Source organism: Dama dama, chromosome 2 (genome assembly GCF_033118175.1).
Source record: "Dama dama isolate Ldn47 chromosome 2, ASM3311817v1, whole genome shotgun sequence".
NCBI lineage: Eukaryota > Metazoa > Chordata > Mammalia > Artiodactyla > Cervidae > Dama > Dama dama.
This window is the reverse complement of record NC_083682.1, coordinates 24,938,604-25,009,511: the sequence shown is the minus strand read 5'-3', so window position 1 is coordinate 25,009,511 and position 70,908 is coordinate 24,938,604. Positions and strand designations below refer to the sequence as shown.

Here is a 70,908-nt window from a genome sequence, read left to right as displayed (position 1 = left end):
ATGAAATTAAAAGATGCTTGCTCCTTGGAAGAAAAGCTATGACAAACCTAGACAGCATATTAAAAAACAGACATCACTTTACCAGCAAAGATCCATATAGTCAAAGCTATGGTTTTTCTAGTAGTCATGTACAACTGTGAGAGTTGGACTATAAAGAAGGCTGAGCGCCAAAAGCGCTGATGCTTTTGAATTGTGGTGCTGGGGAAGACTCTTGAGAGTCCCTTGGACTGCAAGGAGATCAAACCAGTCAATCTTAAGGAAATCAACCCTGAATATTCATTGGAAGGACTGATGCTAAAGCTCCTATATTTTGGCCACCTGATGCAAAGAGCTGACTCACTGGAAAAGATCCTGATGCTGGGAAAGATTGAAGGCAGGAGGAGAAGATGACAGAGGATGAGATGGTTGGATGCTATTACTGATACAATGGACATAAGTTTGAGCAAACTCTGGGAGATGGTCAAGGACAGAAAAGCCTGGCGTACTGCAGTCCATGGGGTTGCAAAGAGTAGGACATGGCTTAGCAACTGAACAACAACAACAAGGTTTTTGAACCCACTAGTTTAGACAACTTACTTGTTTTCGATGGTTGCTCTATACCTCTCTCTATACGAACTTGTGGAATGTGCAAGATAAAATTTTTAGGTCCTTCCCAATACTACATGTCTGTGATTCAACTAACTCTTCATTACAAACCAACATCTCTTAGTTGAAAAAAAAAGTGTGCAAATTCCCTGGAGGTCCAGTGGTTAGGACTACATGCTTCCACTGCAGGGGCCACAGGTTCAATCCTTGGTCAGGGAATTAAGATCCCACATGCCAAGCAGCAGCCAAAAAAAAAAAAAAAAAAAAAAATCCGTGATCTTGATTTTAAATCAATCTTAGTATGATTTTTCATTAAAACTATGTGAAAGTGAAAGTCACTCAGTCGTGTCTGACTCTTTGAAACCCCATGGACTATACAGTCCATGGAATTCTCCAGGCCAGAATACTACAGCGGGTAGTCTTTCCCTTCCCCAGGGGATCTTCCCAACCCAGGGATCAAACCCAGGTCTCCCATATTGCATGTGGATTCTTTACCAGTTGAGCCACAAGGGAAGCCCATTAAAACTTTAATTCAATATAAAATTGGACATAAACATTTCTGATTACAGTATATGTTTGATTACATTTGTAAAATGGTAATAATTCTTTTTAGTATATAAGTTACACATGTTACTGCATTAGTCGAAATAGACTAACTTCCCTTGTCAGCAGTCAGCAAAGAATCTGCCTGCAATGCTGAAGACCTGGGTTCAATTCCTGGGTTAGGAAGATCTCCTGGAGAAGGAAATGGCAACCCACTCCAGTATTCTTGCCTGGAGAATCCCTCGGACAGAGGAGCCTGGTGGGCTACAGTCCATGGGGTCACAAGAGTTAGATACGACTTAGTGACTAAACCACCAATGCTGGGGCAACAAACACCACCAAAATCTCAGTGTCATAACCCAGTAAAAGTTTGTTTCCTTTTCGTCAAAGTCCACAGCATGTCTGGGCACCTCTTCAGTGCAGCTGTCCTCCTGGCCCACTCCTCAGCAGTGTAGGAAGCTTCCCATCTTAAGGCACGTCAGTCTCAACACAAGACCTGGAGTTCCCGGGAGCTAGAAAGACTCAAGCTGGAAATTAAATGCAGTGGCCCTGAGGCAATCCTGACTATTCTGATCACATGGGTCCCTACTTATTGGCCAAAATTAGTCATATGATCCTATAATAAGTGAGAGAGCCAAGGAAGAGTAGTGTAATCCTATTATAAGGAAGAGGAATCCTGCTGTATGGTCAGAGGAGAGAAGAACTGAATAGTGGGAAGACTAGCAGTTTCTACAACACTTACTTTTAGAATGTAGAAAATTTATGAAAATGGAAAAAAGAAAAAATTGTGTGTGTGTGTGTGTGTGTGTGTGTGTGTGTGTGTGTGTGTTCCACTGGGTTTTGGTTTATTTCGAGTCACTGAAAATACAAGTTCTTTTGAATAATTTATACCACTGCATACCAAAGAAAATTTAAAACCCTTGCAATCTCACCTCCAAAAAATAATCACTCATGATTTTTAGTCAAAACTAGAATCATGTCATTCACACTAGTTTGTAATATGTTTTTTCTCCTGACAACACATACAGATTCAATTTTCAATTCCCACTTGTTAATGATCATTGATTATGATTTCAGGAAAGGTATTTCTCTCTGGGGCTGAGTTACTCCCTCTCTAAAATGAGGATGTTACATTGATTTTTAGGGAAATGCAAAGCAAAACTACAATGAGGTACCACCTCACACCACATGATTAAGAAGTCTACAAATAACAAATGCTGGACAGGATGTGGAGAAAAAGGAACCCTCCTGCACTATTGGTGGGAATGTAGCTTGGTACAGCCACTATGGAAAACAGTATGGAGGCTCCTCAGAAAACTAAAAATAGAATTACCATATGACCTAGCAATCCTACTCCAGAGCGTATATCCAGAGAAAACTACCATTCAAAAAGATACACACACGCCTATGTTCACAGTAGCATTATTCACAATAGCCCAAACATGGAAGCAACCTAAATGTGCATCAACAGATGAGTGGATAAAAAGACGTGGTGTATATATATTTATATATATAGTGGAATATTACTCAGCCATTAAAAAGAACAGAATAATGCCATTTGCAGCAATATGGATGCAAACAGAGGTTATCATACTAAGTGACATACATCAGAAAGAGAATTACAAATACTATGATATAACTTGTATGTGGAATCTAAAATATGACACAAATGAGCCTATTTATGAAACAGAAAGCAATCACAGACATAAAAAACCGAGTGGTGGTTGCCAAGACTGAGGGAGCTGGGGGACAAACAGAGTGGACAGTTGGGGTTAGCAGATGTAAGTTTTATACATATATAGAATGGATAAACAACAAAGTCTTACTATATAGCACAGAGAACTATATTCAATATCCTATAATAGACAATAATGGGAGAGAACATTTTTAAAAGAATGTACACATATATACGTACACGTGCTGTGTGTGTGCTAAGTAGCCTCAGTCGTGTCCAACCCTGTATGACCCTATGGCTGCAGCTCTCCAGGCTCCTCTGTCCATGGGATCCTCCAGGCAAGAATTCTTGAGTCGGTTGCCATGCCCTCCTCCAGGGGATCTTCCTGACCCGTGGGCTGAACCCGCATCTCTTGCATTGGCAGTCAGGTACTTTACCACTGAGCCACCTGGGAAGCCCATATATGTGTGTGTGTGTGTGTGTATTATATGTGTATAATATATATTATTATATTATATTATATATATAACTGAATCAGTTTCCTTTACAGCAGCAATTAACACAACATTGTAAATCAACTATATTTCAATTTATTAAACTAAAAAAATAAATGAGGATGTTAGAAAAGATCATCTCAAAGATGCTTCCAACTCTAGAGAACTGTAAACATATGCAACTCCTGATGTCTATACAAGTTCCTCTCTTTCCTCTCCTCCCATCTACAGGCTGCACCCAGGATTGACTGTACTTTGGAGAACGAAAACCTTGAACTAGCCTCTCCACTTTCAGGACCCAGAATAGCTCCTAGAGGTAGGGCTCCTGTCTGTCAGCGTGATGCCCAGAGGCCTCAATTGCTCTCACTCTAATACACAAAATTTCCTTAGGACCCCAAGTCTCTGGCCAAAATCTGTTACCAATGTTTGCCAAACCAGACTACTGTTCCTTGGAATTATGAATCTTAGAACTTCTGATTAGAAAATAACACTGGGGGTTATTTCCCCCAATAAAATTAAGCTCATAAAACAAGGATTTTGTTTTGTTCACAACTTGTGCATCCTGTCTTTTAGGAATTTTCTGGGATATAGCAGGTACTCACCAAATATTTGCTCATTTAGGTCAGTGGATGTAACCTCATCCCTACACTTTTCTAACAACTGCAAGGACAAGAAGCCCCCTCCCCCCCACAACATCTGCTTCTGCATCTCCAACAACAGAAAGCTGATCATCTCCTGGAGTAACCAATTCCACTGTTGCAGAGAGACAGGTGTAACCAAAGGATGGTCATGTCAAATTCAATATATCCTCCACCCCAACTGCAAAGTTAAGAACTGAAAGGCAAAAGCATGGAAGTGCCAAATGGGCCAAAGTTGGTTCTGAAAGTAGAAATACAAGCTTCACATATATAACCTTCTCATTTTTAAACTATGTATTACTTTACAGGACATGATATATCCACTTTTTAAATCCTGCCTTGAAGGCTAGGGAGAGGCAGGATTTAAGTTCAGTATTTGTTGCATGGCTGTCTTTTTGCAATTTTCACAAAGGTCACCAGGGGGCGAACTTGTTACTTAAATCGTCAAAATCGTCTCTGACGCTGGAGACCTGCAGAGTCTGAAGTGCGATACTGGACTTGAAAAAAATTAACCAGAGACATTTAGATTCTGTCACTGTCCCTTTATATAATAAAGGAATGATGGTAAACATAAGATGCTAAAAGACAGATGCCTGGGGCACATCACATCTACTGAGAAGGGTGGATAGAAATCCTTCCTTTACAATGTATGACAAAACCCACTGCAATGTTTTGAAGTAATTAGCCTCCAACTAATAAAAATAAATGAAAAAAGAAAAAAAAAAATCCTTCCTTTAGCACTGATTAAATAACCAGAGGAGAGAAAGCCAAAGACCTACAACTGAATATTATGGTTTCAAGGTGAAGGGGTGCCAGAGCCTTGCTAACCTGGAAGGCGAGTCATAGAGACATTACCTGATGGTGCTATCTTATTCTCTGAATCTCTGGCAGTCTCCTAAAACATTAGGGCTCACATGGAAATACAAGAGTGTCCAGGCATTTCTTCCAACCTCTTTTACAGAGGAGAAAACTGGGGCCCAGAGAAAAATTAATTACTTACCCAAAGTCAGACGACAATCGAGTGGTAGAATCAGAATTAAAACCCTGAAGGTCATTTCACTGAGTATTCAATATTTGGCTGGTGGGGAACGGTCTTTAGAGATTACCTTTTGGTTTCAGGGCAAGCTAAACTCTACTAGTGATTAAGACTGGTCTTTTTAGAAGGGATTATTGATTATGACAGGGTTTCCCTGGTGGCTTAGTGGTAAAGAATCCACCTGCCAATGCAGGAGACATAAGAGACCCAGGTCTGATCCCTGGGTCAGGAAGATTCCCCTGTAGAAAGAAATGGCAACCCACCCAAGTATTCTTGCCTGGAAAATTCCATGGACAGAGTAGCCTAGCAGGCTATATTCCATGGGGTAACAAAAGAGTCAGACATGACTTAGTGACTAAACAACAACAAATTGATTTTGAGATCTTTGCTCAAAAGATAAAAAGAAAGCAAGAGAAAGAAAGAGGGAGGGAAGGAGAAGGGAAGTAAGGCAGGGAGACTGGAGTTTTCTGATGGCCTTGTCTCCAGGCAGCCTCTGTGGCTGCTCGCCCTTCCTAGCAACTGCAGCTATGCTGCATTGTTTGAAGTACTCAATTTTTTCCCCAAATCAAAAGATGAAGGATAAACTCCCAAAACAAAAGGCATTTTTCTTCTAAGGGCTTAGATAAATCATAATTCAAGGACAAAAGAGTCAAGGGTGAGCAATCCCTCAAAAACCGTCTGCAGAACAATTAAGCATTGTCAATAGCACAACTCATTTCTGAAGCACAGACCTGGAGAGCCTTGCCAGCCGGAACTGGAAAGGACCTTGGAATCATCATATTCAAATGCCTCCCTTTACACATGAGGAATCAGTGGTTCACAGAGGGGAAGGGTCATAATTCAAATGCTCACAGACACCAGGGAAACAGGGAGCAAGCTGGGGTCAGATAAGCGACCCCATAGATAGGTTCCAGGAAATATGTGACTTTCCCCTTTAAGAAAACAACAGAGCAAGCTTCCTGACAAATGGCAAATAGCACAGGCCCTCAGCAGAGGGGGTAAGAGTGGAGACCATAGCAAACTGGCAAACTGGACACAGCCTGCCGCAGGGCTGAGTGCTACCCCATTCATTGGTCAGTATCACATAGGCACGTGAGCCTGAAGTTACCAGATCTGTTTGTTGGGGTTTTTTTTAATTTGGATTTGTACTTGCAATGTCATAATTTTTTTTTCATGATGACAACTAATTTGAATTAGTGATAGGCCAAACAGAGCCCTTCTGGAGTCTGAATTGAGCTGCAGGTTTCCGGTGTACATAATCTGGACCAGGGCACTGTGGGCGGCAGGGAGGAGGCGGCCTTCAGCTCAGCCGTCTAACTCACTTTGTGGTCTTCCAGAAACAACTTTTCTTAGGCCTCTGTTTTCTCATCTGAAAGGTGAAGGCGGTCTCTGAACTTTGATCCGACACTCTGCAGTTTTCCAGTATTCTTTACAGACAGAGAGTCTAAGTTAGCAAGGCATTGCGGGCAGAGCGTAATCTGGAGGCAAAAGGCCCACAGACTCCTGTCTCTCTCCACATCCCTGTTCCCCTGAAACTGCCAACATCACTTGTCCAAATGGAGCGTATAGCTTCCCCCACCCATTTAAGTGGCCCCTCAACTAGCTTTACCCGCAGTATACAGCACCACCCCTCACCTGGTTGCCCAAGTCAAAAACCTTGCCCTCACCTTAAATCCCCCCATCCCCCTCCCCCCATCCAATCAGCAAGTCCTGTCAATCCCACCAAATCAGCCCCCTAACTATCTCCCTCCCTTTATTCTTACCCCGTTCCAGGCCAGTCTTCATACTGCAGTCAGAGTTGTCTTCATAAAACACAAGTTCCCAGCTTTAAAATCCTTCCATGGTTGCCTCCTTAAGACGAGGCCCTTGGTTTGGTTTGGTTCTTGACCTTCACCCATGCTCTAGCCTTTTCTCCTGCCTCTGCCCCTGGCGTTGGCAAACTCACGGAGAGAAGACACTGCAAGCTGTTCACCAGTGAGCTCCCAGAACTCACCCCAGGCCTGACCCCTGACAGCCACTTCACTTGCTATTTGATGACTGAGTGAATGAATGACTATATGACTCCAAAGATTCTGCTACTAAATAGCTGTGTGACTCTAGAGCATATGCACACTCTCCATCTGTGAAGTTCCCTGTCCTTACAGGCTGTCATGAGGAGCAAATCAGACAACAGGAATAAATGGGCTTTGGAACCTACAAAAGCAGGATCTAGGCATTAGTTGCTACATGCGTTCCCTGTTCCAATTTCCCAGCTCAGTACCTGCCCCACAGCCTTAGAGTATGAGTTGAATGAGTTAATAAATATAGCATGCTTTGAATAGTACTTGGCACGCTGTAATTACTAAACGAGTAAGTATTACTATGATCCCAGCAGTGACGGCAATGATGACTGGTCATTACAACCCTCTGAGGTGCCAGAGGTAGAGGACATTTTTGGTTGCACTTTTGGTAACAGCCTTCTGACTTCCTTTTGGATGAAATCTCGGGTGAAGTCCGGATGGGACTGTCAATCAAAGTGTGCCCTCCCCCTAGCCAGTGGGGTGAGCCCACAACCAGAACTCAGCCAACCCACCTCTCACTCTCCCAGGGCTCTGAGAAGTCGGAAAGGCAGCTCCTGCATCCTTGGTGGTACCACCTCGATGTCACTGTGCAGAGGCTCCCAACCCTGCAAACTTCCAGAGCTTCCTGACCACTCTCCCTTCCCAAGCATGCTTCTTCAGCCTTCCCTTCCATTCACGAATTTCCCCATGGCCTTCCAATTAATCCCTCTTTGCCAACGGTCATTTCTATGACTTGTTTCCAGAGACCCCATCCATGCACTGCTCTGCAGTCAGGACCCTGGTCAGCCCTGAATTCACTGTGTGCCCTGGAGAGGCATTTCTTCTCTCTGAACCTCAGTACCCTCCTCCTAATGTGGGAGCCTTGACCAGAAGGATGGCCCCCAACCCTGGCCCATCAGCCAGAAGCATTTGGGGGAACTTCCTTAAGGCTGACCCTCTCCTCCATCCTACTGAACCAGATTTTCCAGGGAAAGGCCTGAGAATCCAGATTTTTTTTTAACAGTTCCCCCAAACGATTCTGGGACACAGAGAGTTTGGGAAGCACAGGGCCCCACAGTCTCTGGGGGGGCCCTCTGAGAACAGAAGGGCCGGGAGTCTCGGCGCTTCTATGAGGCTTGCTGCTGTCCCAGACACACACACGGTCTGAGTCCAGATCTCATCACTCTCCCCACTTAGAAACTGCCAGTAGCTTCTCAGCACATCACAATAAAACCCAGAGTCCTCTCAGCCTTCAAGGCCCCCTGCAGCCCGGCTCCTGCCCTCCTCTCCCACCTCATCTCTCAGCCTGGCCTTCCTGCTGTGCCCAGAGGAGAAAGTCCTGCCTGGGTAGGTCCTCCCCTTCCCTGCTCAGCAGCCTCCTTCTGATAACTCAAGTTCCTGTTCAAGGGTTATCTCCTCTGAGAGGCCTTCCCTGAACCCCCAAAGTCCAAAGTCTGTCCCCTCTCCACCTGTGCTCTGCATCATCCCAACTCTCTTTTCTTTTTCTTCACTGCACTTACCACTGTCTGAAGTTAGCCTTTTATTCATTGTTTTCACCCAGTTCGCTGGCAGTGTGTCCCCACCAGAATGTAAATTCTGTGAAGGCAGAGAAGCTGACTGTCCTGTTCCCTAACATGTACTCAAGCTTCTGAAACAATGGCTAACTCAGAGTAGGTGCTCCCGAAAATATTTGTTGAATAAATCTGCTTTGCAGGTGCCCAGAGCAGGGACCATGGGAAAGTCAAAGCTCCAACTCTCACTCCTCCTGACTCAAGTGTTTCTGATGTTTCTTCCTGGGGTTGGCAGCCAGGTGCCCTTGGCTGTCACCTTGAGATGACACCTGTGTTTGTGGCTCTCAGAGGCTTGCCCGAGATCTGTGGCCAGCTCCTACGGAAGCTCACATCACACCCTCACCCACACGCACCCCAGCAATTGGTCTCAGCTCAGCTTCTCCTCTGATAAACCTCACTAACGACCTTGGCTTTTCACCCTTCAGGCTTGCAGCCAGGAAATACGACTCCAGAGGTGAGCTCCTAGGAACACAAAGGATGTCCTCCCTTTAAATCAATTGTTTCACACAAAAACTCCACTTTTTATTTTCCCATCTCCATCTCTACAGGATCTGCTATAAAACCCAAATCGTTGGAAATGGTACTTAGACACTATTCTTAGACCCCTTAAAAGGACTGCCTTCGCAGTCCATCTTTCATCGAAAGATTCCATCAAAATCAGCATCATGAAATCCCTTGACGCATTTGCTATAACAATGACAGTAAGGGCAGGATCTACAGTCAGAAAACCCTCCTGAAGACTTGCTCTGAGAGTTAAGTGCTAGAGCTGCCTCGAGTTCATCATGGAAACGAGTAGAGAAAAAGGAAGAAAATGAGAAAGGAAAGGAAGAGAAAGAAAATATGAGCCCGTAAAAAAAAATGACCTACTTTGCCACTTCAGATATATGGTTCTGTCCTTCCTCTCTGAAATTATCATTTAAGTGTTCGACAAAACTGTTATTGAGTACCTGCTATATATCGGGTATGGTCCATGACACTTGGGATCCAACAGTAATCCAGACAGAAAATGATGCTCCCCATGGTATTCTAGTGGAAGAAGACAGACAATTAAACAATGAGCATATTAAACATATGAAGTATCTAATTTGCAATTCATAAATGAATTTATTACTATAGACTATACTGTAGAACTTCCTGTGTGCTGCATAAAGTATGCAATATTTGAAATACACAATATAGTTAATAAAGCATCCAATATGTTAGAAGATAAAATGTGTCATCATAAAAGCAAAGACAAAAGGAGATCGGGATTGCTGAAGGGAGCAGGAAGAGGCAGATTCCAGTATGAGTTTGGAAGAGGAGTCAGGCTAGACCTCATTGAGAAAGTGACATTGAGCAGATTTGAAGGCTGTGAGGGTATTAGTGCTATTTAATTTGCTGTTTCCCTTCCTTTTTGATATCCAAGAAAATCAGAACCAAATATGAGACTCTAATCCAGTACACTAGAGGAATCCAGAGTGGTCAACAAATGTGTAGTCTTCTGTCCCTTGGAGAGTCAGGACAGGACAGTGGTTAAGGACACGAGTTCCAAAGCCAAACTAGATTTAAATGCTGGCTCTATGACTTCTCTGGTGGCTCAGACAGTAGAGCATCTGACTACAATGTGGGAGACCTGGGTTCGATCCCGGGGTCAGGAAGATCCTCTGGAGAAGGAAATGGCAACCCACTCCAGTACTCTTGCCTGGAAAATCCCATGGACGGAGGAGCCTGATAGGCTACAGTCCATGAGGTCGCAAAGAGTTGGATACGACTGAGTGACTGAACTTTCACTTTTTCTATAACTGACTAGCTACATAACTTTGGTCATCATATTTAATCTCTCAGAGCCTTGGTTCCCTATATCCCCAAATAAAGATAATAAGAGCACCCACCTTGTAGGACTCTTTTAAGGACTAAATGAAATAAGGTACACAAGTTCCTCTGCAGACTGGAAGAACTCAATAAACATCAGCTGTAATGATTAAGCCTTGGTCTTGTCTCTCAAAGTTTATTTACATCTTCCCCTGTCCTGCTTCTCTGTCTCTATTGATATTTTAACATTGTTTTATGGTTTCTACTTCAGTGGTAAGCAACCTCAAATCCTTCGTGGATTGGGGCAGGTTATATATAAGTAAGTAAATAAATAAAAATCTGGATAGGGGAACATTTTCACCAAAGCAAAACATTTCATTACTGATGGAGTGAATTGGAAGAGAAGTCAAAAGCAAGAAATATTGACTCTAACAGTCCATCAGAAACCACCAGCAAGACACTCTCTGGTTACTCAGCCCATCTTTTTCTCTCCCAAACCCCTCTGCCTCTCTCCATCAAGAGAGGGTAGGTGAGTCACACAGAATGATTCAGGAAGCCTAAATCCTCCCAACCTCACAACTACTTCATTGCTGGGGACCTCAGAGAACACTCCTTCTTCGCCATCGGAGACGAGAAAGGAAATCAATGGAGTTGCTTTTATGGTGATGAGATTGAAGAAGACAGGTGCTGGCTAAGTGAAGCATCAGATGTAGGTTAGAATCTCATTACTGCTATTAATTAGTGAGGGCTGTAGCCACAGGGAAGTCCTCTGAGTTCTCTGTGCCTCAATGTCCTCACTGGTAAAAACAACCTCCCTTTTCAAGGGTTTGCGAAGAAGAAAGGAGAGTGCGCACAAGTAACAAGGCTAGCCCTCAATAAATGTTGCTTTCTTTCCTTACCTGTACCCCAGGGCAACGCTCAATGGACTACAGGAATCTGGAAAATTTAAGTAAGAGGATGCACAGGGGAGAAACGGGGTGAGAAGACAAGTTTGAGTATATCCCTAAGCGACAGAAACCCCCTATAAGAACCAAAGGAGAAAGACCATTTTTGATCCCCTCCTATCCTGTAAGTATATTATCATGCTCCTTCCTCGCCATAACCCTTTGACCTGGGCATTGTTAGCCACACCTGACAGCTGGGGCTGGGCTATGAACCCAGAGCACACAGGTGGGAACGCTTAGGAGGCAGCTCTGGCCTTCCAAAGCTGACTTTATGAAGGGCAACAACTAGCTTCCACCATAGGACATCCCAGGTACCACTGACAGCAAGGTCTCCTCTCACCCCCAGAGCCACGCCCTTGTGATGCCTGAGCTGGCTTCAGCAAAAACCTGGGCCATGGTGACCTTGCTGAGGCTCCCTCACGCATCAGCCACCAGGGTCTCTGCTCTATGAGCTTGGGCTTTGGAATCAGCGAGATCTTAATTTGAAACACATACCCCTCATATAACAACTGTGGGATTGTAAGGAAGTCATCTCTTTCCGGTTCCTCTTCTGAAAACGGTGATATCAAAATGCCTGCCTCATGAAGTCACCATGAAGAGCATTGGAAGCATACAAAACAGTGCCCGGCACATACTAAACACTCAGTTATGGTAGCTGCTAATGTTACACTGACACTGTCTGGGGAAAATCAGCCTTATGCTGAAGGACGGAGATGATGCTCTCTGGGAGAGAAAGAGGGTCCTTGAGCACTGGCTGACACGTGGACCCATGCTTTCAGACACACCAAGCATCGTGGCCTGCTGATCTGACATTTAGTCCTTCCCCTTGTCCCACAAGAAACTACCTGGGGATAATAAGACTCAGCTGGGCTCTGTGCCCCTCCTAGAAAACAACAACAAAAAAAGACAAGGCACCGTTGGTACAGAAAACAGAGGAATGAGGGCTGAGTACTTGCGAATATGAGAGAAGGCTCCATGGAGAAGGAGGTGTTTGAACTGGAACTTAAACATTAGGTAAGACATGGAGGGGACGGTATTCCATACAAAACCGTGCCGGCACATACTAAACACTCAATTATGGTAGCTGCTAACGTTACCCTGACACTGTTTGGGGAAAATTAGCCTTATGCTGAAGGACGGAGAAATTCCAGGCTGAAAGCACAGCCTGAACAAAGGCTAGAAATGGGAAAATGCAGTCTGTTTAGAGAAGAGTGTGGTGAGGCTGGAGAACTAGGATGCCAGAGGACTAAGGTGAGAGCTGGAAGTGAAGGGCCAGCGGACCTTGCGGGCAGGAAACACTAAACAAAGGTCATGACTACCATGGAGAAAATGGGGGGAGTGGGTGTGCATTTAAAATAGAGTGGTCACAGAAGCCTGTTTGGGGCGACACTTTTAAGAGGTAAAGGAGCAAGCCATGTGACTATCTCGGGGAAGTTTCCAGGCAGAGAAAATACCCGTGCAAAGGCCCTGAGGCCACAGGGTGGCTACCATGTTGGTGATGCACTAAAAAGGCCCCTGTGACTGGAGCGGTAGGAAGTGAAGCCAAAGAGTTAACCAAAAGGAAGCCAGCTCCTGAGAGGCCTTGCAGGCCGTTACAAGGGCTGTAGCTTTCCCGTGAATGAGTGGAGAGCCGTTGAAGGATTTCCAGAAAAGGAGCAACGCCCTCTGACTTAACGTTTTCAAAGGTTAGCTCTGACAGTAGAGAATCGACTGCAGGGGGCCAAGGGTGGCAGCGGGGAAGGAAGGAGGCTATTGTAGAAACCCAGGCGAATCAGGGTGGTAGCTCTGTGATGGTGCACCTTGGCATCCCCCCCTGTAAAAACGAAGCTGAGGATCCCGGCCCTGTGTGTCTCCCAATATCTCAAAAAGTGGGGACAGAATGGGGCGCCAGCCTGAGGGACGTGGGACTGTGGGGTGCGTGGGCAGCTCCTTGAACTTCCGGCCCCGCGGTGCCCCCCTCCAGAAAGCCTAGACAGATGCACGCCCCGTGACGCGCGTGAGGAGGGGGCGATCCGGCGGAGGCAGGTTTTCACTCCTCAGCGGCGGAACTGGGCAGGGTGGTAAGGCGAGTGCCTCCACCCGCAGTACGGGAGCAGGTCGTGGGCACCCGGCCCTGGGTGCGCCCCGGGTTTGCAACCACTCTGCTGGTGCAGGTGTGGCAATGACATCTTGCGGGCGTCATGCGGGGAGCGCCACAGCACCCCCTCCATACAATTCCCCCAACCCCAGCTATGACCCCTTTGTCTCGCTTTCCCCCGCCCCCCGTCCGTCTGCCTGTCCCCCCTGCACCGGGTTCGGTGCTCACCACCCTGCCGGGGTCCCTCTGACGGCCGCCGTAGCGGCGCGGCCCGGGCCTCGGGGCTCCCGAGAGGAGAAAATCATGAATGAAATGGATGCGGTGCTCCCGCTCCCCCGCCCTCCCTGTCCAGGCAACCTCGGCGCGGGCGCAGTGTCTGCGGGGACTCCAAGCGGAGTTGCGGGGTGCAGGCGCCCGAGATCAGGGTCAGGCAGGGATGAAGGGTCTGTGATCCCGCCCGACTCGGGCCCCGGACGCCGCCGGAGCTCCCCGCCCCCCCGCCCGCCAGCCCCGCGGGCCCTGCGCAATTCCCGGGGAGCCGCGCAAGCCCGCCCGGGGGCGGGGCGGAGCCGGGGCCGAGGGTGCCGAGCGACCCGGCGGCTGCGCCCGAGACTCTGCAGCCGAAGCGCGTTTGGCGAGGCGGCCCGGCGAGGGAGCGCGCACGGAGCGCGGGACAGAGCGCAGGGCAGACGGACCCACGGACGGACGGACGCCCCCGCACACGCAGACGCGCAGAGCTCCGCGAGGTCCCCGTCACATACACACATTCACACACTCGCGCTGACACACACAGGGACACACGCACACTCGCGCGCGCACATCCTCCCGCCAGCCTGCCCGCCCGCTCGCCGGCGCCCGGAGCCCTCTGGCCGGTAAGTGCGGCGCCTCTGTCGGCGCCTTTGTGTGGGGAGCAGGGAGGTGGAGGGCGCAGGGTCCCTCCAAGGGAGGCCCGGCAACTGAGATCTCCTCCAGACCCCCGGGCGGAGAAGCCGGCGCCCGCCCCCGCCACGCCCCCATGGGGCTCCCGACGCCCCCGGACTGGGGGAGGGGTCCTCCACGCCCGGGAGGGGACCCGGCGCTGGGGAGAGGAGAGGGAGCAGCAGCCACTCCCCGCGAAGCTCGTGCGCGGTTCCCGGGAGGGGAGGGATCGCGATGGCGGTCCCGGGTCCGAGCCTCTGCCGCTGTGGCGGGTGCGCGGCTCCCGGCTGCATTACCTCTCCAGGGTCCGAAGCTCCGGGGGGAGGTTGGAGATCGCCGCTAGCCCGCTGGCCTTGTTAACCGTGGCTCCCAGCCTTCGCTTCGCCTCCCCCGACCGTGTAGCTTAAACCACCAGTTCCCCCACCCACCCCCAAAATAAAAGCCCAGCGCGTTCCCCTCCCCCAGTGTGCCCCTCCGGCCGGCTGAGGCCCAGACTCCTGCAAAACCTGGAGATTGCTCGGGTCAGAGCTCTGAGGGGCTTACCTTCCCAGGGATCGTGTGGCTTTCGAGGGTCAGGACCAGGTGAACCCTGGGAATTCATTTAGCCCCCTCATTCTACAGATGGGGAAACTGAGGCCCAGGGAGGTGGCTTGACCAAGGTCACAGGAGGGTTCAAGGCAAAGCCTGCCTTAGAATCTAGCGTCCCTGGCTTTCAGACTTACTTCCTCTCCTAAACAATTCCATCCTTATCCTCACCGAAACCCTAGAACATAAACATTTACCTCAGTGTATCAGTAAAGTCTTTGTGATTCCAGCCCTGCCCCCCTCACCCCCTTGGAGTGGCAGGTGCCATTCATTGGCTACCATATTTACTGTTTAAAAAAAAGGCTAGCCTTCAATTTACCTCTTTCAGCCTCACAGGAGATCTCTCTTAAGCAGGTACTCCAGGTTTGAGATTTAGTTTGGGAGAATGAAGCAGACCTGGACAGGAGATCAGATTCCAGGGTCTCAGTCCTGTTCCCCAGAAATCCCAGAACCGGTGTCCTCAATTGGACCAGGTGGTGTTGTGGTTGAGGAGCCATCACCCGCCCCCCCAACACTTTGACCTCACGATATGCCTTCCCCCTCACTCTCCACTGCTCCTTAAGGGCCTCAGCCTTCTGATCCAGCCGAGCTCCCTTCATCATCCCTTTGCAGAGGTCTCCAGGGCCTTCCTGTCCGGCCATCTCTCCCTCCTTGATGTGTGTTGCATGCAGCCTCTTGGTACTGCTGATGGAGCTGCTGGGGGACGGCGGGGGGCTTGAGTTACAGCCCCATCAGGCTCGGGTGGTGGATCAGGGCAAGGCTCCCTCAAGGGCAGCTGGGTGTCCCCAAAGCTGAACCCCGTGCCTGGTGCAGAGAGGTGTCCTGAGAGGTGTGTTGATGGAGTGAGTGCAAGGTGGCTGGTGAATGGATGAAGTCAGTCACCTTTGAAAAGACTGTTGGATGGGGCAGTTGGCAAGGACAATATTTGGTCTCTAGGGGCCCGAGGCTCTTGTCTCGAGAGCTTCCTTCTTGAGGGAGCAGCCTGGCAAGGAGCAGAGACAGGGTGACCAGCTGGCATCACTCCAGGAGCAACCACTCATATTGTTGTGTATGTAAAGGGTATAGTGCTCCAGAAGCACCATTTGCATAGACTTCATAATGAGTGGTGGCCCCTGAGTTGCAATTGCAACGCGGTGTCTCTCACCCTCAGAGTGAAGAGATCTGGGTTCCAGGTCTCCTTCCTGGCTGGACAATTTCAGTGAATGCTTATAACCTCTCTGGGTCTAAATTTCTTCACTCAAAAAATAAGATCATTGGATTGGAGATTTTCAGGATAGCTTTCAGGTCTGAACTGTTAGTGTGGTGGGGGGAGGGAGGAAGCACTAATTTATATAACTGCTGTGGGCCTGGTTTTCCTCTTCTATTACTCTATGATGAGATCATTTATGTAGGGTACTTAGCACAGTGCCTGGGGCATAGGAAAAACTCCGAATAGGTAGCTATTAATACCATTTAGGCCCTGGCCTTACGGATATACCCTCCACTTCTTCTCTTCTTAAAGATTGCTCAAGGACATGAGATTTTAGATCCTGAAAGGCCCTGTCTCTCAAAAAAATCCCTCCTCCACTGATCTATTCCTGGACTTAGGGCTCAGCCAGCATAGGACATCCATGAAGCTTCCTAGGGGAAGGCGCACTTTTGTTTATCAGTTATTTCATGCCTAAGGGTGATTGAATTTGATCACTTATATACAAAGTTTTTTTTACAGGCTGTCGCTTACATATTTGATCTTATGATATCAATAGTATTATTATTCCCACTTTATAGATGGGGAAGTTAAAACTCAGAGTTTAAACTGTTCTCTTTCTTCTGTGTCACTTTGCCTCTCCTTTCCTGAAACCTGTCCTGAAAGAGACAGCTGACCCCTTGGACAGAGTTGAGAAGGAAGGCTTTATTCTTCTTGAAGATGAGAAGTGGCTTCTTGGAGAAGCTTGGTAGCATTGGAGCTGGGTCTGAATGATTTGTATGGTGGAAGGGAGGAGGGAAATATTACAAGTAGTGAAAACAGCAAGAGCAGAGAGCTGGTGGTAGGGGCTTCTAGGACAAGTGTAGAAACTGGAAAGTGGTTCATTCCCACTGGAGCAAAAAAGGATGAAAGAGGAGCTGTGAGAAGGAAGGCTGGGTAGGAATATGGAGGCAGTGGCTGGGGCAGGAGTGTCAAGCCAAGGGCTCGGCCTTTAGTTTTTGAGTAGGGGAGAGACGTGATCAGACATGGCCATTCGGAAACTCACTCTGGCTGCACAGAACAGATTGGAGGAGGAGAGCCTGCTGGCACGGAGCTCGGGTAGGAAACAATGACAGTCCTACAGGTAAGAGATAAGGAGGGTCTGGGCGGGGTGGGAGCAGGGGAGGTTTGTAAGAATGAGGAGAAAGAGGATTTGGTGCAGAGGCCACAGTGTCAGAATCAGCAGTGGACTGGATATGGGAGGAGAGAAGAGAGGAATGAGAAATCATGGCAAGGCTTGGAACCTGAGTGGCTGAGCATCCATTCACAGAGTCCAACAGGAAGGGGGGAGGAGGCCCAGGAGTCGGGGGCCATGATCTGACAGGGCACCAGGACAGCTCCTGCAAAGCTGGCTCACCGAGCACCCCAAACTGTCCAGAACCCGTTGCTTCATTCATTATTCACATAGAAACATCTGTTGCGCGAGGTTGTTCTAGACTCCGCAGAGACGCATTGCTAAAAAAGATGAACTACCTCTACCAAGGGAGACAGAAAAGAAAACATAAGCAAAGGATAACATTTCAAGAGGTGAGCGACACTCTGGAGACAGATACAACCCAGTGAGGGGTGACTGTGGGGAAGAGCTTTACCCTTAAATAGAATTGTCTTCAAGGAAGTGAAAACATTGAAAGTCCTTTGAAAGTCCTGAATGGAGTGAGCAGGAGACCTTGGGGAAGAGGATTCTAGGAAGAGGAGACCACAAGTGCAAAGACCTCTGGGTAAGAATAGCTTGGTGTTTTCAGGGAACAGCAAGTGTGGCTATAAAACATAGGTCAAGAGGGAGGGTGGGAAGGAAAAATGGAGAGGGGGCAGGCCCAGATCACACAGGCCTGAGTAATAAGAAATCGCATGATGTTAATGGATCCAAGAGAATTAAAGTCCCATTCTCCATGTGTGTTTCACGCCCAGAGAACCAAGCCTGACTCTCAGCAGTTGCTCACTAAATAGTTGTCTAACAAGTAGGAAACCACCATTTGTGTAGGCAGCTTTTTGGTATTGGTGGTGGTATTCAGTTGCTCAGTTGTGTCCGAATCTTTGTGACCTCATAGACTGCAGCACTCCGGGCTCCTCTGTCCTCCGCTCTCTCCCGGAGTTTGCTCAAATTCATGTCCATTGAGTTGAGATGCTGTCTAACCTTCTCTTTCTCTTAAAGCCTCATATCTTGGGCTAAATAAAGATATTGTAGCATAGTCAGGTAAGGGGACAGTAAGCTGTGTATGATCAAAATGATAAAGCTCAGATGATCTGAATATCTGTGGTATCTTTCAAGTATGAAAGTTTGAGTCACGTCTGCGTATTCAGTGTGACTGTTGACTAAGATGAAATGGTAAAACATACCTGAAATTGTTATAGCCATGCTTTCCGGGAAACAAACTCACTCAGAAGGACAATACAGATAGTGGAGTGCAGTTTATTACACCGGCGGGCCCAAGGCAGAGTCTCCTCTTAGCCAAGGGCCCCGACCAGCATTTGTGAAAATCTTTTATACCCCATGTGTAGGTGTCCAAACCCACCACCCCAATTCCCTTGAGACTTACATAAACAAAGGTAGGGTAAATACAACTACAGTAACCCCATCATTCACGTGTTACGTGTTCAAACAGTCAATAATCAATAAGCCCGCAGTTACATTCCAAACAGTTAATAATCAATAAGCTTGTGGTCACGTTCCAACCAGTTAATAAGAGATAAGCCTGTGATTACATCCTGATAGATACGGAAAAAGTTTATGACCTGTCCGGAGACAGGGGTGTTTACGGTATGTTTCCTCTTAGGCAATGAGTAACCTGGATGTGATCTTCAAGATTCCCCTGTCTGGAGGGGGTCTTATCCTTCCATTGTCGTTCCCACAGGCACTAAGCAGAGAGTTCAGAGTCCACTGGAGAGGCAGCCGAGCACGATCAGCACAGATAGGCCTGAGATGGAGTCCTGGCCCTATGAATTCCTTCTTCAAAATGATTGTAATACAGTTAAAATGGTAACCTTTTATGGTCTTCCCTCATCACCTTTCCTGTGCAAATATACAGCCTTTTGGTTTCATTTCAGATTTTCCCTTGTGCAACTAACTCATGCCCTCAGCCATTTCCCTTGTAGAGATTTTAAAGAAACTCATCTCAAGCACAAAGGCCCATATTGACAGGACAAGGAATTATCATCTTCTTCAATAAATTGACAGATTCCAAAGAAGGCAGAGAGGGCGGTGGGGAGAAAGAAGCTATTTATAGAAGTATAAATTCTTCAAGTACCTAATTAATTGTTTAAATGGATCTACAAGTAGGAATGGAAAAACTCCAGAAGATGGTTAATCGTTTAAAGCATTTTGTCTGCATTAAGTTGAACACAGGATATGTGTGAACATTTCAAAATATATGGCATCTTTTACCAATAATTTAACCCACACACCAGGAGAGAGATTCTTACCAGGAAGGGTTGGCATAGCTATCCGTGTGTATATATCTGTTCAGTCCAAAGCTTACTTGTGATTAAGTGAGCTGGGACAAAGTCAGTCCCCTCTCCCAGACTGTTTCCCTGTCTCTAGGAGGTAAGGCTTGGGTTTCTAGGGCCCTTGAGGCGTTAAACAGTGCTCTGTGATATCTGTAGGCCCACACTATTGTCTTCCCAGAGGACAGTGACCAGTGTCGCAGTGTGGGGGTGTGGCTCCCTGTGACCCTCAGATGATGTGACATATGGGAGGCAGACAAGTGGTCCTGTCACAGAGGAGATGGGATGCTTCCATCAAGCAGACAGAACCAGATACTAGGCTGGACCTTCTGAGGGGGCAAGTTGACAGGCAATCTAAATCTGAGAAGCATAGACTCTCTCTAGGTGCCCTGGTCCAAATTCCATCTGATTTCTGCATGTCTTATTATTTCTAGGGACTGGAAACTCAGGTCAGCTGAAGGGAAAAAAAAAACACTTAACCCTCCTTTTAATTTTTGCACAGTACCATCACCAAAAAGCGCTTCCTTACCATCAACCGTGGCATTGTGGAAAATAAGGTCTTCCCCCATTCTTCAATATTATCTCCATCTTTTTTGCATCTGATGAGGTGTGGGATGAGTACCTTGGCCAACAATGTCTGGCAAAGCTGCAGAAATCCCAGACTCTTAGAAGAAAGCTTTTCCCACTCATCTGTGGCACATAGAATCAGAGCCATCTTCCTTCCTGTGTCCCCCCTTGACACAGTCTAGACTTAAGTTTCTGTAGCTGGGGTGTAGCACATTGAGTTGGGAAGGGATCCCCTCAAGCTAGACACAGGGGATCCACAATTTGTAAGTGAGCAGTGTCTTAGTAAAAATTCCTGACTTTGGCCTAATGAAGGGCATCGACTTCTTGACCATATCTGGTTACTGTGATGGCAACATGCAGACCTTCATGTGATGAGATGATTGGCTGAAAGACCTAGAGAGACATGCTGTACCAAGCTTAAAGATGTTTTTCTTAAGAGTGGAAATGTTCTTTTTCTACCCCCAATTCTCTGGAAGCCACTCAGGAGGGATTCAGTGGACTTCAGTGGTGGGCAGCATGTGGCTGTCTGGAGTGGACCCAAAGATTTCATCATCTGCCTAGGAGAGTGGTCCAGTCTTTAAAAAATAAGTTATACCATAAAAATAATAGAAGTATACTGTAGAATTAAATGTAAGATGAACCATGATTTTATTTGTCCTATTCTGTTTCTGTAACTTTAACCCATTCTGTTTCTTCTACAGATCTGTACCTTTTAATAGTTGAAATCAGTCCACATCTAGTTTTGTACCCAGCATTTTTTAGTTAACATTTTCTCATAACTTTTGTGCTCATATATGACCTTCTTCCATCCTCAGTGGCTTTAGCATACTTTACTTAGCCATTTCTTATTTGGTGGACATACTCAGTAGTGAACATCTTCACGAACAAACTCTTCCATCTCAGATCCTCAAGGCTTCTGATTTAACCATCCCCAAGAGGGTGGACAGGACTGGGGTGCTGGGGAGGGGGAAGAGGAGAAGAAGGTTAAAGAACGTGTTGGCCGTGAACAGATGCAGGTTGATTTCATGGGTGCTGATGACATGGCCCTGTATCCTGAGGAGGAAAGAGAACAGTGGACACCAGAGCTAGAGCCAAGGAGAGGATGGAGAGGGAGATTATGGGCCAGGAGGCCAGAGTCACAGGCATTAGGGGTGTGATAGAGGGGTGTCAGATTGCAGATGGAGTCCCTCCAGTGTTTTGATGATTTGGTTTGGGGTGCCTCTTTTAAATTAGGAAGCAATACATAACATGTACTATTGTAACCATTCTAAGGATGTAGGTTAGTAGCCTTAAATACATTCATACTGTTGTACAACCATCATCACCATGTATCCATAGAACTCTTCACATTGCAAAACTGAAACTCTGTACCCATTAAACTATAAGTCCTCATTCCCCCCACCCCAGTCTCTGATAACCTCTTTCTACTTTCTGTCTATAAATTCACATATTCTAGGTACCTTGTATAAGTGGAATCATATGCCATTTGTCCTTTTGTGGCTTACTTATTTCACTTAGCATATTTTCAAGGTTCACCCATGTTGTAACATGTGTCAGAATTTCCTTCCTTTTTAAGACTGAATAATAGTCCATTGTATGTATATGCCACATTTGTTCATCCCTTCATCTGTTGATGGACACTGGGGTTGCTTCTACCTTTTGATTGTTGTGAATAATGCTGTTATGAACATTGACATGCAGGTACCTACTTGAACCCGTGCTTCCAATTATTTGGGGTACATGCCTAGAATTGGAATTGCTAGATCAAATGATACGTCTATATTTAACTTTTTGAGGAACCACAGGGTGGTTTTTATTAAGGATTTTTGTGTACTCATCGAAAAAGACCACTAAATGAAGTCTTAGGAGTGGAGGGTCCAGGAAGAAACCATTAATTTTTCTAAGTAAATTTTGTGTAGGTTTCTCCATGGCGTTGGAGGGAAGAGAGAAAAGGGAACAGAATACAAATGAATCCACCCTCCATTTCTGAAGAATTATTGTGATTTAGAGGCACCGTGGGTGGAAAAAGAAAGCTCTCAGGAGAGATCTTTCAGAGCTGGGATTCATTCACACATGCAGGTATTTACTGAGCCAGGAAATCAACCTGCCGTGGGGACCCTGCCCACAAGGAACTTGTGTGTATCTGTTGGGGTCACCAGTGAGTATCCAGGCAACAGTGGTCTGTACAGATGCTCACTATGGTAGCCATAAGTACTAACATTTCTGAGTGCTTACTACGTTATCTCACTGATCTTTTATCACGGTTCATTGCAGAAAAGTTTTTATTGTCCTCAGTGTATTGAAAAAGACTCAGAGAGCTTAAGTAACTTGCCAGAAACACACAGCAAGTAAGTGACAGAGCAGGAATTCACACCTAGGTGTGTAACTGTGCTCTGGTGATGAGCTGAGGACTGTGGGGACCCAGGAGAGGCACCTGCCCAGCGTGGAGGTCAGAGAAGGCTTCCGGAAGGAAGGGGTCAAGTGAGCATTTTGGTGGAAGTTGGCTGTGTTCTTCTGTGGCTCATGATTTCAGATCATGGTTTTTGGTAGGAGCAGGGGCAGCATCCAGCCCTGCTTCCTGTGCCTCTGGTCTCCCAAGGCGCTCCCAAACCCCTGCTCCAACTGCATTGAGACTACATTTCAGAGGAAGATGCTCAGAGTCAGCATCCCCAGTGCTTATTGAGGCAGGGAGGCCAGCGTGGGGCATGTCCTTTTCCCTCTGACATTTGCTGCCTCTGACTCCCTTAGCTACCCTCCTTCCAACCCCTTCTGGGATGCCTTAGAGGGACACCCCAGGGTGCCTCCCAGGTCTGGAGTTGGCCAAATACAAGGCCCAGGAGTGGCCGTGGAAGTCACATATCCACCTCTGTGTCACTTCACACCCAAGATACCTGGACCCGTGGGCTCCCATCACCTCAAAGCCCCGCCTTCCCAGAACCCAGAAGTTGCCAGTTCTCTCTGCTCTTTGAATCCGTTGTAGCTCCCTGTGGCCTACTGCAGTGTTTCTCAACAAGGACCCTGCTGATCTGTAGGTGGGGAGTTCTTTATTATGACAGCATCCCTGGCCACTCCCCTGGATATTTCCCAGGAGCACCCTTCAGTCATCATGACAACCGAGAATGCTCACACACATTTGAACGTCTGTTTTATGAGCAGGAAGATGTATAGACCTTCAGCGTTGCATTCAGTGAGTTTTGATGACTATATGAGGTGGAATAACCATCACCAGGATTGGGATGTGGGATGTTTCCATCACCTCTCAGAGTTCCTTCTTTCTCCATCAGTCAGTACCCGCCCCCAGAGGGAACCATCCTCGCCACGTCTGTCACTGGAGATGACTTTTGTCTGTTGTTGATCTTGGTATAAACGAACTCAGGTAGCGTGTGGTCTTTGTGTCATAAGTAGTTTTTGAAATCCATCTGTATTGTTACACCCCCACTCTCCCCGACACATGCAGATCTCTAAATGCCAACTAGAATGGCAGTCCTTGTCTTTATCCTACCAAGGGAAAGTGGGCTGTGAGTTAAAGTCTGTGTGTGTTCACAGGATACACGAAGCCCTCAGCCATGAGATATGAGGCCCCCTCCTGCCCACTGTCCAGCCACACGGAGGGGCCTTCCCAGCTCATCTTGCCCTTTCACCTCTTCTGGCCTTTGGCGCTGCAGTCTTCTCTGCCTGGAACAGCCTCTGCATGGTCTGGTGAATTCTCCTGGTCCTTTGGTCCTTGGGATGCTCAGACATCAATTCCCCATGCAGCTTCCTGAATTTTCCCGCTGTGCCCTCCCAGGCACCCATGTCCCACAGCCTCCATTGACATTTAGCACCTATCCAACTCTGCTCACAGGACTGCAAGCTGGTTGAGGGCAGGACTGGGGCTTAGTCATCCGTATATCCTCACAGGTCCAACACACAGAGCCTGATAGAAAAGAAACAGATTTAAGATTATAGCAGGTCCTGTCTCAAGATTACTTAGAGGCAAATTGGGTCTAAAACAGCTGTGCAAAATATATCCAAACCACCCTCTGAAATTGATCAAAGAAAGGTGGTGGGAAAAAAAGTGTAATCTCTGACCACAAATGATAAATGTAGCATGAAACTCACTGCAGTGAGGCAGAAAGCTCCAGCCCTTGCCTAGAGGATCTGGATTCATGGGAAAGCCATGGACATTAATAAGTGCAAAGTGATACAGTTCAGGGAGTCAAGGGGATGGGCAAAAGAGTAGAGCCAATCAAGGAAGGCTGCCTGGAGGAGGTGAGTTTCAAAGGTCTTTCAAAGAGGAGTCTGTTGAGCCAGAGCTACATAATCAAGGGTAATCTGTAGAAAGCCTTAAAGCATGAGCCAAGGCAGCCTGGATCATGGTCTGATCTGTCTTCTTGTGACTTTGGTCCTGAGTCTCACATAGGCCCCCTTCCCTCACCTTTCACTCCTTTTCATTCACTTCTTCCTTCCCTCTTTTCTCCTATTTAATCTCCTTCTCATCTTCTTTACAAACTTGAATGTGCAGAAGGAGCTGGATGTACATTGCTTGGCCTTCCATCCCATCCTCGGTGTGCTGGACTCCCCATCTTGGAGGAGATAGAAGGAGGCCCATCTCCTATCCCCCCACCCCCAGCCTGGGCCGCTCACAGCAGTCAAGGTTATGGACAAGAGAGCCAGGCAGCAGCCCAGGCTGGAGTGTGGTCCGTGGCCAGGTGCCGAGTTACAGATCCAAACACTAGGGGAAGGATTCAGCTGGAAGAGAGGTCAGTGTGCGCTGGATTCCCTGGGGAGGCTTCCCGGAGGTGGCATGAGCTTCGGCAGGCCCTGGCCACAGCTCAGGGGAGAGGAGCTGGGAGGCCGGTCCGGGAAGGAGGACCAGGGGAGACACGGGCTGAGAAGCAACAGTGAGCACAGCTGGGAAGTGGAACAGTGTTCATGATGGAAGATGATCTGGGGAACCCCACGAAATTGGGTTTACAGCTCTTTGTGCCTCGCCCTTTCAGGGCCCTGTGTCCGACCCAGGGGGACCCCGAAACTGCCCAGGGTTCTCCAAAGAGAAGAGAGCAGTTCTGCCGGAGAGGCCCCGTTCATCCTCAAGGGAGCCTCTTCTGCAGGGCTCTCCTTAGCTCCAGGACACCCGGCAGAGCCTAAGGAAACAGCTTTGCAGCTGGTGGCACCGCCTGGTATGGAGTGCAGGAGTGGCTCCCGTGCGGGGTTGACTTGGAGGGGCGTGGGAGAGGCAGCTTTGAAGCAGGTCAGCGTGGTGACAGGGAGCCCTCCCCTGGCGCCAGGTCTCTAGATCCTTTTCAGCCTTGAATCCTGGCTTCTTTTTTTCTCTTTCCTATTCCATTCAACTTCCTGGCTCATGCGGTATCCTCTCTCCTAGCAAAGGTGCCTCAGACCCAGCTCACATTTCCAAACAGTTTCCATCTTGCGTCCCCCTGAGGCTCTGACTGCGTCTCAGTTTTGCCGGAGTCTTTTACCAAACCCTGAAGTGGCAGCACAGAAGGGTGACCTGAGGGGCTCGGGGTGGGGGCCCTGATGGAGGGCTAGACCCCACAGTGAGGTGTGGCAGGAGCCAGAGTTCTCCCTAGCCGCAGGTGGGAACAGACCTGGCTCTGTACCCCAGCCCCCTCCTTTCCAAGTGCATACGAGCGCTGTGAGAGGTGGTTCTGCAGGTGATGGAGAGAGGAGCAGATGCCAGACAGGATCTTCGTGGACAATCCAGAGCAATGCACAGGCAGCCCTGGCATTCAGGCCCAAGGCTGGCATCAGGGACATCTGGGGCTAAAACCAGAGGCAGGTAGAGATCAGAAGCCCAGAATCATTTGTGATGATCAGGGTGTGTATGTCACCAGCACTGGCTAGGTCAGGATTCTAGTTCTGTTTGGAGTGGGCAGGGCTGCAAGAGTGGACAAAGCCTCAGTCCTAGAAGGAAGATGACCGAGACAGAGATTCTGCCTGCCAGGGCATCAGGCGGAAGGCCAGGTGCTGGGATGGGGCCAGTGTCAGAGCCAGATGAGCAAGAGTGAGACTGAGTGTTGTGAAAATAATAGTGTTAGTTAACACTTGGTAGCTCAATGGTAAAGAATCTGCCTGCCAATGCAGGAGATGCGGGTTTGCTCTCTGGGTCAGGAAGATCCCCTGGAGAAGGAAATGGCAACCCACTCTAATATTCTTGCCTGGGAAATCCCATGGACAGAGGATCCTGGCAGGCTGCAGTCCATGGGGTCACAAAAGGGCTGGACACGACTTAGTGACTAAACAGCAACAACAGCACTTGTGTAGTGCGATCTGTGCTACTGGCCCATTTTACAGATGAGGAAACTGAGGCACCAAGCGTTTGAGTCAAACTTCTGACCTCTTCCAAGACTGGCAGCAGGGCCCCTCACATTCACAGCTTGACATCAGCCATGGTGGGAGCATTTACACCAGGGAAATTGGCAAATGCCACAAATTATAGCTTTTAAAATTTTTATTTATTTTCTGAGAACCCGTTTGTTCACATACCACAAGGCTCAGAGGGTAAAGAATCCACCTGCAATGCAGGAGACCTGGGTTTGATCCCTGGGTTGGGAAGATTCCCGTGGAGAAGGGAACAGCTACCCACTCTAATTTTCTTGCCTGGAGGAATCCATGGACAGAGGAGCCTGGCAGGCTACAGTCCATGGGGTCGCAGAGAGTCGGACACGACTGAGCGACTTTCACTTCACTTCAGGCTCATTCCGGAGCCTCCATGAACCTCACCTATGGGTGAAAAGGCTTGTATTAACTGAAAAGCAGGCAACGCCTAACACACTAGCCTTTCTAAGAGCTGACTGGACCCTGTCTAAGCATTTTACATGCATCTCGTGTAAAAACTTCATGTAAGGATCACTCAATCTCCCTGAGACCCTCTGAAGTGTAGACACCGCTTTCCCTATTTCACAGATGAGGAAGCTGCGCTGCAGAGAAGTCCAGTATCTTCATCTAAGATCAGGCAGTCTACAAGGGAGCCTTGACTCAGATTTGGCCGCCCAGTCCCAAAGCCTGTGTTTTGTGGCGTTTTTGATGAACCATTTATACACACTCAAACCCTAGCCTTATTTGCATTTATTTTTTCAAGAATAGATCTTGAATATCTTCCTGGTGCCAGACAGAGTATTAAGTGAGGAAACAGGAACGTCCACATCAGAGGCCGTGCACCTGGTGGTTTCAATAAAGCCTGGGTCTGGGGTGGAGGCAAACTGAATTTGAAGCCTGCTTCTGGTGCTTACCAACTGGGTGACCTTGAGCAAGTGACTCAGTCTCTCCAAGCCCTCATCTCCACATGTGTGTAGGAGGGGGCTGACAACTGTGTTTAGCTCATAGGGCTATGGTGAGAGATGAGTGATGTAACACATGTACAGTATTGGCACAGTATCCAGCACTCCCTAAGCACTCGATAAAAGGAAACTGCCGTGATTACAGTCCACAGGTTTGTGTTTGGGTAGCTCCGTGTGAGGTGGGGATACAGGCATCCGTAGATAATCACCGAGGGACTTCCCTGGTGGTCTAGTGGTTAAGATTCCTCCATTGCAGGGGACACGGGTTCAGTCCCTGGTTGGGGAACTAAGATCCTGCATGCCATGTGGCATGGCCAAAAAAAAATAATAATAATTAAAAAATGATCACTGAATAGAGCATGAAAACCGAGGGAGTACCCGGTTCTTTCTAAGGGAGTCAGGGAGGGTACTGCTGAGGCCACATTTGAACAGTGTCTTGAAAGGGTCTTAAAGAGTTTTTCAAGCAGAGAAGGGGAACGGGGGCTTTTCCCTGAAGGGCGAAGTGCATTCCAAGGCATCCTGAGTAGGAGAAAGCATCTAACAGAATGGAAACAAAAAAACACTCCCCTCCCAAGAGATGTGATCATGCTTTCACATTTGTAATTGTCTGTTTCCTCCTTGTAAGTTAAACTGTATACCTTGGGTGGAGAAAGAGGGGGCAGAAGGGGGGCGTTTTCAGAATCTTGGAGGGCAGAGGGTTAAACCAGATGACCTTTCAGCCCTGAAATCCCACTCTTTGATTGCACATCTTCTGGTCTCCTGTCCACCACACAGATACAACTGTCTGCAATAGATACTGACCCACACGGGGAGCTGGGCCTGTGTCAGTCACTGACTGGGGTGGGAAAGCTCCCCTTTCCCCCCACCCACCCCCCACCCCCGACTCTCCCCCTCAGCCCCACCCATGGACCAAAGCCTTGTTTCCCTGCTGCTGGGACCGCCCTCTGCTGATTCCCTGCTGCTCCGCCAGCCCTGCCTCATCAAACCTTGATATACCCCCAGAATCAAAACGTGAGGCCTTCAGGAAAGGCCCTTAAATGTCATTAAATTAATTTTTTTAAATTTTCATTTGTGAATGCTGTGACTCAGATTAGAGGAAGTGACTGGCTCAGGGTCACACGCTGGACTGGAGCCCAGGGCTGCTGTGCCCTTGGCCCTGGAGTGCGTGTGTTCCTCCAGTCGCGGAGCACGGCTGCTACTATCGCGCACACTCTGCACTCCAGCCAGTCTCCCGAGGTGGGCTCTCTGGGCTGCTGCTTCAGGTGGAGCAACCTGAGGCCAGGGTCCAGGGCAGGGCTTCCTTCTGTTCCGGGGGAGGACATACGAGGTAACGGCCTTGCAGCTGTGAACTCCTTCAGAGCCCTGGGGGCAGGAGTCTCCCCCGGGCTTCTTCACTAAGTCACCTGCTGTATGAGTCTAGCTGAGTCACTTCACCACCTGAGCCTCAGTTTCTTCATCTGTAAAATGGGGGTGCGGCTCCCAAAGAACTAGGTGAGGATTGTTTCAAAGAACATGCGCAAGGTAACTGCTGTAGTCTGCCATTTCATTCATGTTCACTCTCTTCCTATTTTCAGAGTGTTGTTTGCAACGAAGACCAAAAGCCAGAAGAGAAGAGAGCTGAGGACTATGGGCAGCAAGAGGCCGACCTGTCACTACTAGCTGTGTGCCCTTGGGCAGGTCACTGGACTTCTCCGAATCTCCATTTCCTCATCTGGAAACTACAAGGTAATGATCGTGTGTTCCTTCTAGGGCTGTTGTGAAGATTAAGGTCTGCCTTATGTCTCTGGAAAGAAGGGGAGGGAGGAGGAAAACATAAAGGAAGAACATGACAAATCAGTACCTCGGAAGATGTCCCTGTCCACACTCCCTTCCCACGTGCTCTGGTCAGACTGAATCTCTTTCCAGCCGTTTGAGCGAGCCCTGCTTCCTCTCAACTCCAGGCCCCTTCACGGGCCTTCCTTCTGCCTGGGACACCCCAGCTGCCCCTCTATCACTCCACAAGTCCTGACCCCCACCCCTCCTTCGTGTCTCCTCATCGGTTCCTTCCTGGGAACCTTCCCTGACTCTCCTGCCTGTCTCGGGGCCTCACCAGCAGCCCCCACACCCTGCACTTCTCCCATCAAGCAGGCCACCTGTCTTCCATTGCCTTTTGCTTCCCTGTGCTCCCCCTCTGTGCTCTGAGAGCCTGTACTTCGCTGTATCCTCAGGGCCTCACCCTGTGGCCCGCACATAGTAGGTATTCGGTCATCACTAGTCAAACGCATGAGTGTTCCAGACCCTGAATCAGACTCACGTGAAAGATGGAAAACCCTTTCCACCTTGCCCAGCCCCCACCCCTTTGCAGCCTGGGCCTGTCCAGCACCCCTTCGTCTCCCCTCCCCTTGGCTGTCTGCCACGCCCATGCCACTGACTGTCACCATCAGAGCAGGGTGGAGAAGCTGTCATCATTCATCAGGGCACGTCCCAAGCAGAGAACTCTCAGACCCTGTGTTTGGGATCCAGAGCTCTCGTGAGTTTGCAGTCTGCTGAGACGTGGGGACAGATGGCTGGACAGTGGACAGCTGGGCAGGGAGGGTAGGCAGCTTGGCAGGATGGAAATAGCAGTGAACTAAGCATTGGGAGTCCTGGGCTGAGAGCCTATTGATCCACGAGTTTGCTGCACGCATCAATCTGAACACTGTGGTTGCCAGCAACAGAAACTATCAAACTCCTTGTTAGGAGGCTTTGGGGTGTGACACAGGATGACGGGTAACTGACCTCTGGTTTTGGATCCTCCCTGTGGCAGGGGACTGGCAGAGCACCTGGGGAAAAGAGAGGCAACTCCCAAAAGGGAATCAGGGTTTTTTAACCACCTGAAAACAGTTGTTCACACCCTTTGTGACCTGAGGCAAGTACTTAATCTCCCTTGCCTCTGTTTCCCTTTGGGGATATCCTAAAGCAGGCCTCTTTCCTCCATTCATGTCTTGTGTGCTTTGTCCAGAGAAAACTTTCTGCCCTGGCTGCAGATGGTGATGAGGAGGTAACTGAGCACCTATGTGCTTCGCTGCCACCATCCGGGGAAGGAAGGCGAGGCCGCTCCACCTGCCGACTCTAAAGCACATGGCTCATTTGCAGGAGGCGGTCAGCCTGGTTCTCCATGAAGCAAGCATGTGCTCTGCCCCTGCACATTGAACGTGCAGATGAGAACCTGGGTGGCATTCTGGGTCCCTTTCTGGCCATGACATGGCCGTCTTCTCCAGGTTGGGGAGCTCCTGGCTAGGTTCTGCCCACCCAGAACCCTCAAAACCACTACCCCGAAGACCCTGCCACTGCCCTCCATCTGACCTTTAGCATGTACATCAACAGGCTTGGGCCCTGAACACCTGGGATGCAGGGGTGGCTGACGGGGTGAACGTGCTCTCAAGTCACTGATAGGGGAGGCAGGGGCACAAACAGCTAACTGTAGCAGCAGAACAAAGTCAGAGGCAGAGAGGAGCATGCGCTGGTGTGGGGTGGGAGTGGAGATGGGAGAGCTTAATTCTTCCCCGGAGATCAGGAGGTGCTTCATGGAAGAGGTGATGGGGAGAATTAGTAAAATTTGACAGGAGGGGGAAAGAAACATCAGGCATGAGCAGAGGCCTGGAAGTGGGAGTGGACAGGTTTTGTTCTGAGGACGTGGCCGTGTAATGGGATTCAAGCTTTGGGAGGCGGTAGAGGCTCCGTGTGGACACTTCTAGACCCTAGAGCCGGGGTGCCCAACCTTCTTGGCACCAGGGACCAGTTTTGTGGAAGACAGTTTCTCCACGGACGGATGTGGGGGATGGTGTTGGGATGATTCAAGCACATTACATTTATTGCGCACTTTATTTCTATGTATTCTTTATTACATCCGCTCCACCTCAGATCATCAAGCATTAGATCCCAAATGTTGGGGACCCCTGCTCTAGCGAGCTCTGAGAGCCCCAGGAGCAGGAAACCCAAGGTAAAGGGCATATCTGCCTGGGGTTGGGTCAGGAGGTTCCTAGGGGCTCAGCCTCCCACCCAGAGATGCTGGCTTCAGCATCCCAGCTCCTCCTCACCCACCTGGAAAGAGAATGAAGACTCCTCTGCCTCCCTCCCCAAACCTGTCAGCTATTTCTCTGCATGCATCCTGGGCAAAGCTGGCATCCACTCCAGGACACCTCCTAAGAGCACCCACGCATCCGCCATCCCACCCTCTAGGCTGAGGTGATGTACCCACAGTCCATCCCAGGCAGGCCTCTGTTACCACTCTTCACCCAGCCCCCGGTGTTACCTGATTTGTCTCCCCCATCAGCCATGAGCTCCTGGAAGATAAGGTGGGCTGGTCCAGGCCGAGTCTCCAGCACCCCACCAGGTGCACCAATACCTTCACACATGAATGGACGAATGACACTGATGACATTTAAGGTTCCGGGAGCCTAGGATCTAAACGACCTTATTTTATAGATGAAGCCTCAGGGGTCCAGAGTGAAAAAGGATTGCCCAAAGTCATAAGCAAGTGGGGAGCGGAGTTTAAAAGGTAAGTTTGGATCACAGCAGCACTATTCACAACACCCCAAAGGTGGAAGCAATCCAGAAGTCCATCAGATGATGAATGGGTGAAATGTAGTTTGCCCGTGGAGTCGGATATTTATCCAGCCGTTAAAAGAAATTAAGTACTGACACATGCTACAGTGGGGATGAACCTAGAAAATGTTGTGCTGAGTGAAAGGATCCAGACACAAAAGGCTACAATATTGTAAGATCCATTTAGTTGAAATACACAGAACAGGCAAATCTGTGAGAGACAGGAAGAGGATTAGTGGTTGCCAGAGGCTGAGGGAGTGGAGGATGGGAGGGACTCCTTAAGGGGTACCGGCTTTTCTTTTGGGGGCAATGAAACTCTTCAGGAACTAGATGATGGTGGTGGTTTCACAACATTATGGATGTAATAAGTACCCCGGAACTGTATGTTTTGAAATGGTTTAAATGGTGAATTTTATGTTATGTGGATTTTACCTCATTTGTCATTTGGGACCAGATCAGGTAACCATCAGCTGGGTCTACTGTCTGTTCCTCAAACATAGGCCACTAATCACCCTTCCTACAACAGAGCTCCTCAGCCCAGGGACGCGGGAGCCCGGGGCCCCTCTTGCTTCAAGGGAAGCCCCACCCGGGCGGCAGGATTTCTGCTCAGGTGCCTCTGCTGTGTCCTGCCTACATCACTTCCCCAGCCTACTGACTTACATTAACTGCTTCCAGTTAATGCCAAATACACTATCCATCTCGCGCTTCTGGGATGCTCTCCTGTTTCTGCTTGCACCATGAAAGAACTTCTTTTCCTTGTGACCCCTCATCCACCTAGAAACATCCTTTAAGAACTGGCTGCTATCTTCCCCTTGCCGAAGACATCCCCTCTACCCCCTCACCCCAAGCTGAGCTCCCCAAGGTACCATGTGCATGCAGCCTATTAAAGCAGGTGTGGGAGCAATCGTGTTTGCCTGTGCGTCTCCCCAGAAGACTGGGGGTTGCAGAGGGAAGGGCCTGGCATGTTCACCACTGTGTTCCTAGTTCTGCTGCCTTGTTCCCCGAAGCTGCTCGGTGAGCGCTTGTTGAATGGGGCAGTGGCTTTGGAAAGGTTCTTTCCCCTCCCAGACATTCTCCATCGGTGAGGGAGGGATAGGCCAGGTGATCTCCAAGTCCCTTTATCTCGGGAGTTCTCTGGTTTCTAAGAGTAGCAGTGAGGGGCCAGTCCAGCAAGTGGCTGCCTGTGGTCACAGGCCAGTTTTCTTCACCTGTGTCCCCGGCTGGTTGAAGTGGATAAGGGGAGAGAAGGAGCCTGCAGTAATCCACAGCAAGCAGCTATTTCTGCTCTTGGCTGGGAGGAAGGAGGACAGTGCCCAGACACTGGGCTTCTCGAATCAGCCTGAATGCACCAGCTCTTCCCTTTGGAAATCTAATTCAAACCCTCCCCTGAAGAGCCTCGACATGCAGGTTTTGGCGAGGTTGCCTGGAGTCCTTCGACTGCAGGGCCCAGAGCAGGCTCTTGCTTCATTGTCCTCTCCAGATGAGAGGTGCTACTCTTTCTGCTTTCCTGATGATGAAATTAGTCATTTTCTAGGAAGCTTATTTATAGAGTCTGTTGCACACATGCAGGGCTGAGCTATTCTGAACACGACTCGAGGCCTGGGAGGCTTGAGGTGTGAAAGCAGCTGTGAGTCACTCTTGGGTCCCCTTGCAGAGGTATCTGGATATACCTGGGTTACCTTTTTGCACTGAGCCAGGGCTCAGGCCCTTGGGGCTAGCCTCCAGCCAGGGTGCTCTTCAAGGTAAAGAAAGCAAAAGCTCTGGATCAGGAGGTAGGGGGTAGGTGTTCTCCATCCCCAGCCGTTGGCTACCCACTCAGCATGTAACCTGGGGCCAGGCAGACCTCCCTTCTGTGCCTTCATTTCCTGCTCTGCTAAACGAGAGGGCTTCCGGCTGCGTGATACTGGTCTGCTGTGGACTGCAGCAGGGGAGAAGGGTTCCAAGTGCCTGCACGAAGATCTGCCTTCACAAAAGCAGCTCAGATAGTGGCCATGTTTGAGGGGCCTGAGGTTTTTTTCAAGAAGGTCAGGGCAACGTTCACTTATTCAACGAGTGTTTGTTTATGTATTGAACACCCGCTATGAAGCAGGCACCAGGCAAGACTTTCAAGCTACAGTGATAAGTGAAACCCGAATGGTGGTCCCTGCCCTCATGTCACTTACAATCCAGTGTTAGACAAATAATGGCATAAGGTAAAATGAAATTTTAAACTCTGTCAAAAGCTGTGAGTAAAAAGTAATGGGAGGTAGACCTTGGGGAGCGGGGAGTGGGGAGCTCTCCAGGCAAGGAGAAAAGCATATGCAAAGGCACCGTGTAGAAAAAAAGCCTGCCCTGATGTAGCTAGAGTGCAGAGGTTTAAAAGGAAAGGGGCATGAAATAAGGCTGGAGGGATGAATGGAGGACAGAGCATTCAAGATCTAGTAAACCATATCTAAGGATTATTGTCTTTGTTTTGAGTGTAATAGGATGTCATTCAAGTATTTTTTAAAAGAAGCAAGTTATATGGTAAGTGTGAAAGAGTTGATTCTAGCTCAGACCTGCCCTATCCAGTTGCACAAGTTGTAAACTGCACAACCTACGAAGCCATATATATAAGAACTATACGGAGAATGTTTCAGAGGCCAGCCTGAGTGGATCCCAGAGACCAGTTAAAAGACCACCTCTGTAATCTAGGCAAGAGATGCTGCCCTGGACCACAATGTAGGTGGCAGAGAGAGGGGGAAAAGTGGAGAGACTCCAGAGACATTCAAAGGGCCTTGAAGATAGCACTCGTCTCTCTGCAGGAGAGCCGGGCCCTGGGGTTTTGGATTCTCAGAGATCCTGCCAACTGGAGTGAGGAAGGAGTAAAACAGTTGCCAGTTGAGAGCAGAAGGTGTCAGAATCAGAAGGGACATCTGTACCCCGACCTCTTTGCCCTTCACTGTTTCAGATTTGCAGTCGGGCCTGAAGTCGGCCTCAGGACCCATCCAAGAGGCAGGATTGCAGGGCTAGTGGGTGGAGAGGCAGCTGACCTCTTGAACTTCTTGGAAGTACTATGCTAGCAAGGGAGTATTAAAGTTTCTTTTGGCTGCCAGTGTCAGAAATCAAATCCCACCATCTTAAGCTAAAATATTGGAATTTATTGGAGGGATCAAAATCACTATAGACAGTAACTGCAGCCATGAAATTCAAAGACGCTTGCTCCTTGGAAGAGTAGCTATGACAAACCTAAACAGCGTATTAAAAAGCAGAGACATTACTTTGCCAACAAAGGTTTGTTATAGTCAAAGCTATGGTTTTGCCAGTAGTCATGTATGGATGTGAGAGCTGAACCAGAAAGAAGGCCGAGGGCTGAAGAATTGATGCTTTCAAACTGTGGTGCTAGAGAAGACTCTTGAGAGTCCCTTGGACTGCAAGGAGATCCAACCAGTCAATCCTAAAGGAAATCAACCCTGGCTATCCATTGGAAGGACTGATGCTGAAGCTGAAGCTCCAATACTTTGGCGACTTCATGCGAAGAGCTGACTCATTGGAAAAGACCCTGATGCTGGGAAGACAGAAGGCAGGAGGAGAAGCGGGCAACAGAGGATGAGATGGTGGGATGGCATCACCGACTCAAAGGACAGGAGTTTGAGCAAGCTCCAGGAGATGGTAAAGGACAGGGAAGCCTGGTGTGCTGCAGTCCATGGGGTCGCAAAGAGTCAGACACGACTGAGTGACTGAACAACAATTGGAAGGATCCTGGGGCATCTGATGGTCTTAACAGGCATGTTGCTCGGTGAGGGTTCAGGATGAGCAGGAATGAAGCAGCTCCAAGGCCCTCAGCAACAGATGTTTCTGGACCTTCTCTCCAGGACACTGTGGCTACTGTGGTTCAGCCCCCAGAATACATTTGAAAAGTGCAGGGAAGAGGTTCTGATTTTCCCAGGCTGGTGGGCTTGTCCAGCGGTGGATCAGTCAGCTACTGCTAGGGGTCGGATACAAAGGGCAGGCAGAGCCACTGGAGCCCACGCTGCACCGCAGGCCCTTCCCAAAGCGGGGGAGGCCCTGAGAGCAGAGCAGTTATCTCAGGACATGTCAGACTGCAGAAACTTCCTGAAAAATGAAAGGGAAAAGGGAGAGTCGTGTCCAGCTCTTTGCAACGCCACAAACTGCAGCCCACCAGGCAACTCTGTCTGTGGGATTCTCCAGGCAAGAATACTAGAGTGGGTAGCCATTCCCTCCTCTGGGGTATCTTCCCAACCCAGAAGATACCCAGATGGTATCTTCTTTACCGTCTGAATCACCAGGCAAGTCCACAGAAACTCCCTGGGGTCTGGCTAATCTCCAGCAAACTTCTTCCAGTTTACTGGGTAAAGGAGAAACTCCAGACTCCAGCATAGTCCTGAAAGGTACCCTGATAAAGAGAGTTTTTTGATTTCAGAAGGAAATAGAACATTTAGAATATGCAAATACATTGACAGCTACTTTTTCTAGCTATTTCTAGAGAAGAGTTTTGCATACCACTTTGTACTGCCTGAGCCACAGAGAATGTGTAGGACATGGGGGAGGGCTGGACACAGACTGTATGTCACCCGGATCCCTCTTGACCACCCATGGTTCTAATCACAGAAACCAGGAGGCAGAATGGCACAGCAGTTCTGATGTGAGCCCGGAGTCCTAGACTGTGATTTCATACCCTGCTCTCCCCGAAGGTGCTGTGGGACCTGAGGCAGGTTACTTAATTTCTCTGAGCCAAGTGGAGTGATCCCTAATTCATGGGGTCCTGATGAAGACTCAGTGTGATAAAGTTTGTAAAGTGCCTTGCATGAAGCAAGCCCTCCTTCTGTGGTAGAGATATGGTGCTGGTGGTGGTTTTAGTGATGCTGCTGCTGGTTATTCCACGTGGAAGACACCTGCAAAACTCTGCCCCTGCCTCTCCAGCTTGACCCCTCCGTAGGTTGGTCTTCTCCTGAGGTCCCCCTAATGGGACAGGGTTATTCCTAAGGACCCGGTGCAAGAAAGGAAGGCTGTTTCTCTTTGCTCAGGGTTTTGTCTTGATCCCCTGCTCATCAACAGTCTCACCTCCCATTTTTCGTCCTGCTGCAGGAGTGAGAGAGAGAGAACCACGCTGCTGATGACTCCGAAGGAGGGGCCCTGGACATGTGCTGCAGCGAGAGGCTGCCCGGTGAGTCCTCCCAGCACCCAGGTGCTCCCAGAGCCCTGAATGGAGGCAGCGAGCCCCCCAGGGCCCTGGGGCTGGAGGAGAGCCTGGGTGGCTGTGAATCAGCTCCAGAGGAGTGACTCGGCTGGTCTGTAGGTCTTCGTTGCAGTGAAGATTTGTTTTCTGAATCCCTAATGTCTCTCTGATACCGTTTGGAGCTGCTCTAGGCTCAGCTGCAGGGAAGAGCAGGCAGCTGAGGGTGAGTGGGGAGGGTGGAGAGATGGGTGAAGAGCTATAGGGAGTCCAGACTTGACTGGGACATGACCACTGGCCAGTGGTGTACTGGGCAGACTTTGCAAGGTAAGATGAGGAAATACAGCCTTACCGTGGCATGAGTCAAGGGTAGGGGGGACGGTGTGGAGAAACTCCTTGACAGGGCTGGGGAGAAGCCTGGCTGTGAATGCTTGAGTCCCATTGACTGCTCTTGCGTGGAGTGTGAACCATGGCCATTGCTGTCATCACACAGACATTACCAAGGCACTCCTGCCCATGACATGGCAGCCCGTCCCAGTTAGAGACCAGATGCCCAAGTCATGATAAACCGCCTTGGAAGGAAGGAAGGAAGGAGGGTGGGGGGAGTTTTTTGTGTGCTTTTACCTTTTATGAAAGTTTTTATTGACTTTTTCCCTCCTAGTAACAAATATCCATTGTAAAAATATTAGAAAATAAAGACAAGTTAAAAAAAAAAGGAAAAAAATCACCATGATCCTATCACACCGCATACATTTTCATATCTCCTTTTCCAGAAGTGTTACTGTTAATTACTCAGTCATGTCTGACTCTTTGCAACCCCATGGAATAGCCCACCAGGCTCCTGTGCCCATGGGATTTTTCCAGGCAAGAGTACTGAAGTGGATTGCCATTTCCTCCTTCAGCAGACCTTCCCGACCACAGATCGAACCCAGGTTTCCTGCATTGCAGGTGAATTATTTACTACCTGAGCCACCAGGGAAGCCCCTCCCTTGCCAAACCTCTTTGTTAAGGAAAAATCAACAGCTTTTGAATTCTAATTTTGAAGTCTCAGACCTGCTCAGTTCAGCTCTGTCACGTCTAACTCTTTCTGACCCCATGGACTGCAGCACGCCAGGCCCTTGTCCATCACCAACTCCCAGAGTTTACTCAAACTCATGTCCATTGAGTCATCCAGCCATCTCATCCTCTGTCATCCCGTTCTCCTCCTCCCACAATCTTTCCCAGCGTCAGGGTCTTTTCCAATGAATCGGTTCTTTGTATGATGGTGGCCAAAGTATTGGAGTTTCAGCTTCAGCATCAGTCCTTCCAGTGAACACCCAGGACTGATCTCCTTTAGGATGGACTGGTTGGATCTCCTTGCAGCCCAAGGGACTCTAAAGAGTCTTGTCCAACACCACAGTTCAAAAGCATCAATTCTTCGGCACTCAGCTCAGACCTGTAGCTTGTCAGAAACCTCATGATTGGTAAGGAAACTTAGAGTATCGAGTCTTCAGCGACCCTCTTTAAGACAGACAGAAAATAACTAGGTGTGACTCTAAAGCCGTGACTGTTTAAGCAGCTGTTTTATTCACACCAGGAGCTGGGGCCCCAGGGGCTGATGAAGTTCCTCCAGCCTCCTAATGAGCAGTTGGCCCTTTGACGTAATTCATACCTTGTCCAGTAGGGGGTGCCATTGCTCAAAACACTTTTGATGCCCTGTTCACATGGGCTAGGGTGGATGCCATCTCCCCAGAGTCCTTGTGGGAATCCAAAACAGCTATCTTGAGGAAAAGAATTCTCCAAAGGGCTATAAGAGCAGTCTACAAACATCGGAAAGGCTGTCTTGTGAAGGGGACAACATATCCATTCTGTATGTCTCAGTAAGAGGGCATAAATCCAATACATAGAAATTAAAAAAAGAGGCCTTGTTGGCCCACAGGCTACAGAACTTTCTTTTTGACTCTAAATGAAATCCGGTCATGGAACTTGATAATTCAAGACAAAATGAGTGTTCCGTCACTCGAGGCATTCAAGTATTGTCTGGACAGACGTGGAAATTTCCGCAAAGGGTGGGAGGTCGAGATGACATCACAAGTCCTTTCAACTATTAAACAGTTCTGTGATTCAGATATGAGTCATAGAATTCAGAGATGATTCCACAACCAGGGATGGCCCCACTGGCTAGAAAAAAATCCACAGAAAATAGGACATAGTGTATAGGAATCCAGAGTAGCATCGTGTGGAGGAAAGAACACCGGGTCTGGCCTTAGAATCCGGCTGTTCTGTATACAAGCTGTGTGTTTATGGACAAGTCACTTAACCTTGCTGGTCCTCTAGTCCTTTGTTTGGGAATGGAGACAACAATATGTACATTTATCCTCACCAGGATGAAATAAATGTAATCACATGAGCAGTCATTCCACAAATACTTGTTGAGCACCTACTGTGTGTCAGATGCTATGCTAGGAATATAGTGGAATGTGCTAGGAATAACAAACATAGTCCTTGCCCGGCTTTGAGCTGCTTCTAGAAGATAGCATTTAGCCACTGCAGAGAGGCTGCAGTAATAAGCATGATGTGTTCCAACCCTCTTTCCCATTACCCCCCAAAAGCCAGCAACCAGCAGAGAATGGAAGGGGAGTAGTGATCACCTCCACAGGGCCAGCACATTGCCCGCCTGGTGCCAGGCACTGTACTAAATGCTTTTACATGTACGCCAAGGGGCGGGGACACCAGCTGGGTATGTGAGGAGTCAGCTCCTTCCTGACACTGTCTACTGGGAGAGAGCATCAGATCCCACAGGTAAAGGGCTCGAACCGACCAGTCGGCCCTCCACTTCAGATGCCAGTCGCGAGCCCAGGTTGTTACCTGTGCTTTTCTGTGACCCACCAGCAACTGGAGGTTCCAACAACCCCCTCCAACTCAGGACACCAGCCGCAAGTCCTGAAGGTCACCTGTACTTCTGACCTATGATTGGCTATATATCAGAGTTTCCCACAACTCCCCCCACTCAGGTTTGCTAGAATGGCTCTCAGAACTCAGAGAAACATTTTTAGATCCCCAGTTTATTATAAGAGGATAGTAAAGGATACAGAAGATGACCACCCAGACCGAAGACAACGCGTCGGGCAGGGTATCAGGAAGGGGCTCGGAGGCCCCATCCTCTCCCAGCACCACTGTCTCCACGTCCGTGTATTCACTGACCCAGAAGCTCTCCAGGTCCTGTGCTTTTGGATGTTTCCCGAGGCTGTATTACATAAACATGATTGATTAAATCATTGGCCATTGGTGAACGATTCCATCCCCAGCCTCTCTCTCTTGAGGTTGGGCCTGGGACTGGAAAGTTCCAGTGCTCTAATCACACGGTTCTCCTGGCTGCCAGCCCCCACCCTTGGGTGGGATCCAAAAGTCACCTTCCCTGAAGCATTTTCAGGAACTAAAGATGTGACCAAATATTATCCCATTGCTATTCTAGCTCAGGAAATTCCGAAGGTTTTGGAAGATGTGAGTTAGGAACTGTGGCTCAAGGCCAAGTGTATATGAGAAATGTATATTTTGGTCATCTGAATGACCAATTATAAATTTCTTATGCATCGTAATATTGTAACATATCTCACTCAATCCTCTCTGCTGCCCTAGGAAGTTCAGTTCAGTTCAGTGGCCCAGTCATGTTCGACTCTCTGCCACCCCATGGACGCAGTATGCCGGGTTTCCCTGTCCATCACCAACTCCCGAAGTTTGCTCAAACTCAGGTCCATCAAGTCAGTGATACCATCCAACCATCTCATCCTCTGTCGTCCTCCTCTCCTCCTGCCTTCAATCTTTTCCAGCATCAGGATCTTTTCCAGTGAGTCAGTTCTTGGCATCAGGTGGCCAAAGTATTGGAGCTTCAGCATCAGTCCTTCCAATGACTGATTTCCTTGAGGATTGACTGGTTTGATCTCCTTGCAGTCCAAGGGACTCTCAAGAGTCTTCTCCCACACCACAGTTCAAAAGCATCTATTCTTCAGCACTCAACTTTCTTTATAGTTCAGCTCTCACATCCATACATGACTACTGGAAAAACCATAGCTTTGACTAGACAGACCTTTGTCGGCAAAGTAATATTTCTGCTTTTTAATATGCTATCTAGATTGGTCATAGCTTTTCTTCCAAGGAGCAAGCGTCTTTTAATTTTATGGCTGCAGTCACTATCTGCAGTGATTTTGGAGCCCAAGAAAATAAAGTCTGTTGCTGGTTCCATTGTTTCCCTAGGAAACAATGATTGCCCTGGGAAATCAGATATTATTTGCTGTCCCCCATATCATAGAAGAAAGGAGCTTTCCTGGTGGCTAAGACAATAAAGGATCTGCCTGCAATGCAGGATACCTGGGTTTGATCCCTGGGTCTGCAAGATCTCCTGGAGAAGGGAATGGCTACCCACTCCATTATCCTTGCCTGGGCAATTTCATGGACAGAGAAGCCTGGTGGGCTACAGTCCATGGGGTCGCAAAGAATCAGACACAGCTGAGCTACTAACACTTTCACTTGTCTCGTAGAAGAAGGGACCAGGGTCCAGAGAAGTTAGAGAGTCTGTCTAGGTTCGTTTAGCCAGTGTTTGGTAGAGGGAGGCTTCACTCCAGGCAGTTTCTTTCCGGAGCCCAGGAGCCACTTCCCCATTCTGTTTCCTTGTCACCATTAAGCCATCATCTTCTCCTGACACCTTGCGGACTGAGGCAGAAATAACTAAGATGTGTATGTCTCCAGGGAGGAGTTAGGAGGAGTTGGGTGACGTCACCATGTCTGTCTCCATCTGTGCTCTTCCTCTGGGAAGCCTGCCTGCCAGGGCCCAGGCAAGTTATGTGCCCCTCTAGACATCTTGATTGATACTGAAATAACTTTTTGTCTGTTTCCTCCATGGGGCCATGAGCTCTTCGAAGGCAACTGCCTCTCTCTTCCGTCCTCCGTGGCAGCATTTATTCACTCATCTCTTCATCCGTTTACTCACTATTCATTGACCACCTCCATGTGCCGGGCACTCTGTATGTACTAGAGATTCAACAGTGAGCCAACCTGAGAAAATTTTACCCCTCACGGGACGGGATCGTGAACTAGTTAAGAGCAGGCATTCTGAACCCAAACGTGGCTCCACCGCTGGGGTGATTGTGGGCAGGCTACTTAACCTCTCAGCGCCTTCCATTTACAAAAATGGCAAGAATAATGTTCACTCCTATGTGGAATTGTTGGAGAATGAAATGAATGAATAGAACTCAAAACAGTGCCTGGAATGTAGCAAGTATTATATAAACATTTGTGGGACTTCCCTGGTGATCCAGTGGCTAAGAGTCCAGGCTGTCAATGCAGGGATCTGGGTTCGATCCCCGGTCAAGGAACTATGTCCCACATGCTGAAACTAAAAAAAAATTCCACGTGCTGCGGTAAAAATTAAAGATCCTACGTGCTGCAGCTAAGACTTGGCACAACCAAATAAATAAATAAATAAATGTTTTTAAAAAATACATAGGCATTGCTATTAAGGTAAAGATAGACAATAAATAAGGAAAATATATAGTAGGGAAGATGGTGATAGTGTTATGGAGAAATTAAAACCAAGAAAGGGGGGGTTGGAAAGGACTGGGACTCAGGGGGTGGGGTGGGATGAGGCTTGGCATTATAAATAGGGTAGCCCTGAAACCTGATAAGGAGTCAGTCAGTCAGTTCAGTCGCTCAGTCGTGTCTGACTCTTTGCCACCCCATGAATCACAGCAAGCCAGGCCTCCCTGTCCACCACAAACTCCCGGAGTTTATTTCCACAGTTTTCATCAGCCAAAACCACTGACCTAAGCTTCCACTTGGACCTAAAAGGAGATGGAGATACACAGGCCCAGAGACTTGGGACATTGGGCCTTTAGAATGAGCCCACAGACGTAGCAAGCAGTTGCATAATGATGGTGTAAAAATACAGCCCTTGAGTAATCTCTTCCCCTCCCAGCTGTCTTCCCCACTGGGCAAGGCTAAGAGGCAAGGCAGAGTGAGGACCAGCCATGCCTGGGTGACTCACTTATTCCTACACGCGATGCCAGGTGGGAGCGACACGGCCAACATTCCCGGGGCCGCGGTCACCCAGACCTGAGCTGGCACCAAGCAGGTCATCCAGTCCTCCCAGACTGAGATTTCTGGGTGAAAACATCATCAGGCATCGCCGACACCTGCAGGCAGCCCACAGCTGCCCCCGGGACAGGCACACTCGCTCACATGCCCGGAGGCGTTCCATGCAGGCGCACACGTGCTCGTGTTTGCTCTCACTTGTCATAGCCTCATGCTCATGTGTTCACGTGCACGTCGTACCCACACTCAGTCCTCTGGGCACACGCAGCTCCCACACCTGTGAGTCTTTTCCTCTCGCACACCCAAGACCTCTCAGGTCCATCGCCCTGTCATCCAGCCCTTTCCACTAGAGATGCTGCTTAGAGGCGGACACACTTGCTTGTTCACTGTTTCCTCTTTAGGTCTCCTTCTTTCCTGAAGCCACTCCCCCTTCTCCTGCACCTGCAGATAAGCAGGCTTGTTCCTTCCCTCTGCTTCTCCACCCTGTCCCCAGCCCTCACAGCATGCAGTTCCCAGGTGCTGAGGTGGACAAGGGCGTGCACACGCTCCCCTGTGTGCACGTGCACACATAGGTTTTTTCCCAGCGTGCGCACACTCTTCTCCACATGCTCACCCTCCTCTTGTACTTCCCTGTCGCTTGCTCACTTCCTTGCTCATTTACTTGCTCACAGTCACCCAAACACATTTATACATGCAAACTCACACTCCCCAATCCCCCTTCTGTGCGTAGGTGTTCACATTTGCAAGCCTGCTGATGCTGGGGCCTCGGCTCCTGCCGAATAGCACCAGTGCAGGCCTGGCCTGGCCTGGGACCAGCAGCTTCCTCAGGGGTGTGGGGCAGAGGAAAGAGGTGAATGAGACAACAGTAGGGGCTTCACTGGCTTCCCTGGTGGCTCAGTGGTAAAGGATCCGCCTGCCGATGCAAGAGACACGGGTTCGATCCCTGATCCCTGATCCCAGAGGAGCCCTCATGCCGCAGAGCACTCCACAACCATTAAGCCTGCACTGTAGACCTGGGGAGCTGCAGCTACTGAGTCCAAGCACCCTGGAGCCCATGCTCCACCACAAGAGAAGCCACTGCAGTGAGAGACCCACACACCACCACTGGGGGGTAGTCCCTGCTTGACACAGCCAGAGGAAAACCCACGTAGCCACAGAAACCCAGCACAGTGAAAAATAATCAAAGAGAAAGTTATTTTTTAAAAAAGACAACAGTAGATGCTGACGGTGGCATGATGTTACCGTGCGTTGTTCACAGCACCTCCAGCAGGCAGCTTCACGGGCAGGCCTGTTCCTGACGTTGGCAGGGACCGAGGTCAGACCGCAGGTGGGGCACCACCCCCTGCCCAGTCCTGCAGTGAGGGCCCTCGTGTGCATGCGCAGGGGCACGTCAGTCCGTGCATGCAAGCATGGTCCACACTCCACCCTGCTAGCTGACCCTGGTCACCCCTCAGACCTAAAGATACTCTTGGGGAAGGCCCTGTCTCCCCTCAGAAGGATGTTCCTGCCTTCCTGAAGGCTTCAGGCCACTTGAACAGAGGGTCCTGGGGTCCTTACCTTCAAAGCATGGCCTGAAAAGAGGGGCATGGGCACATCTCCTGGGCCTGGTGGACTTCTTATCTCCTGGGGAGTGGTGTGGCCAGAAGGGAGGGAGCACAGGGTCCTGCTCAGCCTGGCAGCCTGGGGCTGACCCAACCCCAGGGTTTTTTTTTTTTTAAGCTGTGTTGGGTCTTCATTGCTGTGTGGTCTTTCCTCTAGCTGCAGCAAGTGGCAGCTACTCTCTGGTTGTGGCCTCTCATTGCGGTGGCTTCTCGTGCCATGGTACACAGGGCACCCGGGCTGCAGTAGCTGTGGCTCGTGGGCTCTGTACTTGCGGCCCCCGGGCTCTAGAGCATGGGCTTAGTAGTCGTGGTACACAGGCTTAGTTGCTCCGTGGCACACGGGATCTTCCTGAACCAGGGATCAAACCCATGTCTCCTGCACTGGCAGGCGGATTCTTTACCACTGGACCACCAGGGAAGCCCCAACCCCAGGGATCTTAACAGGAGTTGGTTAATCCTGCAGGGGCATCTATGGAGACAGTCACCAAGGCGTGGAATCTCCCTCCAGAGAGCCAATGAAATTACTGACGGCTTGTTGGTGAACCAGTTCAGAGAAAGAGAAACTCAGGGGTCCTTGGCAGTCAGCTCCGTTTCAGTAAGTCTGAATCGTGGCGGAGTCCTCTCTCTACAACTCTCCCAGTTCCAGGATGTGGACAGCTTGAAGGGTCCTCTGCTTTCGTTCATTCTTTCCACTCTGGCCCTTGGCCCCACTTCCAGCTCAACTGGTTTCATTTAGACTTGGGAAAGTCTAAGGAGAGGTTAATGATGGTTGGTAGCTTTAGAATACTGTCAGGCATACTCCCCTGTGTGCGGCCTGGTTATCCTCAGAGGTCCTCACAAGGCCCCTCTCTGGTTTCATTCATTTATTTCTGTCTTTTGCCTCCCACTGCCATGTCCCTTCTCCCTGTGGTTAATGTTTCATGTAGTTAATGATGTTTCATGAGTAGTTTGTTCTTTTGTTTCTGTGTGCTATTGCAGAACAGGGGGCAATATTGTGTGCATGTGTGTGTACTTTAAATTTGTGTCTGTGGCATTCAGTCTCATTCTTTTAGTCAGCAGCCCTGTTTCTGAGCTCCTTCCACAGTGACGTGTGTCCTCTGACCCTTTGCCTCCGAGACCTGCAGTGTATTCCCCAGTGTGTCTCTGGCTCTGCACATGGCCCACCAGCGCCCCCAAGGATGGGCGTGTAGGGGCCCGCCTCCTCCCACCCCACCGCAGGTAGCACAGGAGGGAACTTCAGCTCATGTGTTTCCTGGGACGGTGTAAGGATTTTTTTCTTTCTCTCTTTCTTTTTCTTTTTTTTTTTTTTGAGCAGAAGCTGTCATTTCCAGAGTTTTCTACTTCCCAGATTGGTTCCAGCAGTGAATCTGAAAGAAACCGGAACACAGAAAACCAGGAGGAAGTGGTGTGGGTGGAGGCTGGGGAGATACACAGGAGCATGCTGGGCCATTGTAGATGGCCATGGCAGGGATCCGGGTCCTTATCCCAAGAATAAGGGGAAGCCATTGAACAAAACTACAGCAAGGGCTCGGATTTGTTTGCTTTTTTTTTTTTAAAGGAAACAGTGGATCTTTAGTGCTAGAAGGACCCTTAGAGACCGCTCGGCACACTCTGAATTTACAGTAGACCTCTGAGGGCCCACAGAGGCCATGAGATGCCCAGGGTCACACAGCCCACTAGTTAACAGAGCCAGAACTGCTCCCCAGACCCCCTGATACTTGGCCAGTGTTGTGAGCCTTCCTGGTTGCCAAGGGCTATCTGAAGGCAGCAGCCTCTGCTGGGCTGGGGTTTGTTATCCTATCTGTCCCTGGACGGGGGAGGCAGGATCTTGGGTCGACCTTGCTCACCCCCTATCCCCTGGACTTTCTAAGACCTCTGAGGGCACTTACCAGGACCCACCAAGGAACCCCAAGTCAGGACCCAGCCTCCTGCTTCCAGGGAGGGAGGCCCTAGGCTATCAGACACCCACAGACGGCCCTGTGAAACATCGCTTGCTGGCTCAATGAGTGAGAACCAATACAGAGGGTTAAAGATATGCACGCCAATCCTGGTTCTGCCTTTTACTCTCTAGACCTCAATTTCCTCATCTGTGAAGTGGGAGCATGGAGCAAGAGGCTCTCCCAAGTCTGTCCCCCACCTCACTCCATGTTGCTGCTTTAGTCTCAGGCACTTGGAACCTCTGGTACCCACCTCCCAGGGCCTTTCCATCTGTTCTTTTAGTTCTCACCATGGGCTCGAGGGAGGAGGGCACTGCACCCTCAGAGTTTCATTGACCCTTTTCACCCTTGTACTTCTGGGCCTCCGCTCCAGAGAGGCACAAAGAACCAAGCCTTTGTTTGCAGCAACAAAGCTGTTTGCAATTTCAGATAGAACCGTTTTATTATATCCCATCCAAAGAGTACTTGAGTTGCCTTTTGTTTTGGAAGCTTGTTAGCATTTCAGATTTAATTAACTGACAGAGACAAAGCTGCCCCATTTCCGCCACCCCCAGCCCATGCCCACTCCATCCACCGACCCCAGGTGCCCGCCGGCAGCCTCAAAGCCCCTGCCCACGTGGGGTGCAGGGCCCCCACTGTCCTCCTGAGGGGCTCACCTGGCAGATGAAAGGAAAGTCCTTCTGCCTACCCCTCGTGCTCCCCTCCCATCTTCCCCTTCCTCTCTAAATTCTGCTGTTTACTGAGTGTTCACCGTGTGCCAGGGACCAGGCGAAGCATGGGGCATTTTTTTACCTGATAGCATCCTCAGACCCCAGCTAGCAAGGCTTAGGGATCTGTTGTACAGAGGAGAGACTGAGTCGCTTCCCCAGGGCCACACAGGCCATCAGTGGCACCATCAAGCTTCAAACCTAAGTCTGGGTGACTCCAGAGCTTTTGTTGGGAGTCCCCACAGAACAAGCTTCCTGTCCAGAAACAAGCCCCTTGTAGGGACTGCAGGGGCTGCAGTCCTGACTGGGTGGGGCCAGGGCCAGGAGCTGGTTCTTGTTATTGCCCTTTACTGCACTTCGCTTTTTCCAGCTTTTCACGAATTGAAGGTTTGTGGCAACCCTGTGTCAAGCAAGTCTGACAGTGCCGTCTTTACAGCTGCATTATTTTTTAAAGTTGTACATTGTGGTTTTTTTAGATATAATGCTGCTACTGCTGCTGCTGCTAAGTCACTTCAGTCGTGTCCGACTCTGTGTGATCCCATAGACCGCAGCCCACCAGGCTCCCCCGTCCCTGGGATTCTCCAGGCAAGAACACTGGAGTGGGTTGCCATTTCCTTCTCCAGTGTGTGAAAGTGAAAAGTGACAGTGAAGTCGCTCAGTCATGTCTGACTCTTAGCGACCCCATGGATCGCAGCCTACCAGGCTCCTCCATCCATGGCATTTTCCAGGCAAGAGTATTGGAGCGGGGTGCCATTGCCTTCTCCGAGATATAATGCTACTGCACATTTAATAGACTTTAGGAGAGTATAAACGTAACTTTGTATGCATTGGGAAACCAAATAATTAGTGTGACTTGCTTTATTGCGCTATTTGCTTTATTGCAGTGGCCTGGAACTGAACTCATAGTGTCTCTGAGGTACTTGGAAATCTGCTTCCCAAGAGCAGCCACACGTTGGTCGTATTCTCATCTCTTGATGGGTCCCCTTCCCCTAGCACAGCCTCCTTTGGGGTCTGCAAACAGCACTCATCCTCCTGCCCCTCTAGCCTCTACTCCCTTCCTCCCCACAGTGAGGAAGGAGCAGCAATCCTATAAGTAAGTGTCCATGTCTGAGGTTTCAGACACAGTGATGGGCTGTGGCGCCAAGCACCATTTCCCACAGGGATGAGGCCACACTTGTGAACGCATGGAGGGTCAGGCATGCATTCTTAAGAATGCCCTGGTAAGGAGAGCAGATCACCAGAGCTAGTCTCATCTGGTGGGTTGGTTTGTGGTATGGGCTTTGGCTGCAAGCTGCCTGGGTTCTAATCTTAGCGTCTGCCCATTGTTAGCTGACCTCAGCCAAGTGACTTAGCTCGCATGTGCCTCAGTTTCCTCATCTGTAAAATGGGAGTGAGAGCAGTACCTCCTAGGACTGTTGGAGATTAAATGGGTTAATATACATGAAACACTTAGAACAGCGCTCACATGTGGTGAGCACTCGGTAGGTGTTAGCCCTCAGGGGTCCTGGCTCTGCCTGCGGCTGGCTGCTGACCTACGGCAAGCCACTTTCCCTCTCGGCCTCAGTTTCCCCATTTGAGAAAGCAGCGGACTAGACCAGATGCCCCTCAGGGCCAGTCAGGCTCTGCCCATCAGTGGTTCTAGAAGCCCTGGCCAGGCTAAGCGTGGTGTTCTGCTGGTCAGCAGCCCTGTGACTGTGTGGGCATGGTGGGGAGGTCCTTCCTGGCCACGTTTGGGAAGGGAAGAAAAGCTGAATGGGCCAGGAGCTCCCTCCTCATGTCAACAGGAACAGGCTGAGGCAGCCTCCGGCTCCAGTCCTGGTGGCTGGCAGCTGGCAGCTCCAAGGATGAGTCACCAGCAGGAGCAGCCGTGGGTTCTTAGGCTCAGGTGTTGCCAGCTCCAGGGCACACCCTGGCTGCAGAGTTTGGTGGTGGGACCTGGGTGCCAGGTGACAGGAGAGGGGTCGTGGTGTTTCCACGTGCCAAGTAAACTCCAAGGCCATTTGCCTGCATGCCCTACCCAGAGCCCCTAGAGCTTTGGCCCAGGGTACAGAGCCCCTGCCTTCCCATGCGCCTCCCTTTCATATGACGCAGGCTTTGAGGAACCATCAGCCAGGATCAGGCACAAAAGCCACACCACCACCCCCATGCTGCTGGTTAGGGTTCAAGGATCCCCCAGACACAGGGACTCCCTCTTTCCCTCCCAGGTTCTCACCGTCTCCCCGCCTTTGCCGTAGTGACCCTTTCCTGAGAAGCAGTTTGGGAAAGCAGAAAGATCAGTGGGTATCAGGAAGGCCGGGGTTTGCCTCTTGGATCTGCCTGTACTTGGGCAAGCCACTTGAGCTCGTTCAGCCCAATTTCCATGCCTGAAAAATCCCCTTCACCCTATGCAGGAGGCAGGCCGGCGAGGAGCCGGGTGTTCTGTCGCTGTCAGCAAGCTGCCTCTGAGTCAGGGCTCTGTGCCTGACAGAGGAGCTATACCTTGCTGTGAACTACTGTAAAGCCAGTGCTTGACACCAGCACCCGCCTCTCACCGGCAGAACGGGGCTGGTGATGCTAATGCCTGCCTCACGGGGCTGCCAAGAGGAGCAAGAGCAGCTGCGTGCACACAGGCGCTCTGGGAGCTGCTTGGGGCCTGCCCAGGGAGCTGGCGCGCTCATTCCAGAGCAGGACAGCGAGTGGCAGGGCAGAGTGAGGAGAAGGGCCCGTGTGATCTCTCGGAGCAGAACCCAAAGAGCAAAGTGGCCCAAGACCTCAGGGGTCCACGTGGGCAGGCACTGTGTTGTTCACCGATGTGTGTGCTGTTCTGAGTCTCCCGGTCGTGTCCGACTCTTTGCAGCCCCATGGACTATAGCCCGCCAGGCACCTCTGTGCATGGGGATTCTCCAGGCAGGAATACTGGGGTGGGTGGCCATGCCCTCCTCCAGGGGATCTTCCCAACACAGGGGTCAGACCCAGGTCTCGCACATTGCAGGAGGGTTCTGTCCCATCTGAGCCACCAGGGAAGTCCGTTCACTGCTCTGTATGTATCCACAAAACCTAGTCCGGTGCTTGGCACAGCACATAATTGGTGCTCAACGTGTGTTGAACTCACACATGAATGAGCAGAGACTAAAATCAGCCCAGTTCTCTACCTCCCCACTTCTGCCACCTGATCACAGACCGTCGCTCCCCACCCCTGAGATCTGAGGTTCTTAACCTGAAGTCCATGGATCCCCTCCAGAACTATATACAGAACTGAGAGTGTGTGTGTGTGTGTGTGTGTGTGTAGGCATCTTCCTGAGTGAAGACATGTTAGATTTCTGTCCTGTGTGTGTGTGTGTGTGTGTGTGTGTGTGTGTGTGTAGGCATTTTCCTGAGTGAAGACATGTTAGATTTCTGTCCAGGAAAGGTTTTAAATAAGCCTGGTCCTGAAAGGTACAGAGCTCAGTTGGATTCACCTGGACTCCAGGACTGCCAGGTACTCTGTGAGTTTAAAAAAAAAAAGACCAGCCTCCACCCTTGTCTCTGAAAGGTACAAACAGGCCCCTTCAAACCTACAGTTTTTCTTCCACCCCCATAAGGTGCCAGGCAGTTAACCTGCCGTCTTCCATATGCAAAAGTGATGATGGAGCATCGTCAGGGGGCCAGTGTTCTGAGTGGCTGCGCTCCTGTGGGTGGGTCTCACAGAGCCTTGTACTTCCTCTCTGTCTCTCCAGTCCCCCACTTGGATTCGGATGTGACAGGTGAGAGTCAGGGCCCTGAACCCAGGAGTATTAATCAGGCCTTGTAATATCAGAACGGTACCCTCTTTTAAAAAATATTTTTCCTCATTACAAATATTAATAAATATATATGTATATGCATATATATTTATCTCTATATGTATGTGCCTATTTACTTATTATAGGAAATTTAGAGTAAGTAACAATGAAAAATATCACTCCATTCTCACCATCCTCCAAAAACTATTGTTACTACCCTACTTCTGTTCTTCCCATGCACCGTGTATGAGGTTCATTGAGCACTTATTATGTGCCCAGCGTCCACTGTGCTTCATGCTCTCTGAGCACCACTTGAGTTAATCTGTCATCTTTTTGTTGTTGTTGTTGTTGAATTTTACCTGTAATGGGTCTTCATTGCATGAACTTTTCTAGTTGTGGCACACGGGCTGAGTTTCCCTGAAGCATATGAGATCTTAGTTCCCCAACCAGGGATTGAAGCCTCGTCCCCTGCAATGGAAGGCAGATTCTCAACCACTGAACCTCCAGGGAAGTCCCCAACCTCTCTTCATTCATTGGGGATTCTCCACCTTTTTATATGCATGTTTATACTTTCTTAGTTTTTGAGGCCAAGCAGAGTAGGCTGTTTTGTAACTTTGCCTTTCTTACTCCACACCATCGAAATTTCTTCCCCTGTTATTAAATATTCATCTACAGAGTCATTTTTAACAGCAGCATGATGATGTTTTATTGCAGGCAGATTCCAGGCTTCTCAGACTGGGGTGCAGGTACCCCTGAGGGCAAAGCCACAGGATAAATGTAGAACATTTTCCTGAAGCATAAATTTGATTCCAAGCTTTGGGAGGGGAAAAAATATTAAGATCAAAACAAGCGCAGATATGCCACAGAATAGAATAAAGAACACCCATGAATTTTAAAATAACACCACAAAGTCCAGATCATGTGACTTGTAGTTTCCCCCAAAGACCCATGTCCCCTCCGCTCTGAAGATGGGAGAAACATCTGAGAAGCACTGAGCTCTCCCTCTTCTTAAAATCAAGGAAACTGAGACCCTAGAAGGAGAAGGGATTGCCCAGGGTCCAGTGTGTGTGTCACAAGTCAAGCCTGGTGGCCTCTGAGCTGTACCTGTCCCACCAATCTGTATTTTCCATCACGTATCAACTACTGTTTCTGAGGGTGTGGGAAAACTTGCAGCTTGAGTAACTGACCTTCTGTTTATCAGTCGTGGAAACTTTCAACTTCCTATGTGATCCATCTCTTAACAGTGGGTTTTCTTTTTCACCTTGCTGGCCAGGATCTGAGGTGTCTGTTCAAGTGCTTAGTAACAGTAGCCTCCCAGGGCAAAGGCAGAGGCCCCTAGACTCCACCAGCACTTAGATTTTTCACTTAATGCGCTGTATGGTAAATACGGATCCACTGGTCTGTTTTACCCAGCTGACTTGAGCCTTTAAAGGCAGGAGTTACATTTGGTCATTAATATCTGATGTATCTTGAGCACTTAGTGCCAAGATGGATGCCAGGTGCCAAGTTGGATGTTTCATCTATAGGATCTACTGTCGTCATCACAGCTTTTCTTTTCTTTAAATTTATTTATGTACTCATTTATTTGGTTGTGTTGGGTTCTAGTTACAGTGCATTGGCTCTCCAGTTGTGGGGTACAGGCTTGCTAGTTGCAGCACACAGGCTTCGAGGCATGTGGGCTCTTAGTTACTGTACTGGGGATTGAACCCATGTCCCTGCATTGCAAAGCAGACTCTCAACCATTGAACCACCAGGGAAGTTCCCATCACAACTTTTCAAATGTATTATCATCCTTGTCTATCACTTGTCCATCCTCATTCACTCACCACGGAAATATTTATTGTAGACCTTACAGGCTAGGACTGATGCTATATGCTGTGGCCAATCATGATGACCGAAACTGCTCTTTCCGTCATGGAACTTACAGAGGACTGGGAAAGATGATATTCAACAAATAATTTGGACACACTGTAGGGAGTGTAATGTAGTTCAAGGGCCTGTCCAGGTTCAGTCCAGTCACTCAGTCATGTCCGACTCTCTGTGACCCCATGGACTGCAGCATGCCAGGCCTCCCTGTCCATCACCAACTCCCAGAGCTTTCTCAAATTCATGTCTATCGAGTCGGTGATGCCATCCAACCATCTCATCCTCTGTCATCCCCTTCTCCTCCCACCTTCAGGCTTTCCCAGCATCAGCGTCTTTTCCAATGAGTCAATTCTTTGCATCAGGTGGCCAAAGTATTGGAGTTTCAACTTCAGCATCAGTCCTTCCAATGAATATTCAGGGCTGATTTCCTTTAGGATGGATGTGTTGGATCTCCTTGCAGTCCAAGAGACTCTCAAGAGTTTTCTCTAACACCACAGTTTTTAAGCATCAATTCTTCATCACTCAGCTTTCTTTATGGTCCAGCTCTCACATCATTACATGACTACTGGAAAAACCATAGCCTTGACTAGACCGACCTTTGTTGGCAAAGTAACATCTTTGCTTCTTAATATGCTGTCTAGATTGGTCATAGTTTTTCTTCCAAGGAGCAAGCATCTTTTAATTTCATGGCTGCTGTCACCATCTGCAGTGATTTTGGAGCCCTCCAAAATAAATTATCTGTTTCCATTGTTTCCCCCATCTATTTCCCATGAAGTGATGGGACCAGTTGCCATGATCTTAGTTTTTTGACTGTTAAGTTTTAAGCCATCTTTTTTTTTCACTCTCCTCTTTCACTTTCATCAAGAAGCTCTTTAGTTCTTTGATTTCTGCCATAAGGGTGTTATCATCTGCATATATGAGGTTATTGTTATTTCTTCCTGCAATCTTGATTCCAGCTTGTGCTTCATCCAGCCCAGCATTTCACATGATGTACTCTGCATATAAGTTAAATAAGCAGGGTGTCAATATACAGCCTTGATATACTCCTTTCCCAATTTGGAACCAGTCTGTTGTTCCATGGTTCTAACTGTTGCTTCTTGACCTGCATACAGATTTCTCAGGAGGCAGGTAAGGTGGTCTGGTATTCCCATCTCTTGGAGAATTTTCCACAGTTTGTTGTGATCTACACAGTCAAAGGCTTTGGCGTAATCAATAAAGCAGAAGTAGATGTTTTTCTGGAATTGTCTTGCTTTTTTGATGGTCCAACAGATGTTGACAATTTAATCTCTGGTTCCTCTGCATTTTCTAAATCCAGATTGAACATCTGGAAGTTCACGGTTCATGTACTATAGCTAATTCTTCTTAACTATAATCAAGCAACAGTTATTAGAAACCTATTATTTGTTTTAGTTCTATGCTAGGCACTATACTAACATTATAAATTTGAACACATAAAAACCATTATGTATTATTGCACTGGAGAAGGGAATGGCAAACCTCTTCAGTATTCTTGCCTTGAGAACCCCATTAACAGTATGGAAAGGCAAAAATATATGATGATGAATTCCCCAGGTTGGTAGGTGCCCAATATGCTCCTGGAGAAGAGTGGAGAAATAACTCCAGAAAGAATGAAGAGACAGAACCAAAGCGAAAACATCGCCCAGTTGTGGATGTGACTGGTGATGGAAGTAAAATGCGATGCTGTAAAAAACAGTATTGCATAGGAACCTGGAATGTTTGGTCCATGAATCAAGGTAAATTAGAAGTGGTCAAACAGGAGATGGCAAGAGTGAACATCAACATTTTAGGAATCAGTGAACTAAAATGGAATGGAAAGGGGGGTTTAATTCAGATGACCATTATCTCTATTACTGTGGCCAAGAATCCCTTAGAAGAAATGGAGTAGCCCTCATAGTCAACAAAAGAGTCTGAAATGCAGTACTTGGGTGCAGTCTCAAAAATGACAGAATGATCTCTGTTCGTTTCCAAGGCAAACCATTCAGTATCACAGCAATCCAAGTCTATGCCCCAACCAGTAACACCAAAGAAGCTGAAGTTTGAACATTTCTATGACGACCTACAAGAACTTCTAGAACCAGCACCCAAAAAGGATGTCCTTTTCATCACAGGGGACTGGAATGCAAAAGTAGGAAGCCAAGAGCTACCTCGAGTAACAGGTATATTTGGCTGTGGAGTACAAAATGAAACAGGGCAAAGGCTAACAGAGTTTTGCCAAGAGAATGCACTGGTCATAGCAAACACCCTCTTTCAACAACATAAGAGAAGATTCTACACATGGACATCACCAGATGGTCAATACCATAATCGATCATATTCTTTGCAGCCAAAGATGGAGAAGCTCTATACAGTCAGCAAAAACAAGACCAGGAACTGACTGTGGCTCAGATCATGAACTCCTTATTGCCAAATGCAGACTTAAATTGAAGAAAGTAGGGAAAACCACTAGACCATTCAGGTATGACCTAAAGCAAATCCCTGTCCAAGTGGCTTAGTTCAAACCCACCACTTAGCCTCTCTGCACCTCATCATCCTCTTCTGTAAAATGAGGCTAACAGGAGTGCCAGCTTCATGGGGTACCATGAAGAGTGAATAGATTAACATGCGCAAAGCACTCTGAGCAGGGCTGTGCTCCAAGTGTATTGTTTCTGCTGGCCATATGAAGGAGAGACGTGGGTTGCCAGGTGTGTATGACGGGGAGGACCTGCTCTAGGAGACAAATGATGGAGTTTTACAGGATGAGTAGGTGTTAACTTGGCACAGTGTTTTGGAGGCAGGTGAGGGGAGCAGGATGTTGGAGGAATGTTCCTGGCAGAGAGGACAAGATACACAGAACACAGGGTGTGGGCTCACCTGAGGAACTGCCAAGAAGTGTGGCTGGACCACAGCAGGCCGGGAGCCATACAGGGTCAGGTCTGGGAAGAGAGGGAAATACTGGCATAGAAGTACAGGCGTCTCCTGGACCCAGCTCTCTGCACCACACGGTTGATCCAGGCAATTGGGAGATGCTCAGTAACTATTTGTCACATAAGCAATCGAGCATGCAGACATGGTGTCTTGGCTATGAGTGTTCCAAGCCCCCCATCCAGAAAAGGAGTCCATTGTCCCATATACATAATATGTGAACTGTCCCAACCCCTCACTGTCAAGCCATACACATCTGTTTTGTTGGTCCCGCTCTCTCTCTCTCTTTTTTTTTTTTTTTGCCACATCATCACATGGCATGTGGGATCTTACTTCCCTGACCAGGGATTGAACCCATGCCCCCTGCTTTGGAAACAAGAGTCTTAACCATTGGACCACTGCCAGGGAAGTCCATGGTCCCTCTCTTGGCAGTAGACTAGCCGGTGTCAGTTTGGATGGGGAGTTCAGTAAGGTCATGCTGCCAGAATCCCCCACTCCAGTGGGGCCTCAGCTCTAGCCCAGTGCTGTTCAGACTTGTTTAGTGGTGGCGCCTTGTGTTGAGATGATCTTAGAGGATACCCAGTATATGGAACACCATCGAACATCTTCCATAGCTGAGGCTTGGACAGGGGGACTCAGAGCACCTGGTCATGACTGGCTCACCCGAGAAAAATGCCAGGGCTCCCTGAAACACAGTTAGAAAACCAAGGGAGGAACTTTGCCCCTGTTTTCGAGGTGTGGAAACTGAGGTCAGAGAGGAGGGGATGACTCTTCCAAGGTCACACAACCAGGGACAGACCCAGAACTGGATCCCAGACATTTGACATCAGTTCTGCTGTCTCAAGGTGGGGCAGGGGCGTGCGGCTGTGACCTTGTCAAGTCAGGGTACAGAGCATGAGAGACAAAAACCTGGCGGGCACGCGTGGGTGAGCTGTTCAGGGTCACGGCCTGGTTATGCCGTGCCTTTTTTCCCCGTCTCTCTCTCTCTTTTAATTGAGTTTGAGGTGGTTGTTTTTTGTTTCCTTAAGAAATGGGAACAGAATGAAGCTGCGTAAACACCACGATGTTAACTCCCTGAAAAACCTCCTGCCATTTTAACTCTGTTACTGGAGAAATAAAAGAGAAATAATTTGTCCACCCACACTTAGCTCTTTCTGACGAAGGTAGGTGAATATTGCTTTGCTAATCGAGGGTGACTGCTGGAAGTGGAGCCAGGCTGACTGATCTTGGATTGAGAGGAAGCCACGGCAACCCCAGAAGGAGCGCCCCGGGGGGTCGGCAGGGCCGGGGTCACCAGCCACGTTGTCACCTTCTGCAGGTGTCCCCCAGCCGGTAGGGATGGAGGCGCTGGACCAGGCCGAGGGGCCCGCGGCCTCACAGAGAGCGATGCCACCGCCCCCACCTGCTTCACCGCCCTCAGAGCCAGCTCAGAAGCCGCCACCTCGAGGCGCCGGGAGCCACTCCCTCACTGCCAGAAGCAGCCTGTGCCTGTTGGCTGCCTCCCAGTTCCTGGTAAGGACATCACAGGCCTCGCCGGGGCCTGGAGGGAGGGCGGGTTGAGGGACGGCCTCCACTTCCTCCCCAAGATGGCCGCCTCAAGACACAGAGGACTGAGGGGCCTTCCCGGTGTCCCCTCGTGACTGCGGCCTCTCCGGTGTGAGGAGAAGGCTGGAGTACCAAGCCACAGCCTTGAGAGCTGAGCCCCTCATGCTCTGAGCTCAGAAGCAGGAATGCAGACCCGGCCCCCCGCGCCCCTGGCCCTGTGGGGGTCCTTCTGAGGACTTCCTGTCTCTGGAGGCACCTCTAGGAGACTCTGCCTGTGATGTGTATAACTGGTGGGGTGGCGGGCTTCCCTCTGCAAAGGCTCCCTTAAGTCAGATTTTCTCCAGGAAAAGTCCCAGGCCCTTGCCTCTGCTGCTCGGTCTGGACCTTGGTGGAGGGTGGGGGGTGTAGGCTGTAGGTTGAGGCTCCAGGTGAGCTCCTGAGGGTAGGGGAACGGGGAGATATGCGGGCAAGGAGGCCGGACTCCGAACTCAGTGCGCTGGCCCCGGCCACCCCAGCTCGCCTGTGGGATGCTCTGGCTCAGCGGCTTTGGCCCCATCTGGACGCAGAACACCACAGACGTCGTCTCCTCCGCGCTCACGTTCCTGGAGCGGCTGGGACCCTCGGTGAGTAAGCTCCAGGGAGCCCCAGGGTAGGAGGGAGCACCTGGGGGCCTCCAGCCCCACCAGCCCCTACCTGGGGCTTCTTTGAGTTCAGATGATAACCTTGAAAGGCTTGAAACCTGTCCCCTCCCCAGAACCAGGTACGAAGTTCTCAGAGCCTCAATCTTATCCCTGTTGAAATAGATGAGAACGCACCCCCACCGCCCCCCGCACCTGCATCACCCTGAGCTGTTTGTCTGATGTTCCCCAGGCCTGGCTGGGCACTGGGACCTGGGACGTCCCCAGTCTGCTGCTGATCTCTCTGTGTGTGATCTTCATCACCACCCTGGTAAGGCTCCTCCTGACCCGACCTCGTTGCTCCCCTCCCGTGACCCCAAGACCCAGTCCTCACCTTGTCCCATTTGACCTACGGACTAGACGTTGTGGGTAGGGCTGAGGAGAGGCACCTGTCTTCTCCCACCAATGTGCCCAGGCTGGGGTGGGGGTAGGGAGAGGCACCTTCTTTCTCAAAATTGGTTTGCAGTGTTCTTGGCTGGGGAAGGGAGATGAGGCAGTGTGAAAACCGGAGTAGGAACACCCCACCCCACCAAGAAAGCTTCAAAGCATAAGAACCTGAGGGTTGGGGAAGGAAGGGGCTGGGAGGACGTGGTTGGGGGATAGCCTCCCATCTAGGTGAGCGGTGGTGCCCTGCAGACAGTTCCCAGGACAACAAGCCAGCTCCAGACACACGGAGGGGCAGGGAGTTCAAGCCCCTGGGCACGCCATCATCCGGGGGCTGCTGCCAGCATGGTCCATGATGCCAGTTATGCCCCCAACTAGGTGTGGCTCTTTCTGAGGGCTCCCCCAGAACCACCCAGCCCGCTGCCCCCCGAGGACAGGCGCCAGTCGGTAAGCCGTCAGCCCTCGTTCACCTACTCGGAGTGGATGGAGGAGAAGGTCGAGGATGACTTCCTGGATCTGGACCCCGTCCCCGAGACCCCTGTGTTCGACTGCGTGATGGACATCAAGCTGGAGGCCGACCCCACCTCCCTGACCGTCAAGGCCATGGGTCTGCAGGAGAGGTGGGTGCGGCAGAGGCGCATGGAGCTCTCGGCTCCCTGTCGGAAGGGCAGATGCCTGACTCTGACTCCCAGTGCCCAGCGCAGAGCTGAGCTCATAGCCCCACCAATGCAGACGTGTGCTCTTCAGGTCTGATTCATGCAGATCTGAATGCCCCGAAGTGAACACTAAGAAACATTATTACTGCACACAGACACGTAAGCATGCACAGGTGTACACACATGCACACTCACACATACAACTCTGTGGCTCGGATAGGTTTCTTTACTGTAGGACTTGTTGGGCCCCTTTAACATGCTTGTAGTCATTGTAGATTGACAAGGGGTTGCGTGTAGCCTTCCTCAAAGTCATCCGACCACAGAAGCCTGCTTTCATAGTGTCTCGAAGAGTTCCACAAAGCACATGTTGGGAGGTGTCAGCACGCTCTTTGCAGAGCCTTGGCTGGGTTAGCTAGATCCCACCAGGGTTGTGTTGTCCACATGATGTCATGGAAAGAGCGTTGGAGGAGGAGTCAGAAAACCTAGGTTTTTGTTTCAGCCCTGCCACCTCCTTACTGTGTGTGCTTGGGCAATGCTTATCCCCTCTGTGGCTTTCAGTTTCCCTTTCTAGATAATGAGGGTAATGGGCCACTAGACTCTGAACACACAACAGGGTCTGCTCAGTCTGCTTATCCTTGCTCCGCTGTGCTACCCCTGGGATCCCGTCTTCCCCGAGCCTCTCCTGGATGAGACGTCCTTGGAGGCTGCAGCCCTGGGGGTTGGAGTACAGAGGGTGGAGCCCTGTTTCTCTGCCCCAGGCACGTGCCCTCTTGGTGAGCTTCCCCTGGCTCTGGGAGCTGCCTCTGGCAAGGGGCACAGGGGAGTGCAGGGAAGGACTGTATTGAGGAGCCTCTCATGGAATCTTTGGGACTGGGGCCCGAGCCCACACTCAGTTACTCTGCTGCAGGAGGCGGGAGCGGGTGGCGGGCTTAAGCCTTGGGGCTGAGCCTCACACTGTGTTGGGGTGATGTCACACCCACTCCTCTCCCTCCCTGGGACCCATCGGGTTCCCACCCCATCTCCCGCTCCCTCATCCTCCTGCTCCAAGGCCCCCAGCTAATGGTCCTCCCTGCCCCTGATACTCACTGCCCCCTTCCTGGTCCTTCCAGGAGGGGCTCCAACGTCTCCCTGACCCTGGACATGTGCACGCCGGGCTGCAACGAGGAGGGCTTCGGCTATCTCATGTCCCCCCGTGAGGAGTCAGCCCGAGAATACCTGCTCAGCGCCTCCCGCGTGCTCCAGGCCAAAGAGCTTCACGAGAAGGCCCTGGACCCCTTCCTGCTGCAGGCAGAATTCTTTGTGAGTCCTCCTGAGTCAGCGCCCCCGCTGTCAACCAGATGGCTCTCCTCTCTGGGCAGCCCTCCATCACCTCTGACCCTGCAGCTCCAGAGTCTCCAGCGTGCGGCCCAGCCTGCCTTACCTGAGTTGAGCCAGCCCCAGCCGCCTTTTCCAGACTCAGGCCCCCATCCCTGCAGGACTGTCCACGTCACACTTGGCCTTTGCCCCACCCCTACCCCCATGCCTTCACAGTCATCATCCCTCACCCTGGAGGCCCCTAGGATGCCCTCCTGGGCTACCCAGCCTCAGTGCCATCCCATGGCCACACCTCCCCTTGAGGGTGTGTGGCATGTCCTTGTCATCTCCAGTTTCTAGTTCATTGTCAGTTTTGCCCAGAGAGAGAGGAAGTGGGGGTGCTCACACACCCACCCCACGGGCACTTCTGCACCTGCTTTTTATTCTTCTGATTCTCACAACCACCCTAGAAAGTGAGTATCGTGATCCTCATTGTACAAAATGCATTCTTAGTGTGTCCACACTGAACACTGTGATTCAGGATGATGAGAGATGATAAGGGTGCTAAAGTGTGTGGACAGAGAGAAGGGGCGCGAAGAGAGGACAGTCACTGAGGAGTCATCCCAAAGGACCTGGGGGGAGGGGTAGCAATGAACCTTAAAGGCTGAGAAGGATTAGGGGTGATGAAGAGGGATGCGACCAGTGCTCCCCACAAGTGGAGTGCCGCGAACTCAGATGTGGAGGCTAGGCGGAGACTGACAAATTAGCTATAGGGAAGAGATGGTCACAGTTGGAGGGTAGGGCTTTTGAGAGCGACTGGTGGTAAACAAAGGCCAGCTCCTAGACCTCACATTCCAGGTAGAGAAGTTCAGACTTGGCACTCTTGACGTGCAGAGTGATTGAGAAGTGCAAATACAACTTTTGGAGGCCCAGAAGGAGGCTGCCTCCCTGCTGGAGAATCAGGGAAGGCTTCTTGGAGGAGGTGGCATTTACAGTGGACAGGAGGACATGAGAAGATGAGGATGGGATGGATGTTACTACCGTGCAAGCAGCACGACCCAAGGTCCTGAGGGAGGTACCTACCTGGGGTAGAAACATGAGTCCGCAAAGCCACTCGATGTGGCTGCAGTACAGGGTGCAGAAGGCGGCAGTGATTGGCCATGTCACTTCTTCTCTGTTCATCAAACGTTCACTGAGTGCGGACCATGTGCCAGGCTGGCCCTCCAAAAACAATGGTGGTGATAACATTTATTATGCACTCAGCATGTGCCAGGACTGCCCTAGACGCTTTTCATGTGCACTCACTCATTTAATAGTCGATGTTTGTTGAATGAATGCATGCATCACGCCAGCCCACAGCTGCCCTCAACCCTGTGTCTTCCTCCTACAGGAAATCCCCATGAATTTTGTGGATCCGAAAGAATATGACATCCCTGGGCTGGTGCGGAAGAACCGATATAAAACCATCCTTCCCAGTGAGTACTCGCTGCCCCTCACCTGGTTGCCCTTAAACCCTGAGGGAGACTAACTCCAGCATGGGCCTCCAGGGTCACCAGGCAAAGGGATGGAAGGTGGGGGTGCCCGGTGAAGGGAAACACCCCCTTTAGAGGGCAGAGGGCTCTTGGTTCCTTCATACAGCACTCTCCAGATCTTTGCCCTGGACAAGCATTATGTTGGGCTCTGTGGAAACTCAGAGAAAAAGAGGAACAATAACAGGCAGCTCCTAGACAGTGCATGGTGGCTGAAAATTGTGGTCACATACCTGGTCTCTTCAGAGTGGACAGGTTTTAAAGAGAGGACATTAAGGCTCAGAGAGGTTAAGTGGCTCATCCACTATCACACAGCTAAGACGTACAGAACCAAGTTTGAAACTAGGCCTCTGTAACCTCAAAATTGTGCTCTTTTGTCTACCTGGAGTTCAGTTTGGCTATATTATGAACCCTCTAACAGGCAGAGCCACCCCACAAGGGAGCGAGCTGCCTGTCAGGTAGGAAGCTCCCCATTGGCTAGAGTATTCAAGCTAGAATGCATGAGTGGTCCCCCTGGAAGGTCTGATAGGGATTTTCCCCCTTTGGGGGTAGTTAGACCAGGGAACCCGATATTCCTTGTTTAGCCTGGGATGCCATTTTCAGGTAACTTTCATCAGGCCCCTGTCTGCCTGTCACCCGTGCCAAGTTCTGGCCCAAGGCCCTAGGGCTAGCTTGGGGGGTGACTTATTGAAAGCAAATCCCCACAAACCTACTGCACTCAGTTTATGGAGTAAGGAGGCTTTAAAAAAGCAGTTTTGCCATCAGCTTCTCCAACAACATGTAAGATGTCATGACTTATTTTTAACTTTTAAAATATCGACTTGTGGTTGCTATGGTTACACAGTGTCTAGGTAGTTCCAGTTAAACAAAGCACCATTTAAGGCCAGGATTCAGGGCTGCTCACCTCTTCCCGCCTCTTGCTCCCCCCTCCACCCACCCAGCCCTACCTGGAGGCAGGGCTTCGGGCACCCCACAGTCTCAGGCTTTGCCGGCCACTCAGAATAGCCACTGGGGGAGTATGAGAGCCAGGCCATCACTCCATCTGGTCCCCACTGGATTCCTGAGAAGAATCCAGCCTCCAGCCATACCCTATGCCTGCAGCCCCCGAGCCCAACAGAGAATCTTCTCTGTAGCCAGCAAGAATTGACCCTGTGCCCTCAGAGACTGGGCTGGGGTGGGTGGTAGAGGCCCCTCTCAGATCAAGGACACCCCGAGGCTTGCTTTCTCATTCATTTGGAGGCTACTTCTGGATCCCAATCTGGGTACCATGAGGGGAGGGAGGGGGCCATGCAGGGCTGCCCATTCCTGTCCCCTGGTCACACAGAGCCCCCGTCCGTTCACCCTCGCTCTTCCCCGTACCTGACTCTCCTCCATGCCCCTCACCACAAGAGCTGCCTCACCCCCACCTTCCCCTCCACAAGTCCCCTGCCCAAACCTCAGGCACTTGGGCCAGGGCATGAAAGGACTGGAGAGGGGAGGTTTGTGGGTATCCCTTTCCATTTCATATTCCAGGTTTGGGATCCTCCGTTTGACCTGTTAATTTATAAATTGATTTAATTTATACTTGCAGTGATATCAGTAACAGCACCAACTTGGTCTATAGTGACTGTGTGCCGGCCTAAGTTATGGGTCTGAGGACTCATTGTTAACGGCCACTCTTGAACCCTGACAGGATGAGTGAGGGTGTGACGGAAGGAATGTTCCCAGTTTACAGAGAAGGCACAGTACTCTGTGAATGGCCTGACTGACACCACGAGGACTTGAAGCCAGGCTCACTGGTGGGCGGTGTAGACTCCTGGCCGCTTCTGTGCAGCCTCTGAGAGCCGTACGGGGCACACTGGTAGGGCCTTGAGTCCAGCCCTCCTTCCACAGGAAAGACCCTGGGGGCCAGAGAAGGGAGGAGATGTGAGCTGGTGACAAAGCTAGACAGAGCCCCAGAACCCCGGCCCCCAGGCCCCAACCCACTACCTCCTGGCTCAGTCCCAGCCTCTGCGAGTTTCCAGAACAGACTAAATCAATACAGGGAGGCTCTAGCGGAACAGAACAAACCCTAGTCTAGGAGGCAGAGCACGACGCAGTGAGAATCTGCTGCTCTGGGATTTGACCGGTGACTAGATTGGGGTGGGGGTGAACCCTTGTAGACTTGTGTGTCGTCTCATCTCAGGCGCAGAAGACTTTACTCCTTTCATTGTGATAGTCTCCCCTGGCATCCTACCCAAATCTTAGCTATAAAGTGCTTTACAGTTGACGTAGCACTTCACATCTGTTTTCTCACGTGTCTTCCCAACAATCCGAGGAACTAGGCATCTTTACCCCCATATTACAGATCGGAAAACTGAGGCTTAAAAAGGCCATGTGCTTTACAAGCTTACACAGCAGGTTGGGGACAATGTATACTCAAACTCTTGGCCGGCCCTGCTGTCTAGGATGTATCCCGTAGGGAATTTCTTACTGTCTGAGCTGTCTCCTCCCCAGACCATGGAGCACAGAAGGGACAGGGCAGCTTAAGGGATGCAGGCAAGGGTGGCCTGGACCCTACACAGGGAGACAGCCAAGGCCTCCCTGTACCATTCTCTTCAGCCTGGGTCCTCACCTTCCTGAGTGGGCCACAGGAATGGGCAGTGTTTTGCTTCTGGCAAGGGAAGAAGGAACTTCCGGTCCCAGAAGAAATGTAGGTGCCCTGACAGGGGCCAGAGAAGGTGGGCCCACACAAGAGGGATTGCACATTCAAATCCCAGCCTCACCTGTCTCCACTACCTCAGACCCTCACAGCAGAGTGTGTCTGACCTCACCAGACCCTGACGACCCTCTGAGTTCCTACATCAACGCCAACTACATTCGGGTATGTAACCCCATCCCAACAGTCTCTCCCTAAAAGGGAGGCCCAAGTCAATGGGGTCCATCCACTAGGCTTGTCCCTAAGTCCGTCCGGTTCCTGCCAGCCCCCTGGGGAAGAGGCTGAGTGGGGGAAATGGGCCCCGGGAGCACAGCAAGTGACCCTGATGGCCTGGACTTGGCTGGTCACAGGGCTACGGTGGGGAAGAGAAGGTGTACATCGCCACTCAGGGACCCATCGTCAGCACGGTCGGCGACTTCTGGCGCATGGTGTGGCAGGAGCACACGCCCATCATCGTCATGATCACCAACATCGAGGAGATGAACGAGGTAGGCCCCGCTGGACCTTACCAGCTGTCTGCTGTTTGGTGCCCTGCGCCAAGCGTCTTGTTTCTGTGTTAATCCTTACAGCAATCTTGGGAGGTTGGTATGTTCACCTTGCTGCCTTGCCCAGGGAAGGAAATGTGAGGCTCAGAGAGGTTAAATCAGTTACTCAGAGCCACACAAATAGAGGCAGGGCCTGGAGCTGGCCTGTCCACCTCCAGGGTTCAGGATCTTAAACATGCTGTTCTGCTGCTGCCCAGCCTGCCAGGGCTGATGCTGGCTACTTCCATACTCATCACAGCCCATTTAATTGAAGTCCCATGAAGGTCCTTAAAATTGAGTATTACTTCCATTTTCCCAGATGAGGAAACTGAGACTCAGAAAAGGGAAGCAACTTAACAAGTTACGAAGCTGAGATTTGAGCTTTCTAACTGCAAACCTACTGCCCTGCTATCTGTCTCCCCACTGGCCCGGGACAGGCACTGGGGAGGGTGTGGTTGGGGCGCTGGGAGTATCTCAGCCTGATCTGGGCCCCTGCAGAAGTGCACCGAGTATTGGCCGGAGGAGCAGGTGGTATACGATGGCGTGGAGATCACCGTGCGGAAAGTCATCCACACTGAGGATTACCGGCTCCGACTCATTGCCCTCAGGGTGAGGCCTGGGGCAGGGCTGGACTGGGCTGGGAGGAGGGGGCACTCCACAGCCAACAAGGTTCCAGAGGCCGAAATAGCTGAAATTAAGGCATGTGTCACTCCAGGCTTTACTGATGAGCAGGGATGAGGGGAAAAGGGGTGAGTGATCTTGCAGATCAGAGGCAGGACCAAATTCTCAGTGCATTTCATATCGCTGGCGTCTGTCCATCCACACTGTCATTCACAATGTCTTCCAGCTCTGCTTCAAATGTACCCAAGGCCAGGACTGTCTGGAAGAGGGGGCTTCAGCAGCTTCCATATTCTATCTGGAAACATCCCTTCACCTGGGATGCTGGGCTTCCAACCTGTAGTACCGAATCTGTCTACTAGAGGACAGGCGCTTTTTGCTGCATTTGGGTAGCACAGGGAGGTTGTGGTTACAGGAGAAAGAGAAGAGGACATAAAAATTATGAGCAGTACCAGAACAGCCCAGAAGAGTGTGGGGAGGTATCCTCCCACCCTGAAGATTGTGCTTCTTCCAGGCTCAGCATAATAGAGGAGACTGTTCTTTTGAAGTGAAGAAAATCAGTGCATTCTGCTTTTGAGAAATCTTATGACCCCTGCTTGGGGAAAGTGGTACCACTGTAATTATCCCAAGGTCTGGAAGAGGTGACCTAAGTGCCAGGAAGCTGACATCCTATCCAGAAACAGTCAGGGAGGTCTACTGATGCTGGCAGCCACAGGGTCTGAATAGGGTGTCAAGGGCATGAGATTTGTTCCTCTGAGCTGCCCCCTCCCTCTGGAGAAGGTGAAAGACGGTGTGTCAAGGAGAAGTCAGCCCCTCGAGGGCAGTGCCCAGTAAGCACTTCCAGGATATAGGCTTGCTTGAGGGCATTTCAGAGGTGGAGAACAGAGGCTGTGGTAGCTGTAACAGCCAGGTAGCCCATGAAGCAGCTTCCTTTTTCCACTGAAAGAGAGGCTGGGGCTGCCACATCGTCTCAGTGCTGTGGGGCTGGTCAGGGAAGAAGTGGGACCACTGGGCATTTACTTTTGTCCGTAACCTTTACAAGCACCTGCCCTGAGCCTGGTTCTGGGTTGGGTACTGGGAAAACACAGAGCTGTCCAAAGCCTGGACTCTCTTCTCAAGGAGCACCTGTAAAATGGTAAGTACTGACCTAGAAATAAGTAAAAGCACAGAAGAAGGGCGTGTCGGCAGCTAGGGTGCTCAGGGAGGGCTTCCTGGAAGTGGTATTGCCGAATGGGGTTCCGAAGGATAAGAGTTGGCCGGGAGTTGGGGGGGGGGGGGGGGGAGACATGTGGAGAGAGCATTTCAGACAAAGGGAAACTAAAAGTAAGGGCACAGAAGATAGAACAGCTTTGTGAATAAATGTACAGGAGATGGGGAAGCAGCGGTTTGATCTGCAAACCATTTGGAATGCAAAAGCATCAAGTACAAGTTCGCAGGAGGAGGACTTGGGCCTGGTGAGGTAGACCCTGTACCATGTGTCTTATTTGCCCGACTGAAGAGTGGGGAGGGTGGGGTTTTAGCTTTAGAGCAACAAGAGCTATCAAAGCGTTCTGAGCAGTAGAACAGCATGGGCTGTAGACAGACCATTGGGACCACTGTGGATCTGGGTGATCGGAGAAGAGGAGGGGAGGGCCCCACACAGTCAAGAGATGAAGAAGAAAGTGGCGGTGGCTGTGGTGGAGAGGATAGCACTGGGACACTGGTTGGGGGGCGGGGGGCAGGGGGGTGGTGGGCAGGAAAGTATACTGAGGCAAGAGAAAGTGTCTTGCCTGTTGTGGGGAGTGACTGGGCTGTCTGTGAAGGGGCAACCAGGAGACAGGAGTGAAATGGAGAAGGGGCTCTTCACCTCTCTCGGAAGATCCTGGATTCACCAGGGCAGAACCCACGTGAAGACCAGTGCTGACGCTGCTCACCAGTCCCTGCTACCCAACTGGCTTCGGGCCTCTGACCGGTGCCCCTGGGCTGTACGGTGTAGATGGCAGAGGTCGAGGTCCCACTCCCTGTGGCCTCCCTCCTGTGTTTCCTTCTCCCCTGCCATCTGCATCTCTGGGCTGGTTTCTGAGCTCAGAGCGTTCACGTGTATCTGGGTGGGCCTCTGTCTCCTGGACAGAGCGGGACGGAAGAGCGAGGCCTGAAGCATTACTGGTTCACGTCCTGGCCCGACCAGAAGACCCCAGACCGCGCGCCCCCACTCCTGCACCTGGTGCGGGAGGTGGAGGAGGCGGCCCAGCACGAGGGGCCCCGCTGCGCCCCCATCGTGGTGCACTGCAGGTGGGTCCTCAGACACCCACTGGGGCGGGGCGGGGCTCCCGGGCGGCCCCGCCCCTCACCCCGGTGCCCTGGGCCCTCAGCGCAGGGATTGGGAGGACCGGCTGCTTCATCGCCACCAGCATCTGCTGCCAGCAGCTGCGGCACGAGGGCGTGGTGGACATCCTGAAGACCACGTGCCAGCTCCGTCAGGACAGGTCAGCTGAGGGTGGGGCTCGTGGGGACCCGGGGCGGGGGAGCAGGGGGCAGCAGAGACTGACCTGTGCATCGGGAGAAGGCTAGGGGGACACACCCCACGGGGACCGACCTGTGGATAGATGGGCGGAGAAGCCGGCTCAGGCAGTTGGTGGCTGGGATGCAGAGGGGAGAGGAACAGAGTGGTCAGAGGGGCAGAGGGTGGGTGGAGGGTCATGTCACCTCTGTCCCCGCTGTCTATGCCAGAGTTGGGAGGGCCAGGAAGGGCAGGTGGAAGTGGCAGGCTGGCCAGGGCTGACCTCTGTAAGCTGCACAGAGGCCCTGGTGTGCCTCCCGGGGGACCGGCGCTCTGTGGGTCTGGGGGCGGCTCCTCAGCCGTTCTTCCATGACCCGGTCCCGCCATCTGCCGGGCAGGGGCGGGATGATCCAGACGTGCGAGCAGTACCAGTTCGTGCACCACGTCATGAGCCTCTACGAGAAGCAGCTGTCCCGCCAGCCCCCGGAGTGACCACACGCCTCCGCGAGGTCCTCTGGTACCTCCCAGCCTGAGTCGGGGCCCTCCTCGCAGCCACACCCAGGACCCTGCCTCAGGTCCCGGCCTGCTCCCCGTCCCTCCCGCTTCCTTCTCTTCAGTTTGCTCCCCCTCCCCCGCTGCCTCGGCCGGACCCCTGCCCCCCGCCCCCCCCCCCCAACATAGCTCTTCCTACTGTACTTACTGGGGAGTGGGGAGGGTGGGGGAGGGGTGTGCCAGGCCAGGCCTGGGGCCCCAGGGCCTGACCCAAACCGCGTGACCTGGGGCCTCAGTTTTTAACGATGGTTCCACTGCTACTTGATCCAAAACGTTTCCCTGCTGCAACTCCACGTGTCCTGCTGCAGCGTGTTCTGTCTGTCCATCGTCTGTGCTGTCTGTACCGAACACTGTGTCTCCTCAGCCCGGGAGAGGGGTCGTGAGCTCCAGCCCCCCCAGTGGCCCTGGCACAGGTGCCTGCCTCAGGCCCCCAGCCCCGCTTCTCCCAGCAGACAGGTTGCACTTTGCCCCTAGTTCCTGGAACCAGGATGGGAAGGAAGGAAGGGCCTGAAGACCCCGGAAGTCAGGCACAGTTAAGTCCTGAGGGGTTGGCAGAAAGATCGCAGCTGCGGAGAGGTCTCTGGATGGGGTTGGGGGAGGAGGATCGCATCCAGGGGGATCCCCAGGTATCAGACGCCCTCAGCAGGCAGTGGCTAGCCTGTGGGGCAATGGTAAGAAAGGGGACACATAGGGGAGAATGAACCCAGGGGACCTGGGCCATGCTGGGAGACGGGGAGCTCCGAGGGTAGGGTGGGAACTCGGCCCCAGATCCGTGTGAAGCATTTTTCTGTGTCGCTGTGGGAAACCCCTCCCAGAAGTCTCGCCGCGTGTAGCTCTGCGTGTGTCCCGTGTTCATGCGTGTGTTGAGAGCCCGTCAGCAGGGCGTGCATGACTCTTTGGCAACATGTGTTATCTTGGAGCCACGTGTTTTTATTGGTGACTTTAAATATTTATTCCACGGCAGACAGAGACATTTGGTGTCTTTTTATAATTTGCTCATGGTCATTGAATAGAGCAATAAATGGAGCATTTTGAGCAAAACCAGCCTCCTGGGTCTGTGTGATTGCCCCTCCCCTCCACTCCCTGCCTCCTGGGTCTGTGATTGACCCTCCCCTCCACTCCCTGCCTCCCTGTACCCCCATCTTCCTGCCCCTCCTACTACTACAGATCTGCATGGGTGCACACCCCCCCGCCCCCCCCACACACACACCCAGCCACCCAGGCCCTTGAGATCCCTAGTGCCCCCTTGTGGAGGTTGGGAGGTGGCCTGAATCCAGATTTGAAATTCCTAAGTCCACTCACTGAGCACAATTCTCACACACCAGCGGCCTCCCACCCAGCCAGGAGCTAGGGGCCCTGTGGAGCCACAAGGACAGATGTTGGAGGCTTTCATGGAAGGAAAAGTGGCTGGCAGGCCACCAGCTTCGACAGAGGGGCCAGAGATGCCAAGGCCAGAGCAGGGGGACCTTCAGACTACACAGGCCCCTCCCTGTTGGCCAGCCCACTTATTTGCCCTGCAGGTCCCAACAGCAGCTGCAGCCCGGCAATTTGCCTTGTAAGGCCTGGGCTGAGAGTAGTCCCGCCCAAGGAACCTGGAGCATCTGCGCCTAGACCAAGATCTTATGCCTTCCAGACACTCCCCCTCTGTTCTTACCCCAGCCCCCAGGGATGCAGCAAATGTAGCTCTGTCCTGTCCTTGCTGACAGGTGTGGGTCACCCCAGGGCAAGAGGGAGTCCAGGGCAGGACTGTTGGCCAGCCAGCAGGTCCTTACAAGGTCGCAGAGCCTTGAGTGGGCTGGTCATGGGTCTGGGCTGTAAATTTACTGCAGACAATGAGGAAAGAACAGGGGAGTGGCTTAGACGGAGGTCCCAGAGAAGGGGGCCTGCTCTCCAACTACCCTCCAATAAGAGGATGGGCCCTCCTACCCCTCCGCCCACATCAGGGGGTTGAGCAGCAAGAATGGGATGGGGAGGAAGAGCTGACATTTCCCCTTCTCTCCCA

General features: G+C 50.6%; 1 protein-coding gene across 1 annotated transcript; it reads left to right on the top strand.

The window, feature by feature from the left end:
* The first annotated feature begins 14,037 nt into the window (after positions 1-14,037).
* Positions 14,038-68,975, top strand: PTPN5 (protein tyrosine phosphatase non-receptor type 5). Its single transcript, XM_061158389.1, has 16 exons — positions 14,038-14,265; positions 28,987-29,137; positions 31,859-31,931; positions 37,046-37,124; positions 57,291-57,484; positions 58,033-58,140; positions 58,388-58,465; positions 58,957-59,198; positions 60,344-60,533; positions 61,918-62,002; positions 64,819-64,898; positions 65,084-65,221; positions 65,756-65,866; positions 67,986-68,146; positions 68,227-68,340; positions 68,753-68,975. The coding sequence occupies exons 4-16, from the start codon at positions 37,100-37,102 to the stop codon at positions 68,844-68,846; spliced, it is 1,620 nt and encodes a 539-aa protein (XP_061014372.1). The 5' UTR covers positions 14,038-14,265; positions 28,987-29,137; positions 31,859-31,931; positions 37,046-37,099; the 3' UTR covers positions 68,847-68,975.
* The last annotated feature ends 1,933 nt before the right edge of the window (positions 68,976-70,908 follow it).

What these genes read in the sequence shown, in the direction of transcription:
- PTPN5 (XM_061158389.1), top strand. Translation starts at nt 37,100, where the DNA reads ATGTGCTGCAGCGAGAGGCTGCCCG. An exon ending in GCCATGGGTCTGCAGGAGAG is followed by an intron (nt 59,199 to 60,343) that starts GTGGGTGCGGCA and finishes TGGTCCTTCCAG; the next exon opens with GAGGGGCTCCAACGTCTCCC. An exon ending in TCCGACTCATTGCCCTCAGG is followed by an intron (nt 65,867 to 67,985) that starts GTGAGGCCTGGG and finishes TCTCCTGGACAG; the next exon opens with AGCGGGACGGAAGAGCGAGG.